Below are 72,089 nucleotides of genomic sequence, written 5' to 3' on the forward strand. Positions count from 1 at the left end.
ATGTATTCCTGTCTCTTACTGCACATTTTTGTAGTTACTTACTTTATGAATCGGTTCCAGTATAACTTCTGCAACACAATGTTTCTTTACAGTTATCTTGTGCATACTTAAGTTTGTCTAAATCCAAGTTCTGTGATTGTCCTTTTCGGATAATCCCTTTCTCTTCAACTGACCTGCCTATTGCAGTATTCATTATCACACTATTTACTGCCTCTCAGAACTTCACATATGCATCATTACTTCCAATGAACCCCACTTCCTTCACCACTAATAGTTCTGGACAATTCTCTGAAACTTCAGTCTATCATTACTAAATTGTGAAAAGACTGTATCTGCACCTGATTACACCTTGCAATCCAATATCTGATTTTGCAAAATGTCTCAAAATGATATAATCCAGCTAGAATATTCTCAGGCCTCTAGGGCTTTCCCAATATACCTCCTTCTCCAGTAATTTTCAAATAGAATAGTAATAATTAATAAATAAAACTTACAGAACAATTGAATTTGTGTTTTTTTACTTCATCACTCCTATTGTCAAGCTCACACTCTTCAACTCTGCCTTCTATTACATTGCCTTAATATAGCATTCCACTCACTCACTCATTAGATTTCCATGCTCCTTGCATGCACATTTTGTCATATACTTTCACTCTCTTCATCATCAGATTGTAACATTGGCACATATACCTGAACCATTACCTTTTTTTTTCTTTTCTTTTTCTCTTCTTTTCTTCTTCTTGGCTATGCAGATGATTGGTCAACATCTATGCAACACAGAAATTTGCAACAGCTTCTGATTTAGACATCTTCAGCCAATGCTTCCATAAAGGGAGGTTACAAGCTACTACAAGAACAACTGAAGTTGCATGTTTTGACATCTCTGATTGGCACACACAGCCCTTGATGTCCATTTTGAGGGAGACAGACTATCATAACATGCATCCAAAATTCCTTGGGGCCTGACACTGCCTTTTAAGCAGCAGTTAACACCAACACCTGGAAAGCTCAAAAGCACCAACAATATTCTGCCAAAGCTCTGTGGTCTAGTTGGGCAGCATCAGTCTCTTCACTCAACAGCAGAGTACGTCTACAGTGTGTCCATCTAGCACAATAGTTCATATGCGAAAAAGATATATGTACAACTTAACCAATCCATGCCCATTGTCAGTAGGTGTGTACAGTCTATTTTCACACATTAGTTACCTATCTTGTGTCACATTCCACCTCCATAGGTAAGATGTAAAAGGGCACTGCTACACATACACCAGAATTCTTATGACCAGGTTTCTTCCTGAAGATGTATTCAATGCCACTGATAAATTGGAATGCTAATGGCAACAAAGGTCTTCTCTGCCATGCCTGAAAGTGTCCTGCTCCCAGGGGGAAACCAATGGGCTTATAAGCCTTGGACAATTTGTGGATTTCAATAGTGCATGGAAGATGTGTACACACATTCTACAAATGAAGCAAATCTTCATTACCATCTTGGGTGTGTAATGGCAGATAGTTCTTCATGTGTTATCAACATGTGCCACAAGGGCCAACATGGATCATATTGAATAATTCCTGACACTGATGATTAGTGTGATGAACTGTATAATAGAGGTCAATATTCCATTACAACTATTGCCATTTGTTTCATATACACTTGAGAGGTGTGTTGAAATGTCAATATGCAGTAGTTTAGTAATCTTTGTATAGGTATCATTTGATCAAAAAACCCTTCCCATTGGCAGGTTGAAATGAGAGACTAATCCAAAATGTTTTGCCAATTGTGAGTTCATTGTGAACTGTAAATAATTAAGCTTCGGCAAAAAAAAAAAATAAATAAATAAATAAATAAATAAATTAAGAACCTTCATTCTTTCTCCACTCTGAACAGTAGTGTCTCCAACATCGAGGTACACCCTTCAAAAACCTCCTCTTTATCTCATCGGGCACACCTGAAAATATAAATAAAGGCATATTAATAATTATCATCAACACTCAAATCTTATCTAGATTGTAAAAAGAAGTTCTGCATTACAGCCAACAGAGACAAATAAGGAACAAAAGGTGACAAATGCTTAAGGTACAGAGTTCCCTTCATTTAGAAAAACAAAGATACGAGTTGCAGAGAAGATTACACATCAATTAAGTCTACGAGAAATTCATGCAAAGAAAGCAGAGAAGGACTTTCTAGTCAGCTCATCCACCAGTTATGCATCTTTTGCTAATAGCAATACAAGTGTGAGTAACCTGTAAAGAATAAATAAAAAGTAATAACTCATCTCGTGTCAAATCACTTTATTTACAAAGTTACTCTCTGAAATTACTCGTCACCTGAAACAACAAAACTATAGTCTCACATGCCTCATGGGGAATGTAGATCAATCCTTTAACACCATTGACACTAGAAGGGCAGCAATGAACCCATTTTTTATATTACAACCCTCTTCACCATCACCACCATCCACTTTATAACAATGAAATTTTTGAAGATTTACTTTTTGCTCTTTTGTCCATATATATATATATATATATATATATATATATATAGAGAGAGAGAGAGAGAGAGAGAGAGAGAGAGAGAGAGAGATAGATAGAGTGAGTGAGTGAGTGAGTGTGTGTCTGATTTTTTTTCTGTGTGAGTGTGTGATTTGATAATGAGGAGAGAAGAAAAAGGGGGTGAAACATAATACCGATTCATAGCCTACTCTTCTCAATTAGCACCGACAGGGCCACCAAGCTTCAAGTCCCCATCTGATAGACAGATCACTATCAACAATGTAGACAGTCACCACATTGTAACACACCGAAAAAATGTTTGGAATTTAATCTGGGACAGTGATTGAAAAGCTGATGATCAGGATATTTATGCTACCATTTCTACTCTCCATGATGGTCAAATAATGGCATTGAAAATTTCATACACCACCAGATTTCAAGCAGGCATACCTCTGAACTGAGCAGCACCACACAGCACAATAGTAGTCAATGATGAAGGGAGGTTTGACTAGCTGTCAGGTTACACAAAACATTCCCACCTCTGAACAGAACCTAATGAATACTGCCCCTCTATAATAGTTGCTTCTGACATTTACAACCCGAGGCAAATAAAATGAAGCACTACAAAGTAATTATCTAAATGGGACAGAAATTCATGGATCTGATGTAAATATACAGATAAACAACAATTTTAGAAAAAATTGGATGATTTTTCCCAGAAAAAGAGCTTCACAAATTCATCAAGTCCGTAATGATTTGGTCCAATTCTGGCCCTTATGCAAGCAATTTTCAGCCTGTTTTTGGCTGTTGTTGTTGTTGTGGTCTTCAGTCCTGAGACTGGTTTGATGCAGCTCTCCATGCTACTCTATCCTGTGCAAGCTTCTTCATCTCCCAGTATCTACTGCAACCTACATCCTTCTGAATCTGCTTAGTGTATTCATCTCTTGGTCTCCCTCTACGATTTTTACCCTCCACACTGTCCTCCAATGCTAAATTTGTGATCCCTTGATGCCTCAAAACATGTCCTACCAACCGATCCCTTCTTCTAGTCAAGTTCTGCCTCAAACGTCTCTTCTCCCCAATCCTATTCAATACCTCCTCATTAGTTACGTGATCTACCCACCTAATCTTCAGCATTCTTCTGCAGCACCACATTTCGAAAGCTTCTATTCTCTTCTTGTCCAAACTAGTTATCGTCCATGTTTCACTTCCATACATGGCTACACTCCATACAAATACTTTCAGAAACGATTTCCTGACACTTAAATCTATACTCGATGTTAACAAATTCCTCTTCTTGAGAAACGCTTTCCTTGTCATTGCCAGTCTACATTTTATATCCTCTCTACTTCGACCATCATCAGTTATTTTACTCCCTAAATAGCAAAACTCCTTTACTACTTTAAGTGTCTCATTTCCTAATCTAATTCCCTCAGCATCACCCGATTTAATTCGACTACATTCCATTATCCTCGTTTTGCTTTTGTTGATGTTCATCTTATATCCTCCTTTCAAGACACTGTCCATTCCGTTCAACTGCTCTTCCAAGTCCTTTGCTGTCTCTGACAGAATTACAATGTCATCGGCAAACCTCAAAGTTTTTACTTCTTCTCCATGAATTTTAATACCTACTCCGAATTTTTCTTTTGTTTCATTTACTGCTTGCTCAATATACAGATTGAATAACATCGGGGAGAGGCTACAACGTAGGTTTGCCTTTTCTTAATCTTTCTTCTAAGATAAGTCGTAAGGTCAGTATCGCCTCAAGTGTTCCAACATTTCTACGGAATCCAAACTGATCCTCCCCGAGGTCGGCTTCTAACAGTTTTTCCATTCGTCTGTAAAGAATTCGCGTTAGTATTTTGCAGCTGTGACTTATTAAACTGATAGTTCGGTAATTTTCACATCTGTCAACACCTGCTTTCTTTGGGATTGGAATTATTATATTCTTCTTGAAGTCAGAGGGTATTTCCCCTGTCTCGTACATCGTGCTCACCAGATGGTAGAGTTTTGTCATGACTGGCGCCTGAGGCCATCAGTAGTTCAAATGGAATGTTGTCTACTCCCTGGGCCTTGTTTTGACTCAGGTCTTTCAGTGCTCTGTCAAACTCTTCACGCAGTGTCGTATCTCCCATTTTGTCTTCATCTACATCCTCTTCCATTTCCATAATATTGTCCTCATGTACATCGCCCTTGTATAAACCCTCTATATACTCCTTCCACCTTTCTGCCTTCCCTTCTTTGCTTAGAACTGGGTTTCCATCTGAGGTCTTGATATTCATACAAGTGGTTCTCTTCTCTCCAAAGGTCTCTTTAATTTTCCTGTAGGCAGTATCTATCTTACCCCTAGTGAGACAAGCCTCTACATCCTTACATTTGTCCTCTAGCCATCCCTGCTTAGCCATTTTGCACTTCCTGTCGATCTCGTTTTTGAGATGTTTGTATTCCATTTTGCCTGCTTCATTTACTGCATTTTTATATTTTCTCCTTTCATCAATTAAATTCAATATTTCTTCTGTTACCCAAGGATTTCTATTAGCCCTCGTCTTTTTACCTACTTGATCCTCTGCTGCCTTCACTACTTCATCCCTCAGAGCTACCCATTATTCTTCTACTGTATTTCTTTCCCCCATTCCTGTCAATTGTTCCCTTATGCTCTCCCTGAAACTCTCTACAACCTCTGGTTCTTTCAGTTTATCCAGGTCCTATCTCCTTAAATTCCCGCCTTTTTGCAGTTTCTTCAGTTTCAATCTGCAGTTCATAACCAATAGATTGTGGTCAGAATCCACATCTGCCCCAGGAAATGTCTTAATTTAAAACCTGGTTCCTAAATCTCTGTCTTACCATTATATAATCTATCTGATACCTTTTAGTACCTCCAGGATTCTTCCAGGTATACAACCTTCTTTTATGATTCTTGAACCAAGCGTTGGCTATGATTAAGTTATGCTCTGTGCAAAATTCTACAAGGCGGCTTCCTCTTTCATTCCTTCCCCCCAATCCATATTCACCTACTATGTTTCCTTCTCTCCCTTTTCCTACTGACGAATTCCAGTCACCCATGACTATTAAATTTTCGTCTCCTTTCACTACCTGAATAATTTCTTTTATCTCGTCATACATTTCATCTAATTCTTCATCATCTGCAGAGGTAGTTGGCATATAAACTTGTACTACTGTAGTAGGCATGGGCTTTGTGTCTATCTTGGCCACAATATTGCGTTCACTATGCTGTTTGTAGTAGCTAACCCGCACTCCTATTTTTTTATTCATTATTAAACCTACTCCTGCATTACCCCTATTTGATTTTGTATTTATAACCCTGTAATCACCTGACCAAAAGTCTTGTTCCTCCTGCCACCGAACTTCACTAATTCCCACTATATCTAACTTTAACCTATCCATTTCCCTTTTTAAATTTTCTAACCTACCTGCCTGATTAAGGGATCTGACATTCCACACTCCGATCTGTAGAACGCCAGTTTTCTTTCTCCTGATAATGACGTCCTCATGAGTAGTCCCCGCCCGGAGATCCGAATGGGGGACTATTTTACCTCCGGAATATTTTACCCAAGAGGACGCCATCATCATTTAATCATACAGTAGAGCTGCATGTCCTCGGGAAAAATTACGGCTGTAGTTTCCCCTTGCTTTCAGCCGTTTGCAGTACCAGCACAGCAAGGCCGTTTTGGTTAATGTTACAAGGCCAGATCAGTCAATCATCCAGACTGTTGCCCCTGCAACTACTAAAATGGCTGCTGCCCCTCTTCAGGAACCACATGTTTGTCTGGCCTCTCAACAGATACCCCTCCGTTGTGGTTGCACCTACGATACAGCCATCTGTATCGCTGAGGCATGCAAGCCTTCCCACCAACGGCAAGGTTCATGGTTCATGGGGGGGGGTTTTTGGCTGACAGATTCAAATGGGTCAAATGGCTCTGAGCACTATGGGACTTAACATTGGAGGTCATCAGTCCGCTAGAACTAAGAACTACTTGTACCTAACTAATCTAAGGACATCACACACATCCATGCCACAGGCAGGATTTGAACCTGTGACCATACTGGTCGCTCGGTTCCAGACTGAAGTGCCTAGAACCATTCGGCCACCATATCCAGCATGGCTGACAGAGATGTTTAATATCCTCCTGAGGGATACCATGCCAAATTATGGCCAAATGTTGTGCTTTCTCATCAAAATCCCAAGACAGTTCAAGTGCTGTGTCCATAATGCTCCAAACATTCTTCGTCAGAAGAGATCCACTGATATTGCTGGCCAAGGTAACATTTGCCAAGCATGAAGACAAGCAGTAGAACGCCTTGCCATGTAAGAGTGGATATTATTTTGATTCAATGTAAGCCCAGAATGCAATGAATGGCAACAAAATGGGGCATAGAATATAGTTGTCTACCACTGTGCTGAGAGGATGCCATGGATGATAACCAAAGTGGGTCCTGCTATGAATATAAATAGCACATCAGACCACTACTGGTTGTTGGGCTATATGGCTAGTGAAAGTCAGGTTGGTATCTCATTGCTGACTGCACTGTCTCCTGACATGTCTTCAACCTAGAATCTCATTGACTGGAGAAGAATTTTCTTCAGTGATGAGTACTGCTTTGAAGTGAGCCCCTATGACCAGAGTGTATTATGATACACATGATCTGCAAACACACTGAGTTTGGTTTATATTTCAACACAGACTGCTTCCATTATTTTGAGAAGACTTCCACCAAACAGGCCAAGAATGAATGCCATTCTCTGAGCTTCAACTGTCACCATTAAGCTCTTATAATGGACAGTATCTTCAGGTACATGAATCACACCAAATCATATAAAAAGAAGAAGAAGAAGTAGAAGAAGAAGTAGTAGTAGTAGTAGTAGAAGAAGAAGAAGAAGAAGAAGAAGAAGAAGAAGAAAAACAGCTGCAGTCTCAGTGGGTCCATGGTTAATAATATCAAAAGTGAAACATTGAGGACCTGTCCATCCCACATGGCATACTAAGGGGGAACCTACTGCACAGTCTTCACTTGAAGCCATGCTTGTTTCTGGCTAAACTTAAAGTATCATTTAGAGCTGTGACATGTGTTGCCTTTAATTTCAAGGATTTGGAAACCAATGCTTGTGCACATTCCTCAGATCCCATAACATACAACTGCAAGTGACATTCTGTAGATACCAGTTTGGAGGACATGCCAAAAACTGAGAAGTTACCAACGAATTCCAAGCAATAGTTTGGACACCTTTATGTGCATGAATCCTGTTTACTACAAAAGCAATTGGTGCCACACTAGATCCACTACCCATGTGGGCACAATTTTTCTGGACAAAATTGTCTGAAAAGTATTTTATGAAAAGATATAGACAGCCAAAAGATTCTGTATAATACTCATAAAAACCTATTTGTGGTATTAGCTTCAAATATCTCTCTCTGAGTAACACTGCAAGTTATCTGAATGTCTAAAAAGACTTGTCAGAACTTGTGCGAGTAGGCACAATACATTTAGACAATTTTTGTTTTGCCAGAAGAAGATACTCTTTGTATGTCAATAGTCACCACTAGTTCATGCTGTGCACTAAGAGGGGTTTTATCTCCTTTTCTTTTTGCGGTTTCAGCTTTTTTAATGATAAAATAAAGAAAGATCTCCTATCTACTTACAGAATGGCAAACATTAAAACAATCAAAAGGGGCCTCAAATACCTGAGCGAGACTAATACAACATGTGTACTGCAGATTAAGATAGCTCACAATCAACTGCTTTAACTCTGAAGTTCACCTCATCAACACACGTAAGGTTGACAAGTCTTTTAAACAGGTTTCAGATGTAGTATTGCTGGTTAAGCTATCGTTCTCTGTCACTGTTCTACAAAACTTGACTACTAATTAGTACAAAGAGAGCACGTTAGGGTCAGCACCAACATCCTATTGTTGCTACTGAAGCGTCACTTTAGAATATATTATTCTGTGTGTTGTATTTGAAATTATGATTGGCAGTGATTCATCTGTGTTGTCAGAGGAGCTATACTGGATACATAATTGATAAAATGTGAATGGTTTCAGTACCATGGAGCTGACCATAGAATAACTGTCTCTGGGGCTCTAAGGGAACTTCATGGGAAACAATTAAGATCGACTGCTTGACAACCTGCACTACTGAAGCAAAGTGAGGAACCCTCATCTGTATGAGGAGCCATTGTCTGTATACCTCTGCACTTAAATGTGGTACAGCCAACACAAAGACAAGCAGGCTGGCAGGCAGGCCTTCACATGACAACACTGACTTGAAAGTTTTGCCAGCTCTTGATCAGCATGTTGACTGGTCATGTTGACCTTTGGGGCTGAGATTTAGAAGCACTGCTATCTGGACTGAGAGTCCTTCTAAGAAGACTCAATTGAGGCTCAGCACTGCTCACATACTCGCTAAATATCGTATGTCACTGCGGACTAGTGTATTACACACAGAGTTACCAGTGTCCCTACCGTCCTGCGACAACTCCTCTGGTGTAAGTCTTTCACCCATGGGAAAGAACAGAGTGAGGCAACTCAGGTAACAGCTATAAATCTCCAAACATATCCGGCTCCTGCCCTACCTAAACTTAACTACACTATGTTCAGTTAGATAGTGATAAGCTGGACCTTAAACCCAACAGCTTCTACTACTTCTCATCTGGTGGCAATAAATTCCTGAATTTAAGTATCTGAAGGTACATCAGTGGGAGAGGGAGATGAGCTACACAACATCAAACAGGACAGTGTTTAATAACTGAGATGCTCCCAACAATGCTCCTTTATACAGGGTGGAGAAAAATTGTGTTGCCAAATTTTATCCCAGGATAGCTGATGCCAGAAGGAACCAAAATTACTGATGTCACACAGGTCAAAAAAATACCATTTTAAAACTATGGAAACTTGGTGCCACTTGTTCCATTTGGCAATGAGATTGCCATGTTGCCATTTGTTATTTGTCTGGCAATGCTATGACAGTCGGTTCACACACACAAATGTCCCTCGCCCATCACTGCTCGAATGCGATATGCATACGTGTCGAATAGGTCTTGCTGTTTGTCTCTACCTCATGTAAGAGGCATTCACATGTAAGCTTCACTTCAGAGCACACACACGTCACCTAGGATTTAGTCATACAGTAAGTATGGTGGCACAGTATTTGTTTGAAGAATGGCAAGATATGGTTTTTGTTTATGAACTAGCTGACGATAATGCACATGAAGCTCAATGGTTGTATGATGAACAGTACCCAGCAAGACATCAGCCACACCTGCAAACATTTACAGCAATTCACCCATGACTTGGTGAAACAGGTTTGTTAGCAGGATATCATGGTGATGCTGGAAGACCTCGAACATTAGGGGATGCAGCATTTGAAGAGACTGTTCTCAAGTGCATTGAGGAAACACCTATGACCTGTACTCGAGCAACCGGACATAACATTGTGGTCACTCATCAGTCTGGGAGGTTTTGAGGAATGATGGCCAGCATCTATTTACTTTACACCTTGCTGAAGACCTAAATCCTGTCACAGACTATGAGCACAGGCTAGGGTTTTGCTGGTGTTTTCTGCAATGTGTTGCACGAGATCCTGACTTCCCTGTTGTCGTGTTGTTTACTGTATGAATGCACCTTCCATTGGGATGGCCTTTGCAACACTCAAAACGTTCATTACTGGGCAAGGGGAAATCCTCACGACATGTACGTCCACACACACCAGGAACAATTTTTGCTCAACATTTGGGCAGGCATTGTGGTTGACCATCTTATTGGGCCGGTCCACCAACCTCCTCAACTTGCCATGGCAAATTACCTTCACTTTTTGCACAAAACGCTACCCGGCCTGCTGGAAGGTGTTCCCCTGGAAATTCGGCTATGCATGTGGTTGCAGCATGAGTCGCATGCACCTAACAGTCATGCTGTGTGTGGATATTTAGATGAACTCTTCAATGACCAGGTAACTGGCAGACATGCTCATAGGACATGGTCCCCGTAGTCCCAGACCTCACACCACCGGTAGTTTCCTGTGGGAATTCTTCAAGGTTGCAGTTCACCCACCCAGGTGCAAATCACCTAGAGACAAAGATGAATTAATGCATGTCATTCAACATGCCGCAAATCACATTAAGGCAATGCCAGTAAACTTTGAAAGAGTTCAGCAAAACACCTTTCGACACTACCAACCTTGTGTTGCATGCAGGGTCACCAGGTCCAGCACCTGCTTTAAGTAAACAATGTCCTAGTCACAAAAAAGGCCCTTTTCAGGGCTGTCACGATTTGTAAAAGACTTTCTGTATGCTAACTAACAGCTGTTGAAGGGTTTGTTTCCAGTACGTCTTATCATGAAACAACAATGGATGTGTTGGGTTGGTTGGTTCACCTCCAGCCCCCAGAGTGGAAGGCTGGCGCTACCACTGAGTGTGTAGGCTGCCCTGGATACATCACAAATTCTGGCAGGCAAAGCATGCAAGGTCATGCATTGTCCAGAGTATCTGGCAACAGGGCAATCCCGCAGTCAATTGGAGCACATGACGCCAAGTTTTCATAGTTTTTAAAGTTGTGTTTTGTTGCCCTACACAGCATTAGTAATTTTCATTCCTACTGGCATCAGCTATCCAGGGTTAAAATTCGTGATACAATTTTTCTGCACCCTGTACGTGGATGAGAACCATCACATAGGCCAAATTCAGAAACTGACCCCAAGAACTACCCACCTCAGGGACACCTGGCATGCAGTTGCTGGAGGAGTTTAGTGGCACCTATGGGTCATCTGGATGCCTCAGACCAAGCCCTTTTTAGATAACCTGCTCTTCAGCACGTAGTCTCATCCCACTACCGTTCTAAATTTAGCCATCCATCAGCATGACCTCCCTTTTCCTACGTAATACATTTCACTGAAAGTACAGTGCACACGACTATTACAAAAATATGAGAAAATAGCTGACTAGTTCTTAAATTAAGGAGTGGAATTATTACTACTGGAAATAGACACATATTACTATCGTAGCTTTCAGAACTGTTACACCTTTCCTCAAGTATGGGACTTGCGCAGGTTGGGAAACTTGGAAATGTGGGTTAATCAAATGGGGATAATCTTTTGTGAGAATGAGGAAACAAAAAGAGGGTAAGAAAAGCAAGGGGGACATTGCCAGGGAAAGTGCATCATAGGTAGTACATTAGTAACCAATATGCCTGGTTCACTACAGAGATGATGACAGAGTAAGAAGTAGTAATGGATATGGAGAGACAGAGTAGTGCTTACACAAATGAGGAGAGAAAGAGATACAGAGAGTGGGGAGGGAGAAGAACAATACAGAATATAATGAGCAATAATAAATTTTAAAAATGTGTCAAATATAATTAAAAGATGATAATGCAAATGATGGCTCAATTATGTTAACAGAGGTTAAGCTTTTTAAGATATTGGTATGTGGACATGTGTTGGAGGATAAGTTCCCACCTCCAGCAACCAGGGAAACTTATCAGGTGGGATGATCTCTGTACTCAAAAGACCTCAGTGCCAGTGACTACACATTAGATTTTTTTGTTTTTTTTTTTTGTTTTGGTTTTAGGGCGCAAAACTGCTATGGTCATTAGCGCCCGGTCTGTGACTTAGGAAACAGTAAAAACCGAAAATCGAAACCAGCAGCAATGGGAACGAAACCCAAAAAATTGGAGAAACTAAAAGCAGAAGGAAGGCTTAAAAATCCACTACACAAAGGGCTTGGGTGTCCCCAAAAAAAGATTCAAATGACTGACGTCATTTCACTGGCACTAATAAACTCGAGAACGTGATCGGCCAAGCACGTGTCATCTGCTAAAATTGACGATGTATCAGGCGACAGCTGTAGACAAGCACATAACAGAGTAAAATAGGGGCACTCAATTAAAAGGTGTCTTACCGTCCACAGCTGAGAGCAGTGGGGACAGAGTGGGGGAGGATTACCGCTTAAAAGATGTCGATGGCTAAGAAGACAGTGCCCTATCCGGAGTCTAGTTAAAATTACCTTCACCCAACGACGCGTTCGGGAGGAAGAGGTCCAAGCACAGGGAAGAGCTTTCACCTTCTGCAATTTATTAGGGAGAAGTGTCGACCAATGTGCATGCCATAAAAGAACAACACGACGACATAAAACACTCCGTAGATCGGCGAAGGGAATCGATTAAATAGCTGGCCGAAGAAGAAAGACTGCAGCCTTGGCTGCTATATTGGCCGCCTCATTTCCACAGATACCAACATGTCCCGGGAGCCAGAGGAACGCCACCTAGACGCCCTCCAGGTGGAGCAAACGCAGACAGTCCTGAATCCAGTGGACCAGAGAGTCGACAGGTTAGAGAGCTTGGAGACTGAGGAGAGAGCTGAGTGAATCTGAACAGATAACATACTGTATCCGCTGATGGTGGCAGATATAGTGGACAGCCTGGAGAACAGCGTAGAGCTCTGCAGTATAAACCAAACACTGGTCGGGAAGGCGAAATTGATTTGGGGTGTCGCCAACAACATAGGCACTCCCTACACCTAACGATGTTTTCGAGCCATCAGTGTAAATGAATGTGGCTGGCTTCATTTGTGCACATAGAGCAGCAAATACCCAATGATAAACAAGTGAAGGGGTAGCATCCTTGGTATATTGACAAATGTCACGGAGCAGGTAAATCCGGGGACGGAGTCAAGGCGGTGCTGTACCCCAACTTGTCAAGAAGGTTTTAGGAAAGCGGAAGGAAAGAGAATGGAGCAGTTGATGGAAGCGGACTCCTGGTGGTAGTAGGGAGGAGGGGCAGTCTGCATACCCTACATCAAAGGAGGCGTCGAAAAAAAATGTCATGGGCTGGATTAGCAGGCATGGAAGACAGATGGCTAGCATAAAGACTCAGAAGGACTGCTCGCCGATTGGACAGCGGAGGTTCAGCAGTCTCAGCGTAAAGGATTTCCACAGGGCTGGTGTAAAAAGCTCCAGACACTAAACGTAATCCACGGTGCTGGATAGAGTCGAGACGACGAAGAATAGACGGCCGTGCAGAGGAGTAAACTATTCTTCCATAGTCCAATTTCAAGCCCACTAAGGCGCGATACAGGCAGAGAAAGACCACTCAGTCCGCTCCCCATGAGGTACCATTCAGGACATGGAGGGTGTTGAGGTATCGCCAACAGGGAGCCGAAAGATAGAAAACGTGGGAGGACCAGCACAGTTTTCTGTCAAACATAAGACCCAAGAATTTAGCGACGTCCGAAAATGGAAGGTTGACAGGTCCTAGATGTAAGGAGGGTAGAAGAAACTCCATACAACGCCAAAAATTAACACAAACGGTCTTACTGGGAGAAAAGCGAAAGCCTGTTTAGATGCTCCAAGAGTGCAGGCGTTCGAGACATCCTTCAAAATGTCGTTCAGGAAGGCTTGTCTGTTGAGAGCTGTAGTAGATCGCAAAATCGCCCACAAAGCGGGTACCCGAGACATCAGGAAGGAGACATTCCATAATACAATTTATGGCAATGGCAAACAGTACAACCATCAGCACCGAGCCCTGGGGTACCCCGTTTTCTTGGGAGAAAATACGGGAGAGAGTAGTGTTCACCCGCACTCTAAATACGCGCTCTGCCATAAATTCGTGAAGAAAAAGGGGCAGACGGCATCGAAAGCCCCAAGAGAACAGTGTGCAGAGAATGCCTATCTTCCAACAGGTATCGTATGCTCTTTCCAGATCAAAAAATATTGCTACTGTTTGGCGTTTCTGGAGAAAATTGTTCTTGATATAAGTGGAGAGAGCAACAAGATGGTCAACTGCAGAAAAATGCTTTCAGAAACCGCATTTGGGCAGGTGTTTAAAGGCTGCGGGCCTCCAGCCACCAAGCTAAACGGCAATTTACCATACGCTCCAAAACCTTACATACACTACTCTTGAGAGAAATGGGGCGATAGCTAGAGGGGAGATGTTAGTCCTTTCCAGGTTTCAGAACAGGAACGACGATAGCTCCCTGCCATCGTCTGGGAAAAGTATTGTCGGTCCAAATTCGATTACAAAGGTGAAGGAGGTAACGCAGACTATGCAGCAACATTTGGACGTGGATACCATCTGGTCCTGGAGCGAGAGGAAGGGAGTGCATGTTGCAGTTCCTGCATGGAGAAAACAGTATTATAGCTTTCGCAATTTTGAGAGGAGAAAACAAGAGGTTGCACTTCCGCTGCACATTTCTTTGGGAGAAATGCTGGCGGGTAATTTGAAGAGCTCGAAATCCCAGCATAGTGTTGACCCAATGAGTTAGAAATTGCGACGGGATCCACTAATGTATCATGCGCGACTGTGAGCCCAGAGACCGGTGAGAAAATGGGCGCGCCTGATAACCACCGAATCCGACTCCAAACTTCCGAGGAGGGAGTGAAGGTGTTCAATGAGCTAATAAAGAATTTCCAGCTTGCGTTCTTGCTATCGTGAATGACGCGACGGAATCGCGAACGGAACTGCTTATAGCGGACACAGTTGGCCAAAGTAGGATGGTGGCAGAAAACGCGAACAGCACGTCTCCGCTCACGTAATGCGTCACGACATGCCTCGTTCCACCAAGTAACTGGGGGGTGCCGGGGCAATTCGGAGGTGCGTGGTATTGAACATTCCGCAGCTGTAAGAATAATGTCTGTAATATGTGTGACCTCATCGTCGACGCTGGGAAAGTGACTGTCATCGAATGTCGCTAGAGACGAAAAAAGTGTCCAATCGGCTTGGGCAAACTTCCAGTGTCACGGGCGCATATATGTCAGTTGAGGCTGCAGTCTAAGGACACATGGAAAGTGGTCACTCTAGTGTGTATCATCAAGGGCGAAACATTCGAAGCGTCGAGCTAGTGGAACAGTACCGACAGAAAGGTCCAAATCAGAGAAATTTGTCATGGAGGCAGTAAAAAATGTAGGGTCCCCAGTGTTGAGGCAAACTAGATCCGCTTGGAGGAAGACGTCTAGCAATAGTGAGCCACGCGGACAAGGATGTGGAGATACCCAAAGCGGGTGGTGGGCATTGAAGTCCCCAATCAGCGAATAGGGTGGTGGAAGCTGACCAAGAAGATGAAGGAGATCAGATCGTGCCATTGGTGTGGACGATGGAATGTATACAGTACAAAGAGGGAACGTGTATCCAGAAAGGTAAAGACGGACAGCGACAGCTTGGAAGGAAGTGTTTAAGGGGATTGACTGATAATGGAATCATGGAGAAGAATCACGTGTCCTCCATGGGCTGGAGTGCCTTCAACAGAGGGGAGATCAATTTGGATGGAATGAAAAAGGGGGAGAACAAAGCGGTCATGAGGACGTAGCTTTGTTTCCTGAAGACAGAAGATGACCGGCGAGTAGGATCGTAAGAGAATCGACAATTCGTCCTGATTGGCTCGAATGCTGCGGGTATTCCAGTGGATAATGCACATAGGGTGAACAGAAAATGGAGGAATGTGACCAAGGTTGCCATCAATTCAGCGACTGCTCAGAGCTTGCGACCAACAACATGGAATGGCATTCACCCGAAGGCAGAAGATCCTGATCCATAGGTTGTTCAGGAGCAGCTCCTGCCTCCAGCAATCGGCCGGTTGATCAGCCGCCAGTAGTGCGCCTCGGCGACACAGAAGACGGCCGAGGGCGATTACCACCAGGTGGCGCAGTAGATGAGACATGCCTTGGCAGAGAAGGAGATGAACTGGGTTTCTTTGTTGCCTTCTTGGAATTATGATGTTTAGAAGAAGGAGGAACCGATGGTTGTGAAGTTGGGGTACGTAAAAAATCTTCACGAGTATGCTCTTTTTTTGAAGTCTTGGTGTCTGACTTTTGGGCTCGTGATTTGGCAGAACCCGATGAAGGGTGAGCCATAGAGTGAGCAGGCGAAAGTGGGGAGGTTGAACGGGCGATCCCTGCACTGGCCGATCTGACAACCGTGGAACTAAAGGTGAGATCGCAAGTCTGCGTGGCTGCCTCCTTTGTTGGCTGAGGAGAGGCAAGGACAGTACTGTATTTTCCTGTCAGAGGCACGGTGGGCAGTCGACTGGCGAATAATTTTCGAGCAGCAAAGGTTGAAGCCTTTTCCTTCGCCCTGATTTCCTGAATGAGCTTTTCATCTTTAAAAATGGGGCAATCTCAAGAGGAAGCAGCGTGGTCACCCATACAGTTGATGCAACGAGGGGATGGAGGTGGACAAGCACCCTCGTGGGCATCCTTGCCACACGTAACACATTTGGCCAGATTGGAACAGTACTGGCTGGTATGACTGAACCGCTGACATCGATAGCAACGCTTAGGGTTTGGGATGTAAGGGCGAACGGAAATTATCTCATAGCCTGCTTTGATTTTCGATGGGAGTTGAACTTTGTCAAATGTCAAGAAGACAGTGCAGGTTGGAATGAGGTTCATGTCAACCCTTTTCATGACTATGAACGGCCGTTACACCCTGGTCAGACAGGTGCGTGAGGGAGCGTGTATAAACGACCCCACATGATGAATTTAAAGTACGGTGCAGTTCCACCCAGACAGGGAAGGTGTGTAGCAGTGAAGTAAGCAGCAATTTTTGTGCCTGGAGGGCACTGACTGTTTATTACAACAAGGTGGCATTTCGTAATCCGGAACAAAACTTTACAGGAGCTGCAATTGCATCGACACCTTTCTGAATAATGAAAGGGTTGACCGTGGAGAAGTTGTGACCATCGTCAGACCGAGAAACAACAAGGAACTTTGGCAATGATGGAAGGACTGTCTGTGGCTGAAACTCATTGAACTTACGCTTGTGAGCTGACATAGTAGAAGATAGTGAAACCATTGTGAAAGTATCCCCCATGATTACCGGCTTCTCCGATGGAGTGCTCCTTCTTTGTGAGGGCCCTCTCTGAGGGCACTCCCACCTTATGTGATTGTTCACACCTCAGGTCACACCTCCCGACAAACGGATGGAGGGACCAATCAGCACTTTTGGAAGGTATCAGCTCGGTAATCACCCCTCCCTGGGCCTGGCCATTACCAGGGGGTACGTATGTGTCCTACCTGTCTACCCGGGGCGGGGAATTACCCGTTACCCCATCACCGGCTACGTATGGAAAAGCATGGGTTGGCCTTCAGACATGCACAGGGAGGGAAAAAGAGAAAGGGAAAGGAAAGAAGAGAGGTCTCAAACACTGCAGTGGAGAAAAGGGCAAAGAGAAGAGGCAAGGAAAGGAGAAGGATAAAGGAAGGACAAATACTTGCAAGTGGAGAAAGCAAAGAATTTGTTACAGTTTCGACTTTCCGACTCCGGACATAGGCACAAAACATTCTCCCAGAGGGGGAGAAAGGGAATGAAAGAGGCGATGGAGAGGGGTGAGGGGGGGTGGGGGGGGGGCAAGATGGGGGATGGGGAAGGATGCGGAAAGGGAAGTGTTGCAGCCCGGAAAGGAAGGATGGCCCCATTAGCTCGGGGTCCCGTGCTCACTATGCACGTATCCACAACAGAGTTGTGGACCCCCTGGGGTAACAACAACACATTAGATGTTTGGGTATCTGGTTAGGTACTGGTTTTTATGGAATCCAGAGATGGGAACTCTTCCTCACACACATCTTTGCATCCCAACAACCTTATGAACTTAGCTTCCAGTAACACCTCCCCTTTTATCATCGTCATCATCTCTATTGCATCTCATTATTTGCTTTACTGTTCTAACCTTCTTATTTTCAGCATGCCCTCCCTTTCTCTAACTAAATCTTTTTCATCTTCTCTCCCCCCTCCTCCCCTTCCCTTCCATTTCGTAACTGTATTACTCATTTTTCTTGTTCCTCTTAATCTGTTTCCTGTTTCTAAGCAGAGGACCTCATATCACTAAGTATACACAGAAGGATACAAAATGCAAAATTTACAGCAGTGACACTTTTACGGGTAAATCTGGCCTATCCAGAGGATAAGACAATGAAGAATGCAGGTATTGCATTTTCTATCTACCATAAAGATCACACATTGAGTTGCAGACAAGCACAATGAAGAATGTTACTCATTTTCAGTTTGGCCAAAGTCTTTTTTCAGAAAAGAAAACACACATCAACACAAGCAAGCACACATCACCCACACATAACCACTGTCTCGGACTGCTCCAGCGACAATGCAACACTCACACTGATTGAAAGTAGCAATCCTTAATGGGGCACAAAAGGGGTAGGTATAGCAGGGTACAGGTGTGGTGAGGGAACATCACTGTCTGACAGAGCACGCAGGGTCTAGATGGCAGCAGGACAATGCTGCCTGGCACAGCATCTGAAAGCTGTGGGGCACCAAGTGGGGATAAATTGGGGAGAAAAGGGGAATGGGTAAGGAGAGGAGCAGAGAGGGGAAGAAAGACCGGTGGGTTCATTGGAAGAGAGAAGCACAGAGTGAAGGTGAGGGAACATAAGTAGGGAGGTGATGTGGGACAGATGCAGCAGAAGCTGTTGGGTAGATTGTAGATTGTGTGGGAACAACAGGTTATAGAAGACAAAGGACACAATAATTTTGAAATTGGAGAAAGTATTGAAAGTATAACTACCATCTGTACTGTTCAAGAAAGCTGGTGGAGGAGAGGATGATCCAGATGGACCAGGTTATGATTCAGGTATATAACTGAAACATGTTATATAATTCAGTTTTATTTGCTGATGACACATCAGTACTGGTAGAAAACAAAAACACAGAAAAGATTCCTGAAAAGGTCATAGAAACCTCAATGTTTGGTTCCATGTAAATGGCTTAAAGATAATATTTCAAAAACAGGGCTGATGCAATTTAAGACAAAACAGTCTCAAATAAATGATATTCACATTATGCGCAGAAGCTAGGAGCTAAATGAAGCAGGAATGTAATTAGACAGAAACAGATCATGGTCCTCACACATAGATTATCTAAAAAATAAAGTAAACAGCCCGGCATTTGCTATGACAATCTTAGTCAATGTCACTAGTATAGACACACAAAAAATAGTATACCATAGTTACTTTGAGTCAGTAGTGAGATATGATATTGTCTTCTGGGGGAATGCTAGCAACACGACAAGAATATTAGTTTTGCAGAAAAAAATTATCAGAAACATATGTTGTGCAATGCCAAAGGATCTAGTTGGCCATTATTAAGAGATCTTAAGATACTAAGCATTCCCTCATTATATCTATATGGAATAATTATTTTCACAAGTAATAACCCTAAGCTCTTTTTTCAATTTCCAGCATAGTTACGAAACTAGAACCAAAGAAAGCTTCATGTTGCTGCATATAGGCTTAATCTTTCTGCACAGACTCCACAATACATGGGAATGAAAGTATACAATAAATGGAAAGGCACAAATTTTAGAAATGTCCAAACTGAGGCAGTAAAAAGAGAATAGAATAGCACCCTGGTGCAGGAAAGTTAATACTCTGTTGATGAATTTTTTAATGATCTGACCATCTGAGCAGGATATAATACATAGAATTCAGATTTTATTGTGATTATATAAAAATATTGTACTCCACACATAATTTATCATAGTTATCAGCCTCTTGGGTAAAATATTCCAGACGTAAAACAGTCCCCCATTTAGATCTCCGGGCGGGGACTACTCAAGAGAACGTCGTTATCAGAAGCTAGAAAACTGGCGTTCTATGGATCGGAGCGTGGAAAGCCAGATCCCTTAATTGGGCAGGTAGGTTAGAAGATTTAAAAAGGGATCTGCACAGGTTAAAGTTAGATATAGTGGGAATTAGTGAAGTTCGGTGGCAGGAGGAACAAGACTTCTGGTCTGGTGAATACAGGGTTATAAATACAAAATAGGGGTAATGCAGGAGTCAGTTTAATAATGAATAGAAAAACAGGAGTGCGAGTAAGCTACAACAAACAGCATAGTGAATGCATTGTTTTGTGGCCAAGACAGACACGAAGCCCATGCCCACTACAGTAGTACAATTTTATATGCCAACTAACTCTGCAGATGATGAAGAAATTGAAGAAATATATGATGAAATAAAAGAAATTATTCATATAGTGAAGGGTGACGAAAATTTAATAGTCATGGGTGACTGGAATTCGGTGGTAGGAAAAGGGAGAGAAGGAAATGTAATAGGTGAATATGGATTGGGGCTAAGACATCAAAGAGGCAGGCGCCTGGTAGAATTTTGCACAGAGCACAACTTAATCGTAGCTAACACTTGGTTCAAGAATCATAAAAGAAGGTTGTATACATGGAAGAAGCCTGGAGATACTGACAGGTTTCAGCTAAATTACATAATGGTAAGACAGAGATTTAGGAACCAGGTTTTAAATTGTAAGACATTTCCAGGGGCAGCTGTGGACTCTGATCACAATCTATTGGTTATGAACTGTAGATTAAAACTGAATAAACAGCAAAAAGGTGGGAATTTAAGGAGATGGGACCTGGATAAACTGACTAAAACAGAGGATGTACAGAATTTGAGGGGGAGCATAAGGGAACAATTGACAGGAATGGGGGAAAGAAATACAGTAGAAGAAGAATGGGTAGCTCTGAGGGATGAAGTTGTGAAGGCAGCAGAGGACCTAGTAGGTAAAATGACAAGGGCTAGTAGAAATTCTTGGGTAACAGAAGAAATATTGAATTTAATTGATGAAAGGAGAAAATATAAAAATGCAGTAAATGAAGCAAGCAAAAAGGAATACAATCGTCTCAAAAACGACATCAACAGGAAGTGCAATATGGCAAAGCAGGGATGGCTAGAGGACAAATGTAAAGATGTAGAGGCTTATCTCATGAGGGGTAAGATAGATACTGCCTACAGGAAAATTAAAAAGACCATTGGAGAAAAGAGAACCACTTGTATGAATATCAAGAGCTCAGATAGAAACCCAGTTCTAAGCAGAGAAGGGAAAGCAGAAAGGTGGAGGGAGTATATAGAGGGCCTATATAAGGGCAATGTACTTGAGGACAATATTATAGAAATGGAAGAGAATGTAGATGAAGATGAAATGGGAGATATGATACAGCGTGAAGAGTTTGACAGAGCACTCAAAGACCTGAGTCGAAACAAGGCCCCGGGAGTAGACAACATTCCATTTGAACTACTGATGGCCTTGGGAGAGCCAGTCATGACAAAACTCTACCATCTGGTGAGCAAGATGTATGAGACAGGCGAAATACCCTCTGACTTCAAGAAGAATATAACAATTCTGATCCCAAAGGAAGCAGGTGCTGACAGATGTGAAAATTACTGAACAATCAGTTTAATAAATCACGGATGCAAAATACTAACGCGTATTCTCTACAGACGAATGGAAAAACTGGTAGAAGCTGATCTCGGGGAAGATCAGTTTGGATTCTGTTGAAATATTGGAACACGTGAGGCAATACTGACCCTATGACTTATCTTAAAAAAATTCCGATTAGGTATTAAAATCCATGGAGAAGAAACAAAAACATTGAGGTTCGCCGATGACATTGTAATTCTGTCAGAGACAGCAAAGGACTTGGCAGAGCAGTTGAACGGAATGGAGAGTGTCATGAAAGGAGGGTATAAGATGAACATCAACAGAAGCAAAATGAGGATAATGGAATGCAGTCGAATTAAGTCGGGAGATGCTGAGGGAATTAGATTAGGAAATGGGACACTTAAAGTAGTGAAGGAGTTTTGCTATTTGGGGGGCAAAATAACTGATGATGGTCAAAGTAGAGGGGATATCAAATGTAGACTGGCAATGGCAAGTTAACATCGAGTATTGATTTAAGTGTCAGGAAGTCGTTTCTGAAAGTATTTGTATGGGGCATAGCCATGTATGGTAGTGAAACATGGACGATAACTAGTTTAGACAAGAAGAGAACAGAAGCTTTCGAAATGTGGTGGTGCAGAAGAATACTGAAGATTAGATGGGTAGATCATATAACTAATGAGGAGGTATTGAATAGGACTGGGGAGAAGAGATGTTTGTAGCACAACTTAAGTAGAAGAAGGGATCGGTTGGTAGGACATGTTCTGAGGCATCAAGGGATCACCAATTTAGTATTGGAGGGCAGCATGGAGGGTAAAAAGCGTAGAGGGAGACCAAGAGATGAATGCACTAAACAGATTCAGAAGGATGTAAGTTGTAGTTTGTAGTAGGTACTGGGAGATGATGAAGCTTGCACAGAATAGAGTAGCATGGAGAGCTGTATCAAACCAGTCCCAGGACTGAAGACTTCAACAACAACAACAACAACAACAACATCAGCTGATGAGTCTCCTGAACATAAAATCAATGATTTAACTTGTGCATTATGAGACAATAAGATTCGGATTCTGATTACAAAGCTGTTTCCACATGTGGCCTATCCTCTGATAGGTTGGAATAAAGCACTGTTTTGGTGGATTGGACAGGTTTTGCACATATGTCTCCAATGGAGATAATATGTGGAGAGTTGAGGGATTGGAAGTATCAAAGGGATGAACTAGGATGTTGTGTGGGCATGAAATAATACTTTGGGAGGGATGGGAAGAACCTCTGTTAAGATGTCCCTTGTTTCAGGACACAATGATATAGTGTCAAAGCCCTATCAAAGGATGCCCTGAAATGAGATATTCTTACTTCCTACCAAATATACTTCCCACCCATCCTAAAATGGTGTTCCATTGCCCACCCTACCTCTGCAATATCTTAGACCATCGCTATGCCTTCCCCCCAATCCGAAATCGTTGCCACAGCGATCATAACCCTGCGGGAGGCCTAGGTCCCGGTGCCAAACCTGCCCTATCCGAGCACCAAGCACTTCTGATTCCAGTCCTGACGGCTTATGATGCCTGCCCGCCCGCCAGCCGCCGCCCCCCCCCTCCCCCCCCCCCCCCCTCCCCTGCCCTCTCCATTGGAGTGCAGCCCCAAGTGCAAATAGCCATATTACATACCAGCTCTGATGCAATCTTTGCTCAGATTTTTATATTGTTAAGATTACCAACTAGCTGTCAACCAAGATGAATGGCCACTGTCAAACTGTGACAGAGAGCTATGTCTACCATCCTGTGGAAAATCATACAGCTCAACTCTGAGGTATACTTGTTTGAATCTTCAGTGTGGAGAAAATTTTCAATGTTAGTGTCTGGCCAGCAAGGACAGAAGAGCTGGTGGCATGAATGTTATGCACACCCATATTTGTGCTAAATTCCTGCATTAAATTCCAAACACTGCCACCACCAGCACCACCACCATGCAACACAAACATGACACTATACATGCTTTCATTACACTCACCTACATACTATAAATCCAATACTGACACAGATCCCACCTACCAATGAAGATAGATGCCAGTATGATGGAGGAAAAACACCCTTTCATACAGGTAACTGAATCCACTCCATGAGAGATCTCAGCCAACAATGCAATATGACATTCTCATTTAAATCTCATGGCAATCCATTAATTTTGGGCAGGCATTGTTTAAAAATTTGGTTGACTAACAAAAGCTTCACAACCCATTTATTCTTATGAAGTCTGTTGTGCAGAGTTAGGTACAATTTTTAGAAGAGTACTACTACTCATGAATAGTTTGCTAGTAAGAAGAATGTCCTCCACTACCTACAATTTAACCTTAATCCACCACAGAAAGAAAAAAGTATGCATCCATAAAAGTGTTTTATCATCTCTTTTATGAATTAAAGATACTGGTAAAAAATGAATGTTTTAAAACAAAGTGAAATAATTTCTACTCAAATACTTCTATTCCATAGGTGAAATTCTGAAGTAATAGTATCTGGGGGTGGTCAGTAGGGATACATTTATGACATTTTGTTAATAATTTAAAAAATTCCAGCATGTAGCCACAATTCCAAAACAAAAATGCATCTCATTTCAAATTTACTGACACATACATCATGGCAAGCTCTCAGAAAACTGATCCACATAAGCAAATATAACCAAACTGAGCTTTGCACAAGTTTCTCCTCACAACACACAGGTCCTCTCAGTCTGATCTGTGTGAGTTGCCCCATTTTTGCAATCTTCCCTAGCCAATCTCTCCTTCCCCAAGGAAGAAGAAACATACAGTTCCGAACCCTACGTTTTTCGAGTATGGTATTACTAGCAGTACTAATACTACAGTATGCTGTCAGAAAATCATACAGTGGATAAGCTAACTATATAAATCAAACCCCAATGTGTCATTCGCAGTTGATACATCAGTCAAAAATTGCTGGGGAGCCATATCTGCAGCCATCTTACACCAGCACAGAAGAGACCTGAAATTTTCATCACCACCTTGAAAAAATAAAATTATGTAACAGTTATTTGATTGTTTGTAGGCAAACCTCTGCATTCCTGATAAACAGGAACAGTGTGGCATTTTCTGCACTTAGAGGAGGACAATTACCCTACAATCCAAAATGAAGTGGAAGTGTAAGGTAACAATTCATCACTCAATAGTTAAATGCCTCTGACACTTTGCGTCATTAAACAAAAGAATTATCTGGGCAACCACAGCCATGAGAAACCATATTGAGAAATGAAACCATATCAGCTGTAAAATCCTTCTATTCTTTGGAACTACCAATTTTGCAACACTTACAGCTGCATCTTTGGGTGCAAAACTGTATATAAGCAGAAAAAGAATCCTGTAGAAAAATAAATAATCCCAAAGCTAAGATCAAACTGTAATGAAGCATATACTGAGGATGGCGTCAATTCACAATTTAAATAATTATTATAGGAAGACGTAGCATTCATTGTCAGTCCCATTAAATAGATTATTCCCAAAAATGCGTATGTCCTAGAAGTAATAAAATATGGTGGAAAACACTTGCATAATAGCAGCGAAGATGATAAAAACATTAAGGAGGAATTTACATAACACCATAGTGGATAAGGATATTTAAGAGGCACTCGCCGATGTTACCACATGAATGTTCACACACTTTAATATGCCACCTAGGTAACAACCTATTGGCTAAAAACTTTGACTGCTATAATATTAGTATGTCAAGGAATGTATGCTATGTATGGGGTCCCATTAAAACCTAGAATACAACATGATACTATAATAAGCAGGTGTACTCCATCTCCTGAATGTTGAGCAAGCAACCCAGATGACTTTCACACACCATGAAAATTAGAATGATGGAAAGAGATAATACTAACTTTTATGCAACAGCAACATCAAGTAAACTAAATCATTCCCAGGAACAGAGCTATTTGCTGCAAATGTGAAAGTTAAACTGTACCCAGAAACATGATAATATGCTACATATTTGCAACTTATTTTCCTGTTTTGAGGTATGATTTAGTTTACTTATTTTCATTCCAGCACTACACATTGAAATATTCTCTCTCTCTCTCTCTCTCTCTCTCTCTCTCTCTCTCTCTCTCTCTACACACACACACACACACACACACACACACACACACACACACACACAACTGTCAAATGTTTTAGCCTACAGTCTGCCACCCAGATAACATTCACCTCCACACACTGATATTCAGTGAGTGCCTCTTACATTTCCCCTTGTCCATTATAACATTACATAAATTCATCCTCATTGTTTCTTAATCTTTCTTCATAGGTTTTAGTACTTTTACAGCAGACACACTTTAGTGGGTAATTATTTCATTGGACTAACAATGCAAGCTGAGTCATGACTCTTCCAGTGATTACGTGTTTCGATTCCAGGGACTACATGTTTCATTACAGCTTCATCATAGCTTTCAGAATATTGGTTTTCTACACGATTGATTGTCCACTTATATACAGATTTGTACCTGAAATGCAGCTGTAAGTGCTCTGAAATTGGTAGTGCCTAATATTTTTACAGCTGAAGCAATTTTGTTTCTCAACTTGCTAAAACATGTTCAAAGATGAAGAATGGTGTAGCAGCCCATCTGCCTGAAGGACCACAAAGTAAGTAACCTGGTGCTCAACAATTGAGGCAATAGTGGAAAAAATGGAAATCACTAAGAGGTCAGTTTCCAAAATGTTGCATGATGTTATGAATACGACAACAACTGACATCGACAGGATGTGTCAACTACTCACACCCACTTGAGAAACCCACTGAAACTGAAGCAGCAGTGTATGTATTGATTCTGTGTTTGGCTAACTCAGATGGCTTCTTTAGCCATTTAATCACAGTTAATGAGACAGCACACATTTACATACATCTACTTACACAACACCACTAAAGCAGGCAAAGATCCCAACATCATCAGATAATTTGGTGCTGTGTGTTCTTTGGAACAATCTGTTGTACCAACAGACTATAATGTTAAGGGGAAAATCTCCACAGCAATGTACTGGAAAAATCTCCAGGTGAGATAATTAGAGGAGGCTGTCAACGTGAAGTGTCACAAGAGGCAGTGTGAAGGCATATTTTTGATCCACGACAGTGTCCCAGCTCATTCTGTACAGGACAGACATGCTGCTTCTTTCGCCTATAAATTCTTGCCACACACATTCTCCATCCAGTGATATTTTCCACTGACAAAGAATCCATTGGGTGGCAGCCATTTTCCAAATGAAATTTAAATTTTTAATGTGGAACTCTTTCTGAACAATCAAAAGGCAGGCTTCTACAACCGAGATATCTGTCATCATCTGTAACTGGCATCATCCTATTCTAACCTCTTCATGCGCCATCTTGAGGAATCTTTCCTAAAAACCCAGACTCCTAAACCCCTCACCTGGTTCAGTTTCATTGATGACATCTATGCTATCTGGATTGAAGGTGAGGACACACTATTCACATTCCTCCAGAACCTCAACAACTTCTCCCCCATTTACTTCACCTGGTCTTGCTCAACACAACAAGCCACCTTCCTAGATGTTGACCTCCACCTCAGAGGTGGCTGCATCAGCACCTCCATCCATATCAAACCTACAAACCACCAGAAATACCTGAACTTCGACAGCTGCCACCCATTCCATACCAAGAAGTCCCTTCCATACAGCCTAGCCACCCGTGGTCATTGCATCTGCAGTGACGAGCAGTCCCTCTCTAAATATACCGAGGGTCTCACTGAAGCCATCACTGGCCATAATTGTCTTCCCAACTTTGTACAAAAACAAATTTCTCGTGTCTTATCTTTCCAGTCTTCCACCATCTCCCGAAGTCCCACAGTCCAGCCACAGAGGAGCATTCTCTTCTTAATGCAGTAAAATCTGGGACTAGAGCAACTGAATTACATTCTTTGCCAGGGTTTTCATTACCTCTTGTCATGCCCTGAAATGAGAAATGTACTGCCCACTATCCTTCCCACCCCTCCTACAGTGTAATTCCACCTTCCACTGAGCCTACACAACATACTTGTCAATCCTCACACAACCCCTGCTCCCAGTCCCTTACCCTCATGGCTCATACCCCTGTAATAGATGTAGATGCAAGACCTGTCCCATATATTCTCCTACCACCACCTATTCCAGTCCTGTAATTAACGTCAACTATGCCATCAAAGGCTGAACTATCTGTGAAACCAGTCATGTGATTTACAAGCTAAGCTGCAACCACTGTGCTGCATTCTATGTAGGCATGACAACCAACAAGCTGTCTGTCCACATGACTCACCACCAAAAAACTGTGGCCAAAAAGTAAGTGGATCACCCTGTTGCTAAACACTGCCAAATATGATATCCCTCATCTCAATGACTGCGTCACAGCCTGTGCCATATGGATCCTTCCCACCAACGCCAGCTTTTCTCAATTGCACAGGTGGGAACTTTCCCTGCAATATATCCTATGTGCCCATGACCCTCCTGGCCTCAACCTTCACTAGTCACTGTCCTCATCCATCCAACCCCCTCCCTGTTCCCCATTCCAGCACTACAGAGCCATCATTTCACTACCACACGCAGTATGTTAATTTATTTTTATTTCTCTCCTTTCCACTACTTACCCCCCTCACACCTTCTCTCTTGCCCTCCACCCAAACTGCAACACTTCACTGTCCATCACCCCCACCATACTATCCCCACCCCAGCCTCTTTCTTACTTACACACCCAGTCGTCACTCCCATCAAGTACTGGTGATGCTGCTCGCAGTGTGGTTTCAGTTCTCTGAGACTGCAGATGTGTGTGAAAGTTGCATTTGCACGTGTGCGTGTGTGTGTGTGTGTGTGTGTGTGTGTGTGTGTGTACTGCTGACAAAGGCTTAAATGGCTGAAAGCTATAATTGTGCGACTCTTTTTGTTGTGCCTATCACGAGTTATCATCTCTGCTATATGGTGAGACACATACATCAGGAATGGTTTTTTTTTTTTTGTGGTTTTAGGGCACACAATTTCAATGGTCATTAGCGCCCTGACAACGTTAAGAATGCACCGTGAGGCACAAGTTTAAAACAACAACTAAAAGGGAAAACATGATAAAAGACAGACTGACAGGCATAGGATTAAAAAACAGCATCATCAAATGTCCTTAGAGAGGTTGGTCAAATTGATAAAATGAAGAACACGAGCAACTGCTCGTGGGTCATCCGCTAAAATGGCATCGAAAGTACTTGGCAGGTTAAGATCTAGATGCAGTGTGTTAAAATCTGGACAGGACATTAAAATGTGTCGAACCGTCAGCAAGTGCCCACATGGGCAGAACGGCGCCGGCGCAGCCGTCAGCAGATGGCGATGGCTGAACCGGCAGTGTCCAATTCTTAACCGGGCCAAAACTACCTCCTCCCACCGAGAAGGGCGTGAGGAGGACGTCCAAGCCACGGGAAGAGGTTTTATGGCCCGAAGCTTGTTGTCTGTAAGTGCAGCCCAATCGGCATGCCACAGCGATAAAATGCGCTGACAAATGACCCTGCTATAATCGGACGAAGGGACACAACAAGAAGCTGTCCGAGGCTGGAGGACCGCAGCCTTGGCCGCGGCATCTGCAGCTACGTTTCCGGGGATACCGACATGGCCAGGAACCCACATAAAGCTAACCGGAGAACCGACGTCCACCAGCTGCTGAAGAGAGCATTGGATCCGGTGTACAAAACGGTGAACCGGGTACGGATCACTGAGGCTCTGGATGGCGCTCAGGGAGTCGGAGCAGATGACATAAGCAGAATGTCGGTGGCGGCAGATGTAAAGAACAGCCTGGTAGAGGGCAAAGAGCTCAGCTGTGAAGACCGAACAATGTCCATGGAGCCGGTATTTGAAACTTTGTGCCCCGACAGTAAAGGAACACCCGACCCCGTCATTGGTCTTAGAGCCATCTGTATAAATGAAAGTCATGTTGATGAACTTCGAACGAAGTTCCAAAAAACGGGAGTGGTAGACCGAACCGGGGGTAACCTTTTTCGGGAGCGAGCTGAGGTCAAGGTGAACGCGGACCTGAGCCTGGAGCCAAGGTGGCGTGTGGCTCTCGCCCACTCGAAAGGTTGCAGGGAGTGAAAAATTAAGGTGTTGAAGGAGGCGACGAAAGCGAACTCCAGGTGGTAACAGGGCAGAGACACACAACCCGTATTGACGGTCGAGAGAGTCGTCAAAAAAGGAACAATAAGACGGATGGTCGGGCATTGACAGTAGCCGACAGGCATACCGACAAAGCAGTATATCGCGCCGGTAGGTGAGTGGCAATTCGCCAGCGTCAGCATGAAGACTCTCTACGGGACTAGTATAAAATGCTCCGATCGCAAGTCGTAAACCCCGATGTTGTATGGAGTTGAGGCGGCGTAAGATGGATGGCCGTGCAGAGGAGTATATGAAGCTCCCATAATCCAGCTTGGAGCGGACGATCGACCGATATAGACGAAGTAGGACGGTTCGATCCGCTCCCCACGACATACCACTGAGAACACGGAGGACATTTAAAGAACGGATAAAACGGGCGGCCAAATATGACACATGTGGAGACCAGCTAAGTTTCCTGTCAAATGTAAGGCCTAAAAATTTGGTTGTCTCCACGATTGGGAGAGCAACGGGACCGAGTCGTATGGACGGTGGGAGAAACTCTTTGTAGCGCCAGAAGTTAATACAGACTGTCTTCTCGGCAGAAAAACGGAAGCCATTGGCGACACTCCAGGAGTAAAGACGGTCAAGAGAATGCTGAAGACAGTGCTCCAGGACACGTGTACACTGCGCGCTGCAATAGATGGTAAAATCGTCCACGAAAAGGGAGCCTGATACATCAGCTGGGAGGCAATCCATTATTGGATTGATCGCGATGGCGAAGAGAGCGACGCTCAAAACTGAGCCCTGTGGCACCCCATTCTCCTGGCGAAAGGTGTCTCACAGTACAGAACCCACACGTACCCTGAACTGTCGATCCATTAAAAAGGAACGAATAAAAAGAGGGAGGCGACCGCGAAGGCCCCATGTACGCATGGTGCGGAGAATGCCCGCCCTCCAACAGGTGTCGTAAGCCTTCTCCAAATCGAAGAACACAGCCGCGGTCGGGCGCTTCCGCAAGAAGTTATTCATAATGAAGGTCGACAAGGTAACCAGGTGGTCAACAGCAGAGCGGCGCCTACGAAATCCACATTGTACATTGGTAAGTAGGCGTCGAGACTCGAGCAGCCAAACCAATCGGGAGTTAACCATTCGCTCCATCACTTTACAGACACAGCTGGTAAGCGAGATAGGTCGATAACTGGAAGGCAAGTGCTTGTCCTTCCCCGGCTTAGGAATCGGGACAACAATAGACTCGCGCCAGCATGCGGGAACATGTCCCTCAATCCAGATGCGATTGTATGTACGAAGAAGAAAACCTTTACCCGCAGGAGAAAGGTTTTTCGGCATCTGAATATGAATAGAATCAGGCCCTGGAGCAGAGGACCGTGATCGGCCAAGTGCATTTTCGAGTTCCCACATGGTGAATGGGGCATTATAACTTTCACAATTCGAGGAGCGGAAGTTAGGTGGCCTAGCCTCCTCTGCCTGTTTGCGGGGGAGGAAGGCAGGGTGGTAATGAGCGGAGCTCGAAACCTCTGCGAAAAAGCGGCCGAAGGCATTGGAGACAGCCTCCGGGGCCACAAGGACGTCATTCGCGACCTTCAAGCCAGAAACTGGGGAGTGGGCCTTAGTGCCAGATAGCCGGCGCAGGCTACCCCAGACAACAGAAGAAGGAGTAAAACTGTTGAAGGTGCTTGTGAAAGCAGCCCAGCTGGCTTTCTTGCTTTCTGTAATAATACGACAACACTGAGCACGTAATCGTTTATAATTGATACAATTCGCCACTGTAGGGTGGCGTTTAAAGGTGCGTAAAGCACGTCGACGAGCACGTAAAGCGTCTCTACATGCTGCGGACCACCAGGGGACCGGTACGCGACGTGGAGAAGAAGTAGGGTGAGGGATGGAATATTCAGCAGCAGCGAGAATGACTTCCGTGAGGTGGGCAACCTGACGATCGCAGCTTGGGAAGGTTTGATCCTGAAAGGTCGCCCTGGAAGAGAAGAGCCCCCAGTCTGCCTTGGAGATGGTCCAACTAGAGGAGCACGGAGAGGGGGTATGCTGCAGGAGATGGATAACACACGGGAAGTGGTCGCTCGAATATGTATCAGAAAGTGCATACCACTCAAACTGGCGTGCAAGTTGGGGAGTACATATAGAGAGGTCTAAATGGGAATAGGTGTGAGATGTGTCCGAAAGAAAAGTAGGGGCGCCAGTATTGAGGCAGACAAGATTGAGCTGATTGAAAAGGTCTGCTAACAAGGAGCCCCTCGGGCAGGATGCTGGAGAGCCCCAAAGGGGATGGTGGGCATTGAAGTCTCCAGTTAACAAAAATGGTGCAGGTAGCTGAGAAATAAGTTGCATCATGTCTGCCCTGGTAACGGCAGATGACGATGGAGTGTAAACGGTACAAAAGGAAAACGTAAAAGTGGGGAGAGTAATGCGGATGGCAACTGCCTGCAGGCCGGTGTGCAACGTGATGGGATCGTAGTAAATATCATCCCGGGCCAGCAACATAACCCCTCCATGAGCTGGGATACCTACCACAGGGGGTAGGTCAAAACGCACAGAGGTGTAGTGTGCCAAGGCAATTTGATCGCATGGGCGTAGCTTCGTTTCCTGGAGGGCTACAACGAGCGGACGGTGCAAGCGGAGCAGCAACTTCAGGTCCTCTCGGTTGGAGCGAATGCTGCGAATATTCCAGTGAATAAGTGCCATCGTAAGAAAAGGAAGATGAAAGAAGGGGTCACCTCGAAGGCCGCTGAGGGCCTGGCTTCGAGCAAGCACTGCCGCCGCCATCAGTAGGCGGACAGTCATCGTCCATTGGGTCGATAGGTTCATCGGCCATCTCGGGAGGATGGCCGGGAGGGGGAGCTTCCTCCGCCGGTGAACGGCCAGATGTTCGGCTACCAGCGGTGTGGCCAGGCGAAACGGATGACGGCCTGGGGCGGCAACCGCTGGGTGGCGCAGGAGAAGAAATCCGCCGTGGCGGAGAAGGAGAACTGTGCTTCCTATGAGCCTTTTTGGAAGGCCGTTTGGTGGAAGTACCGGTCGAAGGCTGGGAGGTCGAGGTACGTAGACAGTCTGCATGGGAGGGTTATTTCTTGAAGGCCTGTGCATCTGACTTCGGGGTCTTCGTCTTAGCAGAAGCTGATGAAGGGGCTGGTGTCTGTGGGGTGATGGGAGGAAGAGGAGGCGTCAACCGCGCGATCTTAGCACTGGCCGAACGGACGACCGTGGTGCTGAAGGTCAGATCGGATGTCTGGGTTGCTACCTCCCTGGTAGTCCGAGGAGAGGCGAGGACAGTACTGTATTTCCCTGCTGGGAGCAGCGCGGGCTTTCTACTAGCCAATAGCTTGTGAGCAGCCGAGGTGGACACTTTCTCTTTGACCCGAATTTCTTGGATACAGCGTTCTTCCTTATAGACAGGACAGTCGCGGTAGGATGCGGCATGGTCACCCTGACAGTTAACACAACGAGGAGACGGAGGTGGACAGTCACCCTCATGGGCATCCCTGCCACAAGTGACACATTTAGCCGCATTGGAACAAGACTGTCAAGTGTGATTGAAACGCTGACACTGGTAGCAGCGCGTAGGTGTCGGGACATAGGGGCGAACAGAAATAACCTCGTAGCCCGCCTTGATGCGCGATGGCAGCTTAACACTATCGAAGGTCAAGAAAAGTGTCCGGGTCGGTACAAGGTCATTGTTGACCTTTTTCATGACCCTATGGACAGCCGTCACGCCCTGCTCAGCGAGGAAAGATTGAATCTCCTCGTCAGTCAATCCGTCGAGGGAGCTAGTATAGACTACACCACGAGACGAATTCAAAGTTCGGTGGGCCTCCACCCGGACAGGGAACGTGTACAGGAGTGTGGCCCGAAGCAGTTTTTGTGCCTGAAAGGCGCTCTCAGTTTCTAGTAATAAGGTACCGTTACGCAACCTGGTACAAGATTTGACAGATCCGGCTATGGCATCTACGCCCTTCTGGATAACGAAAGGGTTGACAGAGGAAAAATCCTTTCCGTCCTCAGATCGAGAAACGACGAGGAACTGTGGGGCAGGCGGTAGTACTTTTGTCACTGGTGGCTGGTCACGTTTCCGTTTTTGGGCAGAAGTCGAAAGCGATGGAGTAGAATCCATTGCGAAGGAATCCCCCATGATTGCCAGCGTCTCCGATGGCGTGCTCCTTCCTCGTGGGGACCCTCTTAGAGGGCACTCCCGCCTTAGGTGAATGTTTACACCTCAGGTCACACCTCCCGAGAAACAGACGGAGGGACCAATCGGCATGGTCAGAAGGTATCAGCTCAGGCAATCACCCCTCCCCGGGCCTGGCCTTTACCAGGTGGTACACGCGTGCCTTACATGTCTACCCAGGGCGGGGACTTACGCGTTACCCCGTCACTGGCTACGCGTGCGAACGCGTGGGTCGGCCTTCAGGCATGCACAGGGAGGAAGGAAGAAGAGGAAAAAGAAGACAGACAGGGAGAAAGAGGACAGACTGTCTCAAAAGCCGAGGCGGATACCAGAGAAGGCAAGGAGAAGAAGGCAATGAGAAGGCAAGGAGAAGAAGGCAATGAGAAGGCAAGGAGAAGAAGGCAATGAGAAGGCAAGGAGAAGAAGGCAATGAGAAGGCAAGGAGAAGAAGGCAATGAGAAGGCAAGGAGAAGAAGTCAAGGGAAAGAGTAAGGAAGACAGTGAGGTGGAGAAGAGCAAAGAAAGGAACCAAGAAAAGGAAGGAAGAAACGGGAAGTGAAAAACCAAAAAGACCACAATTATAGGTCGTGGAACCGTCCGTCTCCGGACGCAGGCGCTAACTACCCCCGTGAGGGGGATGGACTTCTTTTAGTCGCCTCTTACGACAGGCAGGAATACCTCGGGCCTATTCTAATCCCCGGACCCGCAGGGGGGACATCAGGAATGTGTACATAAAATATAAAAAATCGATAATCCAATATATAATTGCTGTGAAACTAAAAAAATTCCAATCACTATTTGATCATCTCTTGTGCAGTCAGTACGCTCCTGCCTCATGGGATTAATCCCAATTTCTTATTTTAAAAGACAGCTACATGGTGATATAATTAACCTTTTTAATACTTACGATTATTATCATCACGCAAACAGCCGAGCAGATGGCAAGTGTTGCCATCGGTGAGCCTGACGTGACTGCCGCTCTGGCCCTGGCCGACTCTAGCCTTCACTGCTGCTGTTGTGTATCTCGTTATGGTGCCTTGGAAATACCTAATGAACACAGAAAATTAATTAGATCTGTAAATTACTTTACATTAAACTGCATGCAATAAAAGAAAATAATTTAAGAAAATTTCACTAAAATTTAATAGTTACAAAATTTGGTTTGATGACTGCAGCAGTTTCAAATCTCCTGCTTTAGGGTACACAAACAGTAGAAAAAATTACCTCTGACCTATTGGTCAAGAAGGACCCCAAGGCACATACAATGTTCCCTTCAGAATGGAGGAGGTCATACTCTCAAATGGTACACCTTCAGATATGGATTCATTATCAAACTTTTATCTGCGAAGCCCCTCCTCAACTCTTGGGAGCCCATTATAGGAATTTTAGAACACCTCTGCATAATGTGTGGTTAATGTTATAAATGTAAACAAGCCAACAGTAAAATATCAGTACAACTTTGTTTTGGATTTCCAGATCCTGCATTTTCCCAATATTTACATTATTTTCCATCGGTACCATCATAAACCCTATTCTATCCCTTTCATTAAAATTTTTGCGCTTTTCAACCACTACCACAACCTTGAACATCAATTTTCAAACTGATTTACATGGTAACTAAATTGTGTTATTGCTCTATCTCACATTGTAGGGTAATCCATAGCAAAACTATACAATTTATTTCAGAATCTAAGTCACTTTGGGGTTATTTTGCATTTTTAGAGCTGCTTTCAAAATGGTTTCACAATGTTTGATCACCTGACTGTTGGAGAGACTGTAATACCTCAAGTGTAGTTTACCTAGTAACTAATATTGTAATCTGGTCAGGTTTTCACACCAGTGACTGATTTTAGAATCATAAAAATGAATCTACTGCAGAATTTTCCATAGGCTGCTTCAGGCACTTTTCATTGGTTTGCTCTTTTGAAAAATGGGTGCAGCCTGTGTGAATATTATGAGTTCCACATATTTACATGATGTATAATACTTCATAGATGTTTGGAAGAAATTGTTCATTCTGCAGTTACAGAGAGCTACTGCAAGTAAAATTACTAAATTTTTAAAATATATTACATAACATGGGACCTATCTGTTCACACATCACCATTCGTGCAGTATCTTTTACCTTAAAACAGGAGGTGGTCTTTTACTATGGTGAAATTTGCAGACAAACAGAGTTTACTTGATGTCTGAATAATTATCTCTGTCTTGAAAATGGAAATTTGTGTAAGCTGCCAATAGCTTCTATTTCAAAATATTTTTAACTTTTAACCAACTTTTGACAGTACTATTCCCTAAAATGATATCACTTGCCCATTGTTTGTGTGTAGTAGATTAATAATGTAATATAGGCTATTAAATACAGTATTGAGAAGATTTTCCCTATGACAACACTTTTAAATTTTAATAGGATATTTGTTCCTAAGTACATTACCACATGACACATTGGGACAGTTTTTCAAATTTGGGGCAATCTTACTTCTCTGGAGTAATTTTTGTAATTTTAGAATAAGATTGCAATACACAAAGTGAATGCAATAATCCTAAAGTGTACTGCTCTACTCGAAACTGAAAAATAAATAAATAAATAAAACATCAAAAACAGTATTGAAATTAGTTTTTCCCCTTAAAGGCAAGTCCTGTGACATTGAAAAATGATACACCAGAAGCATGTGATTAGTTGCTAATAATTACACAATATTATGATTTATGAGTTATTATACAGTGTTTGTGTGGTTTTTCATAACATTAATGAAATTATTTGTCTTTTTGACTGCATCTTAATGCCATTTGGAACTCCCATGCAGTTTTACAGAATTGTGAAACTTTTTGAAACTTGTGAATGGATGGCTTATCATCGTGATGGATGAAAAAGCATGCACAACTCAGACAGCACAAATTTATGTACTTCACAATAAACAACCCATTCATATCATGACAGCCACACCAGTCCGAATGTGCAGGGCTTGGATGTGAATGCATGTGCAAGAAATCAGATGCAGGTATCACTAGTGGAGTGCGGAGTGTGACTGGGCATTTTGGCCTGATCTGCTTTCACATCTGGCCAATTGGCCTCCACTTCTGGCCTTATCTACTTTCATGTCCAGGAAATTCACCTCCACTGTTGTAAGTAGTACTTTGCAATCTAACGGCATAAGTGCCCAAAGTGTCACAAGCTATTTCTAAACTCTGGCACCTAAGGTTTCCGGGTAGGAGCTCTGGCATGTGCAGTTATTTTAATTATCATGTAACTAACTTGAAATTTTGTAGGGCTCTGTATATGTTCCTTGATTAATTAATTAATTAATACAAAACAGAGTGGTGTCAAATCTAAGAATATCTTAATTGTGTCTATCATGCGTAAATGCAAATTAATCTTGCATCCATTCCACAGACTGACGGATCATTGGACAGAACTGCAAAAAGGAATTGGAATATAAATGGTCCTTTTCTACCTAATAATATATGGTTAGTCATATTATGGCCATCTGACTGTACAAAAATGAATCCCTTAATGACTTCATCAACTCAACCAGGTGGACTGTGTTGAAAACAAATATATATTCTCCGCATACTTTTCAAACTAGATGTATCAGCTACTAAAAGAAATAGCAACAGGAACTGAAGGAGTGACATTTGAAGGATATAATGCCACAGCATTACCATTAACTGATGAGCTTTTTGTTTTGTGGTACAAAAACAACTAGGGTCATATGCGCCCATGTCAAAACACTAGGACATGAAGACAAAGAGAGGAGTTAAATATGACTGCACGTTAGTCTCAGTCAATGCAAGAGAAGACAGCTAAAAAACAGGGATGTGGAGAAAGGTCTATAAAATACACCACAGACAGAGAACTGGAGGTCCAGAACCAAAAATTAAATGGCCTTTGCCATATTGCTACAACGGATAAAAAGTGCAAGATGGTCAATGGCTGTTAACTCTAACAGCAAACACCGTTAAGGGAGGGGGACGGGGCGGGGGAAGGGAGGGGGACGGGGCGGGGGAAGGGAGGGGGACGGGGCGGGGGAAGGGAGGGGGAGGGGGTGGTAAGGGGCGGGGGTTGTGAGGGGGAGGGGGCGGGCATGGGGAGGGGGCGGGGATGGGGAGGGGGCGGGGGTGGGGAGGGGGCGGGGGTGGGGAGGGGGCGGGGGTGGGGAGGGGGCGGGGGTGGGGAGGGGGCGGGGGTGGGGAGCGGGCGGGGTGGGGCAGGGGCGGGGGTGGGGGTGGGGCGGGGGTGGGGCGGGGGCGGCGGCGGGGGTGGGGCGGGGCGGGGGTGGGGCGGGGCGAGGGTGGGGCGGGGGCGGGGGTGGGGAGGGGGCGGGGTTGGGGAGGGGAGGGGGCGGGGTTGGGGAGGGGAGGGGGCGGGGTTGGGGAGGGGAGGGGGCGGGGTTGGGGAGGGTGCGGGTGTGGGGAAGGGGCGGGGGTGGGGAAGGGGCGGGGGTGGGGAAGGGGCGGGGGTGGGGAACGGGCGGGGATGGGGAGGGGGAGGGGATGGGGAGGGGGAGGGGATGGGGAGGGGGAGGGGATGGGGAGGGGGAGTGGAGGGGGAGGGGCGGGGGAAGGGGAGGGGGAGGGGGCGGGTGAAGGGAGGGGGAAGGGAGGGGGAGTGTCGGGGGGAGGGGAGGGGGAGGGGGCGGGTGAAGGGAGGGGGAAGGGAGGGGGAGTGTCGGGGGAAGGGGAGGGGGAGGGGGCGGGTGAAGGGAGGGGGAGGGGAGGGGCGGGGGAAGGGGAGGGGGAGGGGGCGGGTGAAGGGAGGGGGAAGGGAGGGGGAGGGGGAGGGGGAAGGGAGGGGTAGGGGCGGGGGAAGGGAGGCGGAGGGGGCGGGGGAAGGGGAGGGAGAGGGGGCGGGGGAAGGGGAGGGGGAGGGGGAGGAGGCGGGGGAAGGGGAGGGAGAGGGGGAGGAGGCGGGGGAAGGGGAGGGAGAGGGGGAGGAGGCGGGGGAAGGGGAGGGAGAGGGGGAGGAGGCGGGGGAAGGGGAGGGAGAGGGGGAGGAGGCGGGGGAAGGGGAGGGGGAGGGGGAGGAGGCGGGGGAAGGGGAGGGAGAGGCGGAGGAGGCGGGGGAAGGGGAGGGAGAGGGGGAGGAGGCGGGGGAAGGGGAGGGGGAGGGGGAGGAGGCGGGGGAAGGGGAGGGGGAGGGGGAGGAGGCGGGGGAAGGGGAGGGGGAGGGGGAGGAGGCGGGGGAAGGGGAGGGGGAGGGGGAGGAGGCGGGGGAAGGGGAGGGGGAGGGGGCGGAGGCGGGGGAAGGGGAGGGGGGGAGGAGGCGGGGGAAGGGGAGGGGGGGGAGGAGGCGGGGGAAGGGGAGGGGGAGGGGCGGGGGAAGGGGAGGGGGAGGGGCGGGGGAATGGGAGGGGGAGGGGCGGGGGAATGGGAGGGGGAGGGGCGGGGGAATGGGAGGGGGAGGGGCGGGGGAATGGGAGGGGGAGGGGCGGGGGAAGGGGAGGGGAGGGGCGCGGGAAGGGGAGGGGAGGGGCGCGGGAAGGGGAGGGGAGGGGCGCGGGGCGGGAAGGGGAGGGGAGGGGCGCGGGGCGGGGAGGGGAGGGGGCGGGGCGAGGGGAGGGGAGGGGGCGGGGGGAGGGGAGGGGCGGTTTAAGGGGTTGGGAGGGGGCGGGGGGAGGGGAGGGGCGGTTTAAGGGGTTGTGAGGGGGCGGGGGGAGGGGGGGCGGGTTAAGGGTGGGGAGGGGAGGGGGTGGGTTAACGGGAGGGGAGGGGACAGGGTTAAGGGGAGGGGAGGGGAGGGGGAAGGGGGAAGGGGAGGGGAGGGGAGGGGGAAGGGGGAAGGGGAGGGGAAGGGGTGGGGAGGGGAGGGGTGGGGAGGGGAGGGGAGGGGAGGGGGCATTAAAACAAATAGGGAATAAATATGAGAGCTCAAACCAATCAGTCATAAAGATGCAATTTTGTTTCCTGAAGGCAGATAAGTGGGTGCTCGCTGTAAATTCTGTTGGATTGAAAACCACAACATTCTATTGGAGGAGATTCATGACAAGGAAAAAAATGAATAGGATGCCACATCAGTGGCTGCTGAGCCCTATTCTTTGAAGACTACAGGGCACAGACGCAGGATCATCCTGCTCCTTGACATCTACAGAACCATCAGCATTTTTCTACTGTCTGCCTGTGGACTCCAGGGCAGAATAATGCTTGGTGTTGTGCACTGGCAACACAGAGGTTGGCTGTGGGAGGATATCACATGGTGACAACTTAAGGAGAAAACTCATTTGCCTTTGTTTGACATCTTCTAACCTTTTCAGTTAGGAGATGAAGGTTCGAGTTGGTTGGCTGGGGAGTTGTAGGAAGTCTTTGCAGCAGTATTCCTTCTGTCCTTTCTGGCCTGCTGGTTGTGTAGCTGGTAACTATGCCCCATGAGGAGATTGTCTGGCGGTGTTTTGCACAGCCAGAGAGGGAGAACTACCATGAAACTGGGTGCTTTCACAGTAGTAAATTTTGAGGTTGCATGTCTGCTTGGTCATGTCCTTCATGGAGTGAAATGTCGCAACAACAGTACTGTAGATACCAGGAAGTAGAACACGGGGTTTCCGACTAGTCAACAACTTACAAGTGACCGGGTAAGGCCCTTTCTCCTTCACCTGGATCTCCTGGACAGCCTACTCATTGAGATACATGGTACAAATGCAGGAGACAGCAGCAGGGTCAACATTGCAGCTGATGCAGCAGGGAGGAGGCTATCAATCATCCTCATGAGCATCCCTACCACAGGTTGCACATTTGGCTGGGACACTGGTAGCATCACATCGGGTTTGGAATTTATGTTCTGACTGTGATAACTTCATAACCTGTTTTGATCTTTGATGGAAGAACCACTATGAAAAGTGGGAAACAGGGTGGGTGTGGGGATGGGATCTCTCCCCCCAACACCAGCTTTTCTGTACCGCAATACATCCTATGTTCCCACAACACTACTTGCTCCAAACTTCATTAGTCACAGTCCTTATCCATCTATCCCTTCCATATTCCCATTCCAGAACTACACAGCTGTCAATCCACCACGACACCCAGTCGTTTCATTTCTCTCCTGTTTCGCTACACGTGTGTGTGTCTAGTGTTGACAAAGACCTTAATGGCCGAAAACTTTAATTGTGATAGTCTTTTTGTTGTGCCTATCTGTGTGTCTGCATGTCTGCCATATGGTGAGAGGCAACTTTCCTTCTCATAATAAGCTCAAACATTTGACTTCCTTATCTCAATCCTCACATGTTTCTTTCATTTCATGTTGCTTTCCAACATTATGCTCAGATATTTAAGTGATATGACTGTGTCAAGCAGGACACTACTAATGCTGTTTCCAAACATTACAGGTTTGTTTTTCCTAGTCATCTGCAGTGACTCACATTTTTAGAATCAACTGCCATTCATCGCACCAATTAGAAATTACGTCCAAGTCATCTTGCATCATCCTGTCCATCCTTGATGACTTGCAGCCTATGCACAATGAGCCTTTATGTTGACCAAGCAGTTAAGGAAACCCCACAGATATTTGGAGTAGGAATTCTATTTCAGGATTAGAAATAATGGTGATATAGTTCTGCCAGAGAGAGTGAGGGACTGAAAGTGAAGTTGAATGGGATGGACAATCTTGAAAGGAGGGTAAAAGATGAAAGTCAACAAACGTGAAACAAGGTTAATAGAAAGTACTCTAATTTTGTCATGTGATGCTGAGGATAAGGGCACTCTCAAGATTTACCAATATCTCCAACACTGGAACACTAACTTTGTCAGGCTAAGAATCCTCTAATACGGAACATACATTCTGTGCACACAAATGCTAAGAGTGTACTCAAAGTACACACAACATGCAGTTCAACAGAGGACTAAGACTGCCCCACATTAGGAAAACAGACATGTCCACATGCAAGCCAAACACAAATGGCTCGGAGAAAAGAAGTCCAAATCAGTGTTCATGAATAGCTATATGTTTTTCTAAGGTCACCATAAATATGTCCTCCAGAGACTACATAACACAACTCAGCAAATTCATATGAGTGCGGATGAGATGGTCCTTTGCAGCACTTTCATCTGCTGTTGCTTTCAGGCCACTTGAAATCATGTTGACATACATATTTATCAATCCATGCCTTCCTCAGCTGTGCCTAGCAACCTCACTGGATGTATTTATGATTACACTGATTGATCCATCTTACATCCAGTAGAATTATAAGGAACTTCATTTAATAATTGGAGAAAGAGATTCATCATAGATATTGGTCTAACCTACAGTCAAAGGCAACAAACCTGGTTGTGTGTGACTTTGTTTCATGATGATTACAAACATGGGACTCTACACCTAACTTTTTTCTCTACTGTATACTTATCATGTCTTCCATGGCTTTTATCAAGCAGTAAGAATCTTTCCTTTCTATTTGTTAATGTTTATGACTAACACTATTGATATTCCAATGAGTCTGCTGCATCTCATTTTAACAAAGTTCATTGTGGCACATACCCACTTATTTCAGGCAACAAGCCAAACTGTTTGTTAACCTGAACTACCATTTTGTGATTTCTGTATTTATTTCCTTTTACTTGTTACTTCTTACCCTTTCCCAGTTTTCATCATGTTTTCCTTCATCAACCTATCCAATTCAACCCACAGCTGCGTGGGAGAGCATCATCAAGTACTTTATCATTACTTGTGACAAAACTCATAAACTGATCCATAATCATTACACGTCTTACTGAAGAGGTGAGTATATTACACCAATAACTACATTTACAAAGAAAAAATTTTTGAGTAGCAGAAAAAACACACAAACTGCCATTCAGGTAACATTACAACATTGTGAAGACAAGCATTAAACAGGAATTTGGAAATGCCGTGCAAACATCATTATCTACTTGTAGACATGTTTTCATATCTAGGAATACAAATACCAATGTCAGTAAGAATATACAATCAGCAAAGTACCTGCAACCTCAGTAATACAGTGCTGTGATCAACATACTAGACTAGACACTCAGTCAAGATGACAGCAGTTCTCTCTCTCCCTAGCTATCCAGACATAGGTATTCTATAACTTCCCCTAAATCACTCTAGGCAAGTACAACCCTGACTTTCTTACCCGTCCTCTCTCATTCCAAGATAGAGTTCAATTTCAAATGGCTCAGGATATTCAACCCTCATCTTCTTTCATTCCTTTCTCCTTCCCTTACTTCTTATCTTAAATGAATATCCACCTCTAACAATACACTACTACTTTTAGCAGTGACTCGCATATCACAGTTTCACACTTAAGGATTTTTGTGTGTGACGATTCCTAAATGGTTAAATGAAGAGACTAGATCTTTCCACAGTTCTGGCCAGTCTTTACGTAACTATACCACCCTAGAAAAGTCCATAAATCATTGCTCATTGAACTCAATAAACTCTTTTTAATAATGGAAGCAGCCAAACCACTATGGAAATTACAGCAGCAAAATACTAAAGTCACCAGAGGCCTGTTGAGCTCTACAAAAATTGTGTCCCAGTGGTGAGTTTCAAAACCAGAAAGAATCTGCCCATATGTGGCATGTAATTCACTGTCAGGTTTCAAATAAAATGTCCTTGACAAAGTGTGATACATACCGCAAGTCTCTTCCAGTTAGCATATTTTCACAATCACTGTTAATATGCTGTGCAACACCGCTGTGAATGAAACACCATTCCAAGGAGACTTTATAGAGGATAGACCCCTTTTTGAAAGTCTGTTCCAGAAGAAACTATTTGCTTTTTACTTCTCTTTATCTTCTATCCAATTATCTTATAACCATGTATTGATTACTAGACATACTCAAATCTGTTTTGAAAGTTGGCTCAATCCTTCACATCCAATGAAAAATAGGTACCTGACAATATTTCACTAAATATGTGTAATACTACTCATTTATATAAGGATCACCACTAGTGGAGTTAAATCATTGAATCACATGAAAAACACATTACATGGAAGTGCTCAACCTGAGAGATTTTTTTTTTTTACACTTTTGGCCACAAATAATAGTTTATAATGCTATTCAATGACACTTAATTCTTGCATAGGCGTTGCTACAGTTTTAAAATGTGTTTCATTTTAGAATGCATTAAACCGTCTGTATCCTTGATAAATAAAATATGAAATTACTATTTTGTTGTAAACCACACATTAGATTCTATTTATTTAGAATTGTGTAACTATATCCTCTTCAGTCATTTGTATAGATTTTTGGGTGGTTCGAAACTGGAAAATTTTTAATATTTTGAATCGTATTTTTCATCACCTTCCTTATGATAATTGCATATCAACTGCAAGCTGAATGTTACGCTTCAAAACACAATTATTTCACCCTGAGGGTGTGCCCCCCCCCTGGCCCACAGATGTGTGTCCACCATTATGTACTTACGAATACCACAAGGGCATCAATGTTATGAACACGATACAGTATACAAACAGTTTGTTGATACGCAAATAGTTACATGTTCCACCAGGGGGCGCCAGCAAAATGTCTGTGCAGTGCTGACACCAGGTAACAGAGGTCACTGGTATCAAGGAAACACATTCCAACTGCATGTGATGTTATGTACATGTTTCTATCTGCTGGAAATGTCCTGGCTAAATCTCATAGCCACAAATCTCAATTAGAAAAGACCAGCCTTGATGCTCCATTCTACACCACACTGTCACTGCACTGCATCATGGTATACTAAACAGTATCATCCCCCCCCCCCCCCCCCCCCCCCCCCACTTTCTTACCACCGCACTCCACCACCACAACCTGTGGACACCATTCCTAATAGCCACTCAGCATGAAGCACCCTAAAAGCACTAGGGTGGAGGACACGGAGCGACAAAGGACATGTGCTGAAACCTACAGACAAGTATAAAACACACTATCATGGATAAAACATAAAACTAAAGCTGCTGTGGAGGCGTTGTCGCCCAACACCAAAGGCAGGGTGCTGGGAAAGTTAAAAGTCTGCCACAGAGGGGCTAAAAGTGGGCAGCCCACTAATAGGTGGACAACTATCACTTGGGAGCCACAGTGACACTGAGGTGGGTCTTCACGATGGGGTAATTAACCATGCCTTTGCCACGTATGGCCAATACGGAGCTGGCAGAGGACAACTGCTTCCCTGTGAGAGGCCTGGATGAAAAACTTCCACACATTCATAGTCTCCTTAATGACATGCAGTTTGTTTCGCATGCTGTTATGCCATTCCATCTCCCAAAGGAGGAAAACACTGTGGTGTAAGAAATAACGCAGGTCAGCTTCAGAGGTGCCTATCCCCAGAAGTGGTTTCTGCATTGCCTGTTTGTCCAGCCTCTTGGCATTGACATTGCCAGGGATCCCAACGTGTCCAGGGGTCCACATTAACACCATGGAATGGCGGGACTGTTCCAGGACATAGATGGAGTCCCGAATGGACGCTACCAGAGGGTGGTGAAGGTAGCACTGGTCGATAGCTTGTAGGCTGCTCAATGAGTCAGTACACAGGAGAAATTACTCGCCAGGGCATGAGCGGAAATGCTCAAGAGCACGAGATATGGCCGCCAGCTCTGCAGTGAAATCACTAAAGCAAACTGGCAAGGAATGCTGCTCAACATGTCCTCCATGAACATATGCAAAGCCTACATGACCATCAGCCATTGAGCCGTCGGTGTGAAACACTTCAGAGGCCCGGAACACATCAAGAATCGAGGAGATGTAACTGCGGAGAGTGGCAGGGTTAACGGAGTCCTTAGGGCCATGCAAAAGGGCTACACGAAGCTGCGGCCAGGTGTACACCATGGAGGCATATGTGAACAGACTGCAAGTAGAGGTGGTAAAGGGAAGGACTCCAGTTCGGAGGGAAGGGACTGCACGCGAACTGTTATTGTTAGCCCTAACATGGGCCGCCGATGCAGGAGATGGAATGCCACCGGTGGGAAAAGAAGATGGTTATTTGGATTGTCAGGAGAAACAATGAATCTGTGCTACATCGAGCAGTTTCACACGTCTGATCTGCAGTGGAGGGAAATCAGCCTCCACCAGTACGCCGGTCACCAGACCCGTCCTAAAAGCCCCTGTCACTAATCAAACCCCACAGTGGTGCACAGGGTTGAGTAAATGCAATGCTGAAGGCACTACCAAACCATAAACCACACTCCCATAGTCAATTCGGGATGGGAAAAGGGCTCTGTAGAGCTGCAGCAGTGTACAGCGATCTGCAACCCAATTGGTGTTGCTCAGGCAACGGAGAGCACTGAGGTGCTGCCAGCACTTCTGGTTATGCTGACGAAGATGAGGGAGCCAAGTCAATCGAGTGTCGAAAACCAGCCCTAGGAATTGATATGTCTCCACTAAGGTGAGTGGATCACCATTAAGCTAAAGTGTGGGTTCCGGATGAATGGTACTATGCTGACAGAACTGCACGAGAGACAACTTTGCAGCTGAAAACTGGAAGTCATGTGATAGAGCCCATGACGGCGCCTTGTAGATGGCTAACTGGAGGTGCCACTCAGCAACAACAGTACTGGAGCAGGAATACGAAATGCACAAGTCATCTGCATACAGAGAGGGTTAGACGGAGGTTCCCACAGCCGCTGCTAGATCATAAATGGGCACTAAAAATAGAGACACTCAATACAGAGCCCTGTGGAACTCAATTCTCCTGGATATGGGTGAAACAATGGGAGTCACCAACTTGGACATGGAAAGTACGGAGCGAAAGGAAGCGTGGGATAAAAATTGAGAGTGGTCCCCAGAGATACCACTCATTCAATGTGGCAAGGATATGAGGTCACCAAGTCATATCATAAGCTTTACGTCAGTCAGAAAAGACAGTAAGCAGAAGTTTCCATCTGGAAAAGGTTGTTCAGATGGCAGACTCGATGGACACGAGATTATCAGTGGTAGAGCGAACATGGCGGAAGCCACACTGACATGGAGCCAGCAAGCCACATGATTCCAGTACCCAACCCAACTGCTGACATACCGTACGCTCCAGCAGCTTACAAAGAACGTTGGTGGCTATCCACATTAAGCTGGTTTTTACAGGGTTTGAGCACTAGAATGATGGCACTCTCCTGCCATTGTGGTGGAAAGATGCCGTCACACCACATACGGTTGAAGATTACAAGGATTTGTTGTTTGTGGTTGGATGATAAATGTTTAATCATCTGGCTGTGGATGCGATCAGGCCTAGGAGCCATGTCGGGGATATGTGCAAGGGCACTGGGGAGCTCCCACTCTGTAAATGGAGCGTTATCAGATTCACTGCAGCGTTTAGTGCATGAGAGGACGTTCCCTTCCAGCTGATGATTGAGTGCGCAAAAGGCTGGCGGGAAATTTTCCGATTGACAATCCCGAGCAAAGTGATCACCAAAGTGTTTGGAAATCGCATTTGCGTTGGTACATAACTCGCCATTTATGGTAACCACAGGGATAGCTGTTAGGGCCTGGTACCTGAAAAGACGTTTGATCTTTAACCTGACTTGGGAAGGTGACGTGTGGCACCCAACAGTGGAGACGAATCACTCCCAACACTCCTTCTTCCTTTGTTTGATAAGGCAGCGAACACGGGCACAGAGCCATTTAAAGGCTATGAGGTGCTCCAGGAAAGTGTGCCACTTCCACAGCTGTAGAGATCACTGAAGCTTCTTAATTGTTTCAGTGACTTCCGTCGACCTCCAAGGGAAACATTGCTGCCGCAGAAACATTTATGCTAGTCACCTGCTTAACCATCAGTTCCATGTTACGGTGTGGGGGAGATAAAGCAATGACAGCAGAGGTTAAAGTTCCCCAGTCTGCTCTGATCAAAGCCTATCTGGTCATGCATCAATGTGCCTGACGCTGGGGCAGTGACAGGAAGATGGGGAAGTGGTCGCTACTACACAGGTCATGATGTGCTCTCCAGTGGATAGATGGGTGAAGTCCTGCGCTGCAAATTGATAAATCAATGGCCGAGTAACTACCACAAGCCACACTGAAATGTGTAGCGGCCGCAGTATTTAAGAGGCAGAGGTCGAATTGCAGCAGTAAAGTTTCAACATCTCTGCCATGGCCAGTAGGCATGGTACCACTCCACAAGAGGTTATGGGCATTAAAATCCTCCAGAAGTAGGAAAGGTTTAGGGAGTTGATCAAGCATTCCAGCTAATACTTTCAGGGGTACTGCGCAATCTGGAGTAAGATTTACACTGCAGAAAGTTATTTCCTGCGCCGTCCTTATTCTGACAGCCACATCTTCAAGAGCTATTTGAAGCACATATTCAATACACACCGAATTTAGGAAACATACGCAAACTCCACCTAACTCTCTATTATAGTTGCTACAGTTCCTGTAATATCCCTTATAACCATGGAGGGCATGAATCCGCATTGCTGGGAACCTGGTTTCCTGGGGGGCAATGTATATAGCAGGTGTAAAGCTTAACAGTAGTTGGAGCTAAGCCAGGCATTGGAAAAAAACACCGCAATTCCACCGGAGGATGACATTGTGAGACTGCGAAGGCATGGAACATTCAATGCTGCCACAGATTCATTGCCTGATTAGTCTATATCCTTTGTGTCTGTGGGCCTGGTGAGATCAAGGGCCTCAGCGGACGTCAAAATCTCCACTTCATCATCAGCTGCAGAGCTTGTAGGTAGCAGTTGTGTTGGTGCCCCTGCCATTTCCTTGGTCTTAGGCATTTTCTTTTTGGATTTCTCTCGCTGCTCCTTGGGTTTCCCTGGCTGGGAAGACTTCACTGGCTCAGTCTCTGGGACTGAGGATGAGCGTGAAGCCGTACTACCAGCTGCTTTTGGGATCTTCAGCGACTTGCAGGTGTCATCTTTCCCACTAGAAGAAACCTCGGAAGGGAGTAACACAAGGGACCCCTTCCTAGTGCTAGAAGCCAAAGAAGACTTACGCTTCTCTGGATTAGAAGTGGGGACATATGTCGCCGATGGCTGGGGAGGGAGGGGGGAGGTATTGGTCCTTAAGTAGTTCGCACATGAGCAACAGTGAGGGCAATGACCCCTACCATCAAGGGGGCAGGTGTAGTCTTCCAGCTCTAAGAGATGACCTGGGTTTGCGGAGCTGATGGTGCCAAAACTACTGTAACGGCAGTGTAAGATGTTGTCATACACACAGAATGCAGGTGCTCGATTTGTATCTTAGCCTCAGATGATGGTTAGTCTGTTCAGGGCCTTGTACTCCACGATTTTCCTTTCTGTCTGGAGAATCCAGCAGTCAGGTGAGCTAGGCAAATGGTGCTCTCCACAGTTGATGCAGATGGGAAATGGGGGCATGGAGTATTGGGACGTGATGTACTTCTGGAATCTTGGCATGTGGCGCAGGAAGACATATGGGCAATCTTCCAGTACTTAAAGCACCACACTGGGGGAGGGATATAGTGTTTACATCACACCTGTAGACCATCACCTTCACCTTCTCGGGTAATGTATTACCATCAAAGGCCAAGATGAAGGCACCACTGGCAACCTGATTATCCTTCAGACCCCGGTGGACACACCGGATGAAATGTACACTCACCACTCTAAATTGGCGCGCAGCTCATCGACGGACTGCAAAAGAAGGTCTCTGTGAAATATGATACCCTGGACCATATTTAAGCTCTTATTGGGTGTGACATTTACAGATATATCCCGCAGCTTGTCACAAGCGAGTAATTCCCATGAGGATGATGTTTTAATCAAGACTGACCCAGGTCTCATTTTGGACAAGCCCTCCACCTCCCCGAACTTGTCCTCTAAATGCTCAACAATAAACTGAGGCTTCATCGTCGTGAAAGGTTCCCACCAGCTCTCAAACATACAAGGTACTGGGCCAAATAAGATCTTCTGCCTTCCTTAGCCTGACATTCCTCCCATGGTGTGGCCAGTGAGGTGAACAATTTTCTGTCATACTTCTGTGCGTTGAATTGAGCTAGTGATCGCTTAGAGGCTGCTGGTGTTTCACCACCAGCAATAGACGATGGACTACACTTCATCGCGTGTCATCTGCCATGATGCCACCCACTCCGACAGGGGCCCTACCCACAGCCACCACCCACCCTCAGCAAAAGCCACCTGACAGGATGGACATTGCCGGGAGTCCCGATGCCCCACGGGGATGGACATCTACTCCTTGGAATACATGAGGAGTTAACGGTGCAGGCATCAGCAGAGTGATCCCTGTGTGGTCAGGGGGCTACTACCAACAGGGTACATGGCAACCACAGCACAACATATTGGCTACCATGTTGGATATCAGGTGCAAAGAAGTCCACGGTCATTGTCGATGCAGAAATCGACACTGCATAGTGAATAGTGTCCTTGCCCAGGGGATGGAGAATGGGCATGACTGCAATGCAACGACAAGAAAGTGGGCTAAAGATGTCAATGCACAATGGACACCATGCACTTTGTAAGGCGCCCTTCCCAAGTTGGCTCACTCTTCAGGAAAATTTTGAAGATTGGAGGTCAGATCTTACAGGGGACCATCACATAAAGGCAGGAATACCTCTGGCCTATTCCAATCCCCAGACCCACAGGGGCGAAAAATCATAAGAGTGAGCAAAATATAATACAGAAAGCTAGGTGGTAGTTTGTTTAGGAACTATGTTGTTCAAGTGCCTCTAATGCAGTTAAATTTTTACATCATTGTTTGCTATGATATGGAGACAAATGGTGGATTATATATCCATTATATCAGTTCAGTGAATTGAACCTGAACCAACATGTAATTGTGACCTTTTTTTTCCTGATTATTGATTTTTCAAGCTGATTCTGCATTTTGTAATCTAGATCTTTAGATAAAAAAGGAGTTTAAAACTGATCATTTTACAAAGACATAGCTCATGTGCTTGTACTGAATTATACCATATATGTCTGTGTGTGTTGATAAAAAAATGCTTCTGCTAGAAAAACATGTTCTTCAGTAATGCAGTGACTATTGTGTTAGCCTCCAAAATGGAAAGAGTGTTATATTTATGCACTGTATTAATAGGCAATGGTATTGCACATAAACAATGTAGATTTGAAAAGTTCCAGTTGCAAGAGAGCACTTGCATGGCCATCATCAGGTCCATTTGTTCTGTTTCAGTGATGAACCAGTGATTGTTGACTTTTGAAGTTGAGTAGTGCCAGTTATTGTAAAACCTATAATATTACAAAATCTGTAAAATCAGACTTCTATTTTTATTATTGGTTTAAATGCAAACAGATTAGAGGGTACCTTGGAATTCCAGATCAACAGAAACTTCCCCTTGATGAAAAGAAGTTTTCAAAAAGTCACAATGCTCAGGAAAATTAGAAATATTTTTACTTTTCCTTTCCACCCTGAAAATCTGTAACTAATTATTCAAACATTTTCATTCCAATACCCAAATTATTATTTTAACTGCTGGCATCTCTCTTCATTATGCAACCATAGCATCCTGTGAGGCTCCTTTTGAAGAGAGATTAAGGCTGTGATTAAGATTGTTATCAAGTCAATTGTACTTTGGTCTGCAGAACATCACAGTTTCTTGTGATCTTCCTTAACAGTGCAGCTAATAAGCAAAATGGGCTGGAGGGAAGAAGAAAAACAGCAAGCGTTTGTAAATACACATTTGTATGTAACGAGAAAAGTTAATTTTAAAAAAGTGATAAATGAAGAATGGTCATAATCAGGTGTAACATTGCTTCAGCTATACCTGCGTCCTTCGAAGTGGAGGTTGCCTGCCTCCAATACAGGGAACCAGTCAACCAGTGTTATTTCTTCTTCCTGAAATAAATTTGTTCTGTTTAGGTTCTATAACAACAAATAAGCAAATTTACAAAAGTTACATAATATTATAATATATCATATTTGAAGCAATTTGCCAATCATTGCATCGGTTCAAAAACTTATCAACACTTTATGTGTTTATGCAGTACTTCATAACAGACAACTGTCATTTGTGAAAAGACTGAAGATCTATTAATATTGATTGTCTGGTCATCACCATATAATGTAATGAGGATCATAACACATCTTCCTTGCCGGAAGCTAGTACTTACTTCCGTACCTACCTTTTTTGCGTTAAGGCACAGACCTGACTGTGTTCATAAGCACCCATGTCATAACCTTAGAACACCTTTATGCGAAAGATGTTAAGAGCAACTGTATGTTAAGCTCAATCAACAGAAGGAAAAATCAAGAACTACTACTTGAAGAAACATCAATAAAATATGCCGTAGTGGCAGCAGAGATCCCTAAACAAACATTAAATGTCCTTTGCAAAATTGCTATCATTTATATAAACAATCTGCACGTTGCATGCCAAAATAACCAGTAACTCAGGTGGAAAACATACAATTAAACATAAGCAGTTCAGAAAAGGATATCGGATCAGAAAATAGCAAACCATCAAGTTATTATTATGACCAACGCAAAGTGGTGGGAGATCACCACTCAACAAATGGTGATGGCTAAAGAGACAGTGCCCAATAAACAACCTAGTTAAAATGATCATCTTGCAGTGAAAGAGCCAAGAGGTGGCCAGCCGAACCATTGGGAGAGGTTAAGTCAATGGAGCTTGTTCCAGTAAAGAGAAAACCAGTGGTGATGCAAAAGTGACACCATCTACCAACAGACAGCAACAAGAAGATCATCTGAATCAATGGAAGAGCTGGCAGGTTGAGGTAGGACTGCAGTCTTGTCACACATGAGAACAATGTGACGAGGAACCCACAAGAAAATCATAGTGGCTCCCTCAAAAACAACAACTGTAAGCTTCCTTGGACTCTTCCAGCACAGTGAGGATCTGAAGGCTTGTGAGAGAATTGGAGCATATGACACAATTAAAAGGTGTATATTGTGAGATGTGCTAGGTGGTCCGAAAGAGCACAAAGAGCTCTGCTTTAAAAATCTAGCAGTTTGCAAGAAGATCGTACCAAAAATGGTCAGTGCCAACGATAAGGCACACCAAACACCATGGACTGCGAGTCGTCAGTCTACATGAATATGCTACCACTAAATTGGGTGCAAAGGTTGAGGAGCTAACAGCAATAGATCAAATCCATTTGCCTCCCGAGGAAAATACTTTGAAGTCCAAGATAAACACAGGCAGCTACATGAAGCGAAAGTGGTGAAGGGCTCACACCAAACAGGAATGTGGCAGACTGCACGAAGCTAAGCTGTTGGAGCAGTAGCCAAAAGCGAACTCTGGAAGGTAATACGAGAAAAATGTGGCCTGTACTGGCAGTTGAAGGAGGCATCAAAATAAAGGGCACAAGATGGGTGGCTGGGCACAACACAACAAATGGCAATCATATCCACTGAGGAGAAGATCATGCCCGTAGGACAGTTCCAGTTAGGCAGCTTCTGCATAGAAGCTCTCAACCAGACTAGTGTAAAGGTTGCCAGTGGCCCAACATACTCCACAACAGTAGACTGTGTTATGACCATGAATAAATGAAACCCATATAGTCTAGTTTCAAATGGACATGGGATTGGTATAAATGGAAGATGTAACGATAGTGGAAGAAACCCACTGTGACACTAGAAATTCATACAAACTGTTTTTTTCAATAGAAAAGCAAAAACAATTTTTGATCCTGCACAAGTAGAGGATCAAGACATTACCAAGGATGCCACACAAGGATACAAGTCCATGGAGAACTGCTTAAGATAGCTAAGTCATTGACCAATAAGGAAGTTGGATATGCCTGTGGGAAAACAGATCATGGAAGTGTTAATGGGGACAGCAAAGATGGTCAGTTGGATCTACATCTACATCTACATCCATACTCGGCAAGCCACCTGATGGTGTGTGGCAGAGGGTACTTTGAGTACCTCTATCGGTTCTCCCTTCTATTCCAGTCTCATATTGTTCGTGGAAAAAAGGATTGGTTGGTTGGTTTAGAAGCAGGAGAAGGAACCAAACTACAAGGTCATCGGTCACTTGGTCCTAATAAAATAATGCCCCAAGTGTGAGGATAAAATGGACGAAACATATAACACAAAACAGAAAGAAAGAAAAAGCCAAAACAGTGAAGAGGCGGCAACGAATACTAAGAGAAAAAAAAAAGGGTACAGAAAAGAAACAGAAATACACTAGAAACAAAAGACAGTAAAACATGAAAGCAGATTACAGTGGCTGACCAACCACAAGAATAAAAAGGGAAAGCCAGCCACTCTGTAATACATTAAAACCTCCACCCTAAAAGCACTAGGGTGGAGGACACAGACCAACAAAATACATGCACTCAAACCTACACTGAATTATGAAACACACTCTCACGAATATAACGTAAACAAAAACTGCAGTGGAGGCATTCTCGCCCAACAACAAAGGCAGGGTACTGGAAAAGTTAAAAGTCTGTCACAGAGGGGCTAAAAGTGGGCAGTACAGCAAGAGGTGGGCAACTGTCATTTGGGAGCAACAGCAACACTGAGGTGGGTTCTCGAGACGGTGTAGGTGACCATGTGTTAGCCACATATGGCCAGTGCTGAGCCGGCAGAAGACAGCCGATTCCCTGCAAGAGGCTTGCATGGAACACTTCCACACATTTATAGTCTCCTTAATGACATGCAGTTTGTTGTACATGCTGTTATGCCATTCCGTCTCAAAATGCCGGAAAACCCTGTGATGTAAGGCATAACGTATTTCAGCTTTGGAGAAGCCTATCTCCAGAAGAAGTTTCTACATTGCCTGCCAGCATGTCAGCAAGTTCGTTGCCCAGGATTCCAACATGTACTGCAGTCTACACAAACACTATCGAACAGCGGGTCTGTTCCAAGGCATAGATGGACTGCTGAATGGATGTTACCAGAGGGTGGTGAGGGTAGCACTGGACGATAGCCTGTAGACTGCTCAATGAGTCAGTACACAGGAGAACTGACTCGCCAGGGCATGAGTGGATGTACTCAAGAGCATGAGATGTGGCCACCAGCCCTGCAGTGAAAACACTGCAGCCAACTGGCAAGGAGTGCTGCTCAATATGTCTTACATCATCAGATGCAATGCATACGTGTCCATCAGCCACTGCGCCGTCAGTGAAAACCACTTCACAGCCACGAAACACGACAAGAATCGAGAGGAAGTGACAGCAGAGAGTGGTGGGGTTAATGGAACACTTAGGGTCACGCAAAAGGTCCACACGAAGCTGCGGCCAAGACATACACCAAGGAGGCATACATGAACAGTCCGCAAGTAGAGGTGGTAAAGGGAAGGACTCCAGTTCAAAGAGAAGAAACCGTATGCGAACTGCTATCGTAAACCCTGATCTGGGCCACTGATGCGGGAGATGGACTGCAATAGGAGACGGTAATTTGGATGCTCAGGGGAATTATTAATGTGTTCTGCATAACTGGTGAGCAGTTGCACGTGTGATCTGCAGTGGATGGAAACCAGCCTCCACCAGTGCACTAGTCATCGAGTCGTCCTAAGGGATCCCGTCGCTATTCAAACCCTACAGTGGTGCACAAGGCCACGTAAGTGCAATGCTGAAGGCACTGTCGAACCATAAACCACTCTCCTATTATGAATTCAGGATTGGACAAGGACTCTGCAGAGCTGCAGCCATGTACAGCGATCTGTACCCCAATTTGTGTTGCTCAGGCAATGGAGGGCATTGAGGTGATGCCAGCACTTCTGCTTAAGCTGATGAAGATGAGGGAGCCAAGTCAATCGAGCGCCAATAACCAGTCCTAGGAATTGATGTGTCTCCACTACAGTGAGTGGATCATCATTAAGGTAAAGTGCAGGTTCTGGATGTATGGTATGACACCGACAGAAGTGCATGACATATGACTATGCTGCTGAAAACTGGAAGCCATTAGCAAGAGCGCATGGCTGTGCATTATGTGGTTCACTGGAGGCGCCACTCAGCAATAACATTAGTGGAGCAGCAATATGAAATGCAGAAGTCATCCGCATACCGAGAATGTGAGATGGAGGGCTGACAGCCGCTGCTAGACCATTAATGACCACTAAAACTAGAGAGTCACTCAATACAGAGCCCTGCAGGACTCCATTCTCCTGGATATGGATGGATCTATGGGAGTCACCAACTTGGACATCAAAAGTACGGAACGATAGGAAGTTTGGGATAAAAATCGGGAGTGATCCCCAGAGACCGCACTCAGACATGGCAAGGATATGACATTGCCAAGTCATGTCGTATGCTTTACAGAAGTCAATAAGGACAGTAATCAAGTGTTGCTGTCTGGAAAAGGCTGTTCGGATGGCAGATTCAATGAAAACAAGATTATCCGTGCTAGAGCGACACTGGCAGAAGCCACCCTGACATGGAGCCAGCAAGCCACGTGACTCCAGGAAACAACCAGGACCCAACCCAACTGCCGACAAACCATAAATTCCAGCAGCTCACAAACAACGTTGGTGAGGCCGATGGGCCGATAGCTATCCACATCAAGAGGGTTTTTACTGGCTATGAGGACCGAAATAATGGTGCTCTCCCGCCAATGCGATGGAAAGATGCCATTGCACCAGGGCCATTGAAGATGACAAGCTTTTAGTCAGATGAGAGATGTTTAATCATCTGGCTGTGGATGCGATCAGGCCCAGAAGCTCTGTTGAGACAATGCGCAAGGGCACTCACTGAGGAGCTCACACTCTGTAAATTGGGCGTTACAGGATTCACTACAGCCTGTAGTGAATGAGAGGAAGTTCCCCTCCAGCTGATGTTTGCATGTGTGAAAAGCTGGAATGATAGTTGCTCGGCACAGAACCTGCGAACCACGCTTGCATCAGTACATAACTAGTAATTTATAGGAACATCGGGGACAGCTGGTGGGGCCTGTCACCCGAAAAGAGGTTTGATCTCTGCCCCTATTTGTGAAGGTGCCGTGTGACTCACAATGGTGGAGACATATCTCTCCCAACACTCCTTCTTCCATTGTTTGATAAGGTAGCAAACATGTGCACAAAGCCATTTAAATGCTGTGAGGTGCTCCAGGGCAGTGTGCCACTTCCGCAGCTGTAGAGATCACTGATGCTTCTTAATTGTTTCAGCGACTTCCGTCGACCTCCAAGGGACTGCCTTATGCCTCAGGCACCCTAAAGAGTGAGGGACCACATTTTCTGTTGCAGAAACATTTGTGCTAGTCACCTGCTTAACCATCAATTCCATGTTATGGTGTAGGGGAGATACAGCGATGAAAGCAGAGGTTAAAGTTCCCCAGTCCGCTCTGCTCAAAGCCCATCTGGGCACGCATCCATGTGCCTGATGCTGGGGCAGTGACAGGAAGATGGGGAAGTGGTCGCTACTACACAGTGGATAGATGGGAGAAGTCCTGGGCTGCAAATTGATAAATGAGTGGGCGAGTAACTACAATGAGTCACACTGAAATGTGTTGCGGCCCCAGTATTTAAGAGGCAGAGGTCGAATTGTGGCAGTAAAGTTTCAACATCTCTGCCATGGCCAGTAGGCATGGTAACACTCCACAAGGGGTTATCAGCATTAAAATCCTCCAGAAGTAGGAAAGGTTTAGGGAGTTGACGAAGCATTCCAGCTAATACATTCGGGGGTACTGCACCATCTGGAGTAAGATATACACTGCAGAAAGTTATTTCCTGCACCATCCTTATTCTGACAGTCACAGCTTCAAGAGCTATTTGAAGCACATGTTCAATACACACTGAATTTAGGACACAAACGCAAACTCCACCTGTCCCTCGATTACAGTCGCTACGGTTCCTGTAATATCCCTTATAGCTGAGACGGGCAGGGATCCGCATTTCTGAGAACCAGAGTTCTTGGAGGGCAATACAGATAGCAGGTGAAAGCTTAACAGTTGCTGCACCTCAGCCAGGCGATGGAGAAAACTGCCGCAATTCCACAGGAGGATGACATCATGAGACTGGGAAGGCATGGAGCATTCAATGAGGCAGTTTACATCTCAGTCACCTGCTACCACTGATTTATTGCCTGAACAGTCTATGTCCATTGTGTCTGAGTGTCTGGCGATCTCTAGGTCCTCAGTGGATGCCAAAATGCTGACCCCATCCTCAGTCACAGAACTTGTAGGTAGCGGTGGTGTGGGTGCCACTGCAATTTCCTTCGCCTTAGGCAATTTCTTTTTTGATTTCTCTCGCTGTTGCTTGAGTTTCCCTGGCTCAGAGTACTTCACTGGCTCAGTCTCTGGGACTGAGGATGAGGGTGAAGCCCTATGACCAGCTGCTTTGGGGCTCTTAAGCCATTGGCAGGTGTCATCTTTCCCACCAGACGATACCTGAGAAGGTAGTGACACAACGGACCCCTTCATAGCGAGAGAAGTCAAAGAAGATTTATGAGTCTCCAGATTAGAAGTGGCGGTGGACGTTTCTGGAGGGGGGGGGGGAGGGGGGGAGCGTGGGGTGTTGCTGTTGCTCCCAAAGTAGGTGGTTGGGTGGTGCAGGAGCAACAGGTAGGGAAATGGCCCGTACCATCAAGGGGGCAGGTGTAGTCTTCTGACTCTGAGATGTGACATGGGTTGGCGGAGCTGATGGTGCCACAACTGTTGTAGCAGCAGCGTAAGAACTGACACACAAAGGATGCAGGCATTCAAATTTTCTCGTAGCTTCAGTTTAAGTCAGTCCTTTCTTTCTCGAGAATCCTGCAGTCAGGCAAGTAAGGCAAATGGTGCTCTCCACATTTGACACAGATGGGAGGCGGGGCACATGGAGTATTGGGATGTGACTGGTGTCCAAAATCTCGACATGTGACACTGGAAGTACAGTGGGAAGACATATGGCCAAACTTCCTGCACTTAAAGCACTGCATTGGTGGAGGTATACAAGGCTTTACATCACACTGGTAGATCATCACCTAGACCTTCTATGGCAATGTATCACCCTCACACTCCAAGATGAAGGCAGTGCTGGCAACCTCATTATCGTTCAGAACCTTGTGGACATGCCGGATGAAATGTACACCTAACTGCTCTAAATTGGCGTGCACCTCATCATCGGACTGCAAAAGAAGGGCTCTGTGAAATATGATACCCTGAACCATATTTAAGCTATTATGGCGCATGATGGTTACAGAAACAGCCCCCAGCTTGTCACAGGCGAGTTATTCCCGTGACAGGGCAGAGGATGATGATTTAATCAAGACTGACACAGATCTCATTTTGGACAAGCCCTCCACCTCCCCAAACTTGTCCTCTAAATGCTCAACAAAAAACTGAGGCTTCATCGTCATGAAAGATTCCCCATCAGGTCTTGAACATACAAGGTACTGGGGCAAATAAGGTCCGCTTCCAGCCTTACCCAGACGTTCCTCCCATGGTGTGGCCAGCGATGGTAATGATTTGAGCTTGTACTTCTGTGATTTGTATTGAACTCGTGATCTCTTAAAGACTGCTGGTGTTCCACTACCAGCATGACATGGAGTATGCTTCGTCACATGTTTCCAGCCCTGATGCCACCCACACCGACCAGGGGCTCCCCCACAGGTGCCGCACAGCCGCAGCAAAGGCTACTTGGCAGGATGGCCATGGCTGGGAGCCCTGGTGCCCCAGGGGGATGGGCATCTACCCCTTGGCATATGTGTGGAGTTAATGGTGCAGGCATCAGCAGAGTGATCCCTTTGTGGTCAGGGGGCTACAACCAACACGCCACAATGCAGCCCCACCAGAACCGACTGCCTGCCATGCTGGATATCAAATGCAAAGATGTGTGTGGTCTTCTTCGACGCCCAAATCAACACTGTATAATGTATGGTAGAAAACTCACCCAGGAAGGTGTCCTCGACCTGGAGATCTACATCTACATACACACTCCACAATCCACCATATGGCGTGTGGAGGGTACATTGTACCACAACCAGCATCTTCTCTCCCTGTTCCACTCCCAAACAGAATGAGGGAAAAATTACTGCTATATGTCTCTGTACGAGCCCTAATCTCTCTCATCTTATCTTAGTGGTCTTTCCGCGAAATGTAGGATGGCAGCAGTAAAATTTTACTACAGTCAGCCTCAAATGCTGGTTCTCTAAATTTCCTGAGTAGCGATTCATGAAGAAAACAACTCATTTCCTCTAGAGACTCCCACCCGAGTTCCTGAAGCATTTCTGTAACACTCGCATGATGATCAAACCTACCAGTAACAAATCTAGCAGCCTGCCTCTGAATTGCTTCTATGTCCTCCCTCAATCTGACCTGATAGGGATCCCAAACTCTCGAGCAGTACTCAAGAATAGGTTGTATTAGCATTTTATAAGCGGTCTCCTCTACAGATGAACCACAGCAGTATAATTTTTACATGGCTGTATTTTTTATCCAGTAATTCACTTCCTCTCCTAAAGAGCTATTCAAAAATGTATCACATTATACCATTCATTGAAACACAAAGTTATTAATTACATAACACAACAATGACTTTGTGCCCAGGATCACAAACTCTTCCACTTCCTGGAGTTGTCAGAAAACAAATGAAAACCAAGTAAACACATAACATAAGCTTTGACTCTTCTGTACCATTGCTCAGGAGAAGAACATTCAGAGGTGCTCAAAGTGGTGACCCTGGACACCGATACACTGGCACACTCATTGAATGGAAGAATTACTTACTGCTTCCAGTGTTTGTGCTAAAGAGAATTACAAGCAAGCTCAATACGTTCCTGGCTATTCTCTGGAGTTGTTGGAATATAGCCATTGACAACATCCTTAATGCATCACCAAAGAAAATGTCAGGATGATTTAAATCAGGAGACCTAGCATGCCAAGTAACTGTTCCTCCTCGACCAATCCATCTGGCAAGATACCTTCGATTCAGAACACTATGTGGATGGAAGACATTATGTGCTAGACATCCATCATGTTCATACCACATAAGCATTCTGGTCCTTAGCAGCACTTCATCCAGAAGTGGAGGAAGAATTCATCTCAAGAAGCTGGTATACGCTGTTCCATTTAGACTACCGTTAATGAAATAAGGGCCAATAATTGTAGTACCAAGCATCCCACACCAGATATTAACTCTACATTGACACTGACGTTCCCCCTATCTAAGCCATTGGGGGTTGATGCTGGACCAATAATGCATGTTCCCTGTATTTACATGTCCTTTTTTTGAGAAGGAACATTCATCGGTAAATAGAATATTGGAGAAAGAGTTTGGTTTGTTGATGATTTGCTGCTGTGCCCACTGACAGAAGTGTACATGATTCTGGAAATCATTCCCATGTAGTTCCTGACGTAGGTGTGCATGGTAAGGATGGAAATAGTGATGTGTAAGAATATGATGTACACTGGTTTTAGGAATACCAATATTGTGTTCAAGCTGTCATGTGCGCACATGGAAATTCATAGCAATAAAAGTGAGAACAGTGACTTAGGCAGCTTCCTATGTGGAAGTTCAATGATGATTGCATTGTTGTGAGTCGAATCTTCCCATTTCCTGAAGCATCGCAACAAAACGAGAAAATATACGCCAGGAAGGTGGGTTCTTATCAGGATATCACTATCTGTACAGTTCCACTGCCTGTGTAGCATTTCGCCTACCTTCAATGACAATGACAACAATAAAAGAAATGTTACGACAATGCAGTCTGTATGAAGGATAGCCTTTACTGTATGTGTACTCTACACATCAGTATTTAAAAGGATTAAAGTACCATACTAAATGTACCCTTATAAAAGAACAGTATTGCAATTATTGTTCTGCTAACTTACACTCCCCATAGGTGAGTAGCATTTCTAACTTCTCTTTGTTGGTGTACAATCTACTCGCAAAACTCCAACAGCAGTGGTTGACGGAATGACGGGTGTGAATTTTACTTATTTTTACATTTGTCCTCTGTCAATGTCAGCACGTGGATGTGTTCCATTACCATGAGTATCTCCACTAAGCACTGGGAGTGACATCATCAGTTTTGTGTTATGTAATTACATAATTTTGTGTTTCAGTGAATGGTAAATTGTGATACATTTTTGAATAGGTCTTCAGGAGAAAAAATTTAGTACTGAATAAAATATACAGTGTGCCATTTAAAAGAGTCATTCCGCTGTTCATATCTTTGTAAAAAACAAAGCTACAACACAGGCAATCATGCTAATTGATGTCCCTCTGACAGCTAAAGAACATTTACTTTAAACATTTTGTAATTTGCATCTGGACAAACAGTTACTCGAACTGGTCAAGATAAATGGGACACCCTGTATACAGCATCAATAACTTTTTATCCACTTCATGCAGCTATTCTACTTGTCCATAACTATGCCAAAATGACCAAGAGGTAGGATGGGTTACAGAAATAGGAAGGTTCCTGGTGTCAGTGACATGTTGCTGCAGTTGCTCTCAAAATTTGCAACATTTGCAGGAGGTCAACACTTCAGCATGTTGTTACTGTAGCAGTTTCTGCAGCTGCTGCTGCTGCTGCAGCTACCATAATTACATAAACTGGTTCCCCAAGATGATGCAACTGGATCAATGGATGCACAAGACACATTTGTCACCAGTTTTACAACTCATTCTCAAGGTGCAGGTTCAGATGCATTAAGTCAAAAACTAGGGGACAACATGACGCCCAATCCAGCGTATAACAAGTGGCCAACAGGAAGAATTCAAGCTTTTTGAAGAACTGAAACAATTGAAATGACACACTAGCCAGAAATGTGAGCATCAATCAAGAGTGTTACCCAAAACAGGCAAACATATATGAGTGGTAGAACATCAGCAGGCCTGGCTTCTAAGCAACCACACTCCCAACAGCATTAAGTCAATGGTTACCCTCTCTTCACACCTCATAAACCAGAGGCTTTTCCAACATACATGATTAAATCATGCCCTGTCAGCAGACACTGTTACTGCAACCACTTTGTTGGCTGCTAGCATCATTGGTTCTGAACTGTGAAGGGGTTAGGCAACTCAAGGAAAATGACTAATGAACCAAGGTTGAGGCAATGTAGGGTACAATGTAGGGAAGTTTGCTCCTCAGCAGTTCAGAAAAGCTGGTGTTAGTATCAATAATGCAGATGGCACAGGCTGTGAAGCAGTCATTTCATGGAAGAACATTGTGTCAGGCAGCATGCCCGACAATGGGGTGGTCTACCTGTCTCTCAGCAACAGTTTCTCAGTGGCCATTCGTATGGAAATACAGCTTCTCAGTTGTCATGCCCATGTAGAATGCATCAGAGTGGTGGCAGCTTAGCTTGTAAATCATGTGACTTGTCGCATAGGTAGCCTTGCCTCTTGATGAGGTAGGTGATTTTGTGATTGGTCTGGTCTAGGTGGTGGTGGTGGTGGTGGTGGATGTATGGGCCAGGATTTGCATCATGGTCTATTACAGGGATATGGGAAAACATACAAGGGAATATGAGCAGGCGTATTAAAGGGATGAATGAATATATTGTGTAGGTTCAGTGGACAGCAGCATGACACTGTTTGAGGAGTGGGAACGATAGTGGGTAGGTCATTCCTCATTTCAGGCCAAAAAAGAGGTAGTTGAAACCCTAGCAGAGAATATGATTCAGATTCTACAGTCCTGGGTCATAATGAGTCATGAGGGTAATGCTCCTCTGCAGCTCGGCAGTGGGACTTTAGGAGATGATGGGTGACAGGAGAAATCTCCTGGGACTCATCTCTCCAGTCATCCCATCACCCCCAGTTAGCCCCACCATCTGGCCACAGAGGAGTGTTCTCCATGTTACTACCACCCAGGAATGGATCAACTGAATCATATTCTCCAACAAGATTTATGAACGTGGCCTGAAATGAGAGATGTCCTACCCACTATCCCTCCTACACTTACCACAGTGGTATTCTGCCACCCACTAAAACTACACAATAACTTCGTCCATCGCTACACAACCCCTGTTCCCAACCCCTTGTCTGATGGCTCATATTCCTATAACAGACCAGGATGTCCCATACATCCTCCTCCTCCACCACCATCACCAGTCCTGTCAGAAGCATCAACTATCCCATAAAATGCAGGGCTACCTGTGAAACAAGCCATGTGATATACAATCTAAGCTGCAAACACTGTGCTGCATTCTACTTGGGCAAGACCACAGACAAGCTGTCTGTCTGCATGAATGGTCACCAACAAAGTGTCCTGAAAAAACAACAGGGCCTCACAGTGGTTGAGAGCACTGTCCAAAATTGTGTCTTAATGACTGCATCCACCGATGTGCTTCCTACCAACATCAGCTTTTTAGAACTGTAGAGATAGGATATATTGCAGGGTGGGTTCCTATGTTCCCATAAACCTCCTGGTGCATCCTGCACCTACTTAACTGTTTCCCTGTTCCCAGTCCAGCATCACACAACCTTATATTCCACAAAAGCATCCATAGTCTGCCGTGTAGTGCATGGTAGGGTGTAGTTTCCATTCTAAGAATTCTTCGGGATTTTTTCATATTCCATTCATGTATAGATCTTGGAAAGAATAACTTCTTAATTCATCTTCCTCAAAATCTATGAATGATATAAATATGGGTTTGCTTTTCTTCAAGCTATTTGGATGGGCAAATTCTAAAGTTAGAACTGATATTTCTGTAGAACAAAAACTAACCTTACAGAGATAATGTTCTATCTGTTTATAGATTCAGAATGATTTTGCACTTTTAATCTACATTTCATAACAAATTCTGGTCCACTATCACATCTGTCCCTCAAAATGTCAGTTTAAAATGTAGTGTAAAAATTCAATTTCACCATTAGATAAATTGGAAATTTTCAGTGTTCCCAGATACAACAATTTTTTATGGTAACTAACATTTCTTCTTTTTCTTCTTCTTATTATTATTATTGTTCATTTTTTAACCTATTCCAGGATTACCCCTACTTAATTTTGCGTTGACAGCACTGAAATGCCCTGACCAGATATCCTATTCTTCCTTCCACAGTGCTTTAATAATTCTCACTACATATATCTTTCCATTACAAAGGAAAATACAGAAGAAATGCTCCGGTTTCCTTTTCACGCCACTGCAAAGATGAGTGATGTAGATATTAGTGTCATGTTCATTGAGAAACAGCTAAAATCAGTGACATTGAACAAGGATTAAGGGCATGAAGAAATCCTTGTAATATCCTATATTCAATTTATACCTCAGTCAAATCCTGTTTTCACTGTAATACATTACACTGTAGATATCTTGAACTAACTGTGCCCAGTGATTGGAAAGAAGCACAGGACATACCTATCTACAAAAAGGATACCAGAAGTGTTTAACAAAACTACCACACTATCTCATTGACGTCCATGCATTACAGAACCTCAGAACAGACTCTGAACTCAATATTTCAACAGAATTACATACTAGATGCATACCCACAAAGATTCTGATCATGCATGCTGTGAAATTTTGGGTGAAGGATGTAGGGACAAATGATTACCACAGGTTGAGGTCAGGATGATTTCTGGAGCAGTGAATGTGTTTTAAGGATAGCACCCAGATTCACAGTTCAGAAATGCTTGTGGTGGTGGTGGTGGTGGTGGTGGTGGTGGTGGTGGAGGTGGGGACAAACCAGGTGGCCTGGGCTGTGAAGCAGCCATTGAAACTTGGTAGGTTATGTTCATCTGCATGCTGTGCATGGTGCTCCATTTTGCTCTTGGCGATGTGTCATGTTTATGATAAGCATCAATCTATCCTTTCTGTAACTGTTGACTTTTTTTTCGTCATCAGTTTTCTGACTGGCCTGATGTGGCCCACCATGAATTCCTCTTCTGATCCAAAATCTTAATCTCAGAGTAACAGTTGCAACCTATGTATCAATTATTTATGGGATGTATTCTATCTTCCTATCTCCTCATTCCTTAGCTTACAGGCCCACATAATTTTCAACATTCATCTGCAGCACAATCTCAAATGCGATTCTTTTGTTCTGGTTCTTCTGCAGCCCATGTTTCACTATCATACAAGGCTGTGCTCCAAACATACTTTCTCAGAATTTTCTTCCTCAAATGAAGGGCTATGTTTGATACCAGTAGACTCCTCTTGGCCAGGGAACACCTTTCAGCCAGAGCTAGTCTCCTTTTGATGTCCTTTTGCTTCATTATTGGTTGTTTTGCTGTCTAGGTAGTAGAATTACTTAACTTCATCAACCTTGTGACCATCAATTTCACTCTGAAGTTTCTCACTATTTTCATGTCTGCTACTTTTCATTAATTTCATCTTTCCTTAGATTTACTCTCAATTCATATTCTGTACTCATTAGATTGATCACTGATATACTTTTACCTTCTGTTTTAATCAGATTCCTGAATTTTCATCATTGCTGCTATGCTGTACAGATTGAACAGTAGGGGTGAAAGACCACATACCTGTCTTACACTGTATTTAATCAAAGCCATTTGTTCATGGTTTAATCACTTATTATTCCCTCTCAGCTCTTGTAAATATCCTATTACCACTCTCTTGCTATAGCTTACCCCTAATTTCCTCAAAATTTCAAATATTTTGCACCATTTTACATCGTTGAACACATCTTCCAGGTCAACAAATCATATGAATGTGTCTTCATTTTTCTTTAGTCTTGCTTCCATAATGAACATCAGAATTTCCTCCCTTGTGCATTTACCTTTCCTATAGTCAAACTGATCACAATTAATAAATCTTCAATTTTCTAACCCATTCTTATTTTTGTCAATAAGTTGGATGCATGACCTGTTAAGCTGATTGTGTGATAATTCTCACACTTCTCAACTCTTTGAGTCTTTGGAATTGCATGGATGATGTTTCTCCAAAAGTCAGACGTTTTTTGCTGGACGCATACATTCTACACACCAACGTGAATTATTGTTTTGTTGCCACTTCCCCCAATGATTTTAGATATTCTGATGGAATGTTATCTACCCATTGTGCCTTATTTCATCTTAAGTCTTCCAAAACTCTTTTAAATTCTGATTCTATTACTGGATCCTCTTTCTTTTCTAACTAGACTCCTGCTTCTTCTACCACATCTGGCAAATCTACCCCTTCATAAAGGCCTTCAAAATAGTTTTTCCACCTATCTACCCTCTTCCCTGAATTTATCAGTGGCCTTCCCATTGCATTCTTAATGTTACCACCCTCACTTTTAATTTCAGCAAACATTGTTTTGACTTTCCTACACACTGAATTAGTCCTTCTGACCATCATTTTTTTTTCGATTTCTTCACATTTTTCATGCAGTTATTTCATCTTAGCTTCCCTGTTGCTATTTATTTCATCCCTCAGCAACTTATTTTTGTCTTCCCAAATTTTCCTGAATAGTTTTGTGCTTCCTTATTTTATTGATCAACTGAAGTAATTCTTCTGTCACCAATGGTTTCTTCACCGTTACCATCTTTGTATCTGTGTTTTCCTTTAAACTTCTGTGATTGTACTTTTTAGAGACATATGTTCCTCTTCAACTGTTCTGCCAAATGAGCTATTTCTTATTGCTTTATCCAGAGCCTTGAAGAACTTCAAGCATATCTCATTCCTTAGCATGTCTGCACCCCACTTCTTTGTGTATTGAGTCTTCATAATTAATCTCTTGAACGTCAGCCTACACTTCACAACAGTTGACATTATGAAGTAAGTAACTTCTAGGCCAGTAGATTCCAAATCTTTAGTTACGGTATTCAAGGAAATGCTTCTGTGATGCTAGACAATCAATTTATTCCTCTGTAAAGGGGAAGAAATGTAATTTATGAACTTCATAGTTTTTCTGGTGTAAATTACAAAGAGTTGTTCATGAAGTTGCCCTTATTGAATCTAATACAAAATTCAGTAAGCATTTACAGACAGAAATAATCAAACAAGAAAAACATATGAAAATTTCCAAATGGCATTGAAATATTCAACTATCATTTTACAGATAACCCACATAATCGAGACAAATATATGTTCTTTATCTTCAGAACATAATGAATCTTTAAATTTGCTGCTGCTTTCTCTTGCATACCATTAAGTCCTGGTCAGTTATCCAAGCAGGTAACCTCATTAGGCTGCGAAGTTTTGTTCCTGTGCTTGGGAAATATTTTGTCTTTGTTGTGAACCGTAACATTTTGTTGGTATTCCTTTCTTTGCTAACAAAAAATTCAAAATCACTTTTGTCCTCAATCAGATAATAAGATAGAGGGATCATGGGTGAAATTTGTGGCAATTGGATGCACTGTAAATCCTGAAGGTGTAAATCTAGATTTGGGAATTGCTTGAGGTTTTGAAGGAAAAATTCCTGTTTCTTTGAAAGAGTCAGCTCAGCTGGTGTCATTTCTTTCAGCCAGGCACTTCCAAAAATCACACCTGTGACTGTTTTAACTCTTCCAATTGTCCAGTACTTAAGTCAGCAATGTCCCAGAATATTCAAATTGTTTGAAAATACCCTTGTCAAGTAGCAAACATTCACATTTTTAATTCCTTTAGAAGCAATTTAGAATCTGTAGTTTCCTTGAGCAGCAGAGAGAATAAGAGGCATCAAAGATGTCGTTTACCTCCATTAACAATGAGGTAGGTTTTGTGAGGATAACGGCTATCACTGAGTCTTATCTGTTACTTGAAAACAAGTGTCATCAGGTAAATTGATATGATTTTCGTCTTTATACATCTTTCCTCTGAACAGAATCATGGGAGAAATACTTTTAACTACAGCATGTACATGTTCAACTACTGTTGCATTTTCAGTTTGTACATGAGCAATAATCTAACGTCCTCATATTACAGCAAATGTATGAAGCAAGTGTCGCTAAGGTTTTACTAGACTGACTTTTCCCCATTCAGTTACTCACTAGCTTCATACAACTAATAATTTTGCATATTCAGTAACTGTGTTCTAGCAAGAGATTCAATAAAAGCTGTGACCTTCCACGTCTCACTCATACTTTCAGAATTGAGCAGTGGGTTTCATTTGAAACTGGAAAATAAATTTCTTTATGCCACATTCATTCATAATAATAAATTATTTACAGTAATCAAGTTGTAATCAATGGAAACTAAAATAGTGACACTGGATGGAGTGACTCACTTTTTGTGACCCTAAGCATAAGACAGGTTATCCAGATGTGAACCATTGATTTTCAACAACATTACGCACACATTTTTGTCCCATACAAAGGAGACAGCTCTTAGTATTATTGTAACAGCCGTCTCTCTACAATTTATTTTGTACATTGAAACAACAACTAAACATAGTGAAAGAAGCAGTATCAAAATTCATAAACACGGCCACAATAACAATGGAGCAAACTGAGAGCCAAATGGAGGATGAGAAGTAGATAAAAATTTGTGAGAAGAAATTGAAGAGGAAGAGGAGGCATTTCATTTCTGTTCATGTAACAAGACACTGGCTGAAAAATTTAAGAATGATGAAGTTACACATTTCATTGGATACAGTAGTCAAACAACATTTTCCCAAAATATATTTTTACAGAATCTCCATTTACTACCGTATCATAATGCAAACAGATGAACAATTATTGTAAACAGCAAGACACGTCAGTACATTCATATGTAAATATTTAAACAATGAAGTAATCCAGGACATAATAATGATAATAATAATAATATGAAATCAGTAAACTGCTACTTTCCACAGAGTGGAGGTAAGTCGTACACAGGCACAACAAAAAAACTACCAAACATGTGAACTTCAGACAAACAGCTCACCTGTGAATGACCATTGTCTCTGACCTCCGAGGTGGACTGTGAGCAACTGCACATGATGGGTGAAGCAGTCTGAGTGGTGAAGAGAGAGATGAAGCTGGTACAGGATGGGAAAGTGATAGAACGGTAGATGTGGGTGACTGAAGTGATGGTTGTGGGTGCATACAGTGATGTGGTACGGACAGGGCAGGGGAATTATGTGTAGTCAGAATGCTGGACCAGGAAGTGGCGAGGAGGGGGGGGGGGGGGGGAAGGGTGAGGAAAATGTGAGAATTAGAAGAGCAGAAAAAAGACTGTGCATGTACTTGCGAAATAGAAGGCTGTGCAGTGCTGCAGGGTGGTCCAGTTATCTCTTGGCCACAATTTGTCTGTTTCCTTTCATGCGAACATACAGCTTGTTGGTTGTCACATGCAATAGAACGTGGCACTGTGGTCACAGCTTAGCTTGTAGATTACACAAGCATCTGTCAGCCCACACGCCTTTTACACTGAAGGGTGAATATGTGTATTTTCATTCGTGTGTGTGTTAACTGTCAATTGTAAGTGCTTCCAAACACACACTGCCATTCATTGCCATCTGACTGGATCTGAACAATTATACAGTCCTTTAAATTCCTGGTCCTCATATAAATTGACAATTTAAATTGCTGTCTGTGGACACTAACACTTTGGTTCATCTGGGCTGAACTGTGATGGATTCGATGAAGTAGCATGCAGGAGCAACCACCTGTGGGTGAAAATGCAGTGAGCTTCAATGGAGCAGCATGGGGATGAAGCCAATTTCATTAGATGATGGATCTCACTTGACTGATTGATTGATTGAGAGGGGTTATGGGACCAAACGGGGAGGTCATCAGTCCCACGATTCCTAAGTTAGACACACAAGAAACAGGGTCCAATGAAAGTGGATGGACCTAGTCAGGGGAGTCAAATAATAAAATAATGAAGAGTAAACACACACAGTAAAAGGCATGTAAGTTTAGATCAAATGTGAAAACTTGGGGAAAAAAAAGCAAAAAAGTGGGGTGGTCTTCCCATGGGGGAGTGATCATGGTCTTGTTACCATCCATGGGTCAGAGGGGTATGTGAGGAATGATGTGAGGTGCATTACAGTGAGTGGAGATGGGGATCCCAACATAAGGAAGTGATACGCATGCCAACCGGCAATCCCACGCAAGACCGTGTCAGGAGGGAGACAGTCGTCATTGGCGAAGAGTGCAGGGTACATCGGATGGTCAGGGAATTGGTGAATGATGACTGATTAAGAAAGTAGTCGTTTGCCCAGTCATGTGTGTAGAGGGGGAATCCCCACCTCTATGAGGAGACTATCAATGGGACTAGTGAGAAAGGCACCAATAGCCAGATGAACCCCACAATGAATGGGTCAAGCAGATTCAAAGTGGAAGGCGTGGCTGAGCTTTAAACCTGACCACCACAATGTAGTCTGGAGAAGACCAGGTCACAATAAACATGGAGAGAAGTGTGACACAGTCTGCACCCCAAAATGCAAGGGCCAGGACGTGGAGAGCAATAAGTTTCCATATACATACAGTATTTTGGCGGCAAATGTAGGGCAGCCATGTCAGCTGGTTACCAAAAATAACGCCCAAGAAACAGGACTGTGCTTCAACATCAAGAAGCTGGTCACCTAAATAAAATTCTGAAATGGGGTGTACTGTGAGTCAACGATAAAAGTGCATAACCCACATTATGGAGGGAGAAAACTGGAAGCCATAGGAGTTAGCCCAACAGAGGCCCATGGGATGATTTTTGGAGCCGGCGCTCAGCAGATCTACTTAGTGGGAGCTGGATCAGATGCAAAAATCATCGACGTACAACACCAGAATAACCAGAGGTCCAACAGAGGTCACAAGCCCATAGACAGTAAGGAGGAAGAGTGTGACACTTACCACAGAACCCTGTGGGATACCATTCTCCTGAATTCCAGGGGTGCTGAGGGCAGTGCCAACTTGAGCCCGAAAGAGCTGCTGAGAGAAAAACTCACGGATAAGAATCTGAAGGGGAACATGGAAGCCCCAGTCATGGTTGGTAACTAAAGTGTGATGGGACCAAGCCATGTTGTGTGCCTTATGTAGGAGAAAAGAAGACCATGACAAGGTGCTGACAGTGAGTAAAAGCATGTTAGATGGCTTTTTCCAATCCAAGTAAATGGTCAGTTGGAGATCATCTCACTTGGAAGCCACAGTGTTACTTGGACAAAAGGCCCAGAGATTTGAGTACCCAACATAATCTGAAGCTAACCATCTTCTCATGCAGTTTACGTAGTACATTTGTGAGATTAATTGGTGGTAGCTGTCGAGAGCTGTTGGGTTCTTCCTGGCCTTAAGGACAGGGATAACTATACTATCTCGTCATTGTGACGGAAAAGCAGTTGTGAACCTAATGCAGTTGAAGATCCTAGACCATCTGGTTGTGGACATAATCTGGGCCAGCTGCGATGTCCTGTGAAGAGGTAAGAGCCTGCAAGAATTCCCATTCAGTGAAGTGTTCACTATATCACTCAGTGTGATCATACAAAGGGTGGGGGGTCTGGTCAACACTGCATTAGTGTCTGAGAAAGGTAGCAGGATAGAAAGATGATGTCAATGAAATCACAAAGTGT

Source organism: Schistocerca americana, unplaced genomic scaffold (genome assembly GCF_021461395.2).
Source record: "Schistocerca americana isolate TAMUIC-IGC-003095 unplaced genomic scaffold, iqSchAmer2.1 HiC_scaffold_18, whole genome shotgun sequence".
Lineage (NCBI taxonomy): Eukaryota > Metazoa > Arthropoda > Insecta > Orthoptera > Acrididae > Schistocerca > Schistocerca americana.